The 70,894-nt window shown below is 43.1% G+C and overlaps 5 protein-coding genes across 14 annotated transcripts in view; 4 read left to right on the forward strand and 1 right to left on the reverse strand.

Annotated features, from left to right (window-relative positions):
* LOC111954632 (apolipoprotein B-100) overlaps window positions 1-11,859 on the forward strand; it is a 15,732-nt gene extending 3,873 nt beyond the window's left edge. The window contains exons 9-26 of the mRNA XM_023974500.2: window positions 59-509; window positions 634-751; window positions 872-1,018; window positions 1,260-1,501; window positions 1,607-1,829; window positions 1,945-2,118; window positions 2,218-2,421; window positions 2,625-2,792; window positions 3,063-3,268; window positions 3,377-3,559; window positions 3,671-3,801; window positions 3,899-4,100; window positions 4,221-4,393; window positions 4,536-4,711; window positions 4,831-4,946; window positions 5,084-5,457; window positions 5,711-10,407; window positions 10,537-11,859. Of these exons, the coding sequence (XP_023830268.1) occupies window positions 59-509; window positions 634-751; window positions 872-1,018; window positions 1,260-1,501; window positions 1,607-1,829; window positions 1,945-2,118; window positions 2,218-2,421; window positions 2,625-2,792; window positions 3,063-3,268; window positions 3,377-3,559; window positions 3,671-3,801; window positions 3,899-4,100; window positions 4,221-4,393; window positions 4,536-4,711; window positions 4,831-4,946; window positions 5,084-5,457; window positions 5,711-10,407; window positions 10,537-11,628 (9,077 nt within the window). The 3' untranslated portion in view covers window positions 11,629-11,859. The remainder of the gene's footprint in view (window positions 1-58; window positions 510-633; window positions 752-871; window positions 1,019-1,259; window positions 1,502-1,606; window positions 1,830-1,944; window positions 2,119-2,217; window positions 2,422-2,624; window positions 2,793-3,062; window positions 3,269-3,376; window positions 3,560-3,670; window positions 3,802-3,898; window positions 4,101-4,220; window positions 4,394-4,535; window positions 4,712-4,830; window positions 4,947-5,083; window positions 5,458-5,710; window positions 10,408-10,536) is intronic.
* A 6,625-nt stretch (window positions 11,860-18,484) lies between these two features.
* On the reverse strand, window positions 18,485-20,387 carry LOC111954411 (rho-related GTP-binding protein RhoB). Its single transcript, XM_023974147.3, has one exon. The coding sequence runs from the start codon at window positions 20,179-20,181 to the stop codon at window positions 19,591-19,593; it is 591 nt and encodes a 196-aa protein (XP_023829915.1). The 5' UTR covers window positions 20,182-20,387; the 3' UTR covers window positions 18,485-19,590.
* A 531-nt stretch (window positions 20,388-20,918) lies between these two features.
* On the forward strand, window positions 20,919-42,914 carry LOC111954597 (pumilio homolog 2). Of its 10 annotated transcripts, none has more exons than XM_023974452.3 (23): window positions 20,919-21,330; window positions 22,851-23,205; window positions 23,928-23,996; window positions 24,140-24,245; window positions 29,155-29,342; window positions 29,585-29,757; window positions 30,042-30,309; window positions 32,457-32,550; window positions 32,873-32,980; window positions 33,161-33,297; window positions 33,478-33,598; window positions 34,387-34,554; window positions 34,881-35,165; window positions 35,354-35,581; window positions 35,935-36,202; window positions 36,462-36,591; window positions 36,937-37,071; window positions 37,512-37,649; window positions 38,288-38,413; window positions 38,816-38,887; window positions 40,106-40,227; window positions 40,525-40,717; window positions 41,246-42,914. In XM_023974452.3, exons 1-23 carry the CDS (start codon window positions 21,221-21,223, stop codon window positions 41,375-41,377), a joined length of 3,726 nt encoding a protein of 1,241 aa, XP_023830220.1. In that variant the 5' UTR covers window positions 20,919-21,220; the 3' UTR covers window positions 41,378-42,914. The 10 variants fall into 10 exon arrangements, with proteins under 10 accessions (XP_023830220.1, XP_023830221.1, XP_023830222.1 ...); XM_023974448.3 differs by having other exon boundaries at window positions 20,920-21,330; window positions 30,042-30,363; XM_023974449.3 differs by having other exon boundaries at window positions 20,920-21,330; window positions 30,042-30,363; window positions 36,937-37,065.
* A 941-nt stretch (window positions 42,915-43,855) lies between these two features.
* On the forward strand, window positions 43,856-52,444 carry LOC111954598 (syndecan-1). Its single transcript, XM_023974459.2, has 5 exons — window positions 43,856-44,301; window positions 46,985-47,066; window positions 47,186-47,328; window positions 47,458-47,572; window positions 47,683-52,444. The coding sequence occupies exons 1-5, from the start codon at window positions 44,233-44,235 to the stop codon at window positions 47,847-47,849; spliced, it is 576 nt and encodes a 191-aa protein (XP_023830227.1). The 5' UTR covers window positions 43,856-44,232; the 3' UTR covers window positions 47,850-52,444.
* Window positions 52,445-55,235: 2,791 nt separating this feature from the next.
* LOC111954361 (lysosomal-associated transmembrane protein 4A) lies at window positions 55,236-68,493 on the forward strand. Its single transcript, XM_024134659.2, has 7 exons — window positions 55,236-55,461; window positions 61,422-61,560; window positions 64,119-64,195; window positions 65,174-65,296; window positions 65,711-65,759; window positions 66,417-66,571; window positions 67,734-68,493. Exons 1-7 carry the CDS (start codon window positions 55,333-55,335, stop codon window positions 67,806-67,808), a joined length of 747 nt encoding a protein of 248 aa, XP_023990427.2. The 5' UTR covers window positions 55,236-55,332; the 3' UTR covers window positions 67,809-68,493.
* Window positions 68,494-70,894: the final 2,401 nt, after the last annotated feature.

Here is a 70,894-nt window from a genome sequence, read left to right on the forward strand (position 1 = left end):
AGATGGCCTTTACAGAATGACCTTTAAAACTAAATGTCTTCTATCTTACTCTATAAAGATGAGGCCAACCTCAAGGGTCTACCCATGGAGGCTGCTGAGGACAAAGCTGCCGTCCAGACAGCAGATGCTGCTCTTGCCACCCTGAGGGAACTGAACTTCCTGTCCGAGACCAACCAGGGCCACCAGCGCGCCAGCACCTTCCAGAGACTCGTGTCCGAGCTCCGGGGACTGAAGGGTGAGACTATGAGCCCTGCCGTCCCTGAGATGGTGTCCGTATCGGACGCCCTGACCTGGCAGGCCCTGGCCCAGTGCGGTACCCCTGAGTGTAGCAGTGCCATGCTCCAGCACCTCAGGACCTTCAAACCTGAAGCTATGGAAGTCGACGCCGCCGTCTATGCCCTGGGACTCCTGCCCAACCCCTCCCGCCTCCTTGTCAAAGACATGCTCAGCATGGCTCAGTACAAACAGAGCAAGCCCATCATGTTTGCTTTAGGCAATGTCGTCAGAAAGTAAGTTCAAAATGTATACTCTACTTGGTTATTGACTGATAGACAATGACTGACGGTTTCAATTTAGTTTAATAAACATTATGGTCCAAATGTTCATTGCCACCCTCTTGTTTTGTGTTACTAGGCTCTATCAGGCTGAGGGCAAAGTCACCCCCGAGATCGTTGCTGTGTCTGAGTTCCTTGCCTCCCTTTTGGGTGCTGATTGTGCTGGAGAAAAGGAGCTGACCTTCCTGACCCTGAGGGTATGTTGTCACCTGTTGCTCAACTATTTAGATTCTTCTTCCCACCTAATCACATGACATGGAAAGCTTGACTTCTTTGACTGCTTATCTGACTCTCTCTTTATTTGTAATGGACTCCAGATTATTGGAAACATAGGAGAAGCCATGGAGGCCGCCGACGCTACCGTGAAGACCACCCTGCTGAAGTGCATGAGACAGCCCACCACAACCCTGCAGGTCCAGCTCGCTGCCATCCAGGCCTTCAGGCGCATGTCTGTGACCGATGAGGTAAACTATATACAAACTCCAAAATGAACTTGAAGGAATAAAAAGGAGTGTAGGAGTGCTGATCTAGGATCAGGTCCCTATATAATGTTTTTCTTTATGATCTAAATAGACAAGCTGATCCTATATCAGCACTCCTACTCTGAGAATTTATGAATGGGCCATGCACTGCTATACTGTGGCACACATTCTCCATTCAAGAATACATTGACTAATTAGCTGCCATTTTGTTTTTCCTTTCCAGGTGCGATCTAACCTCCACAGGGTGAGCTCATACGCTAAGGGTGCTGTGCAGAAGAGACTGGCAGCCTACCTGATTCTGATGAGGACACCTGAGGCAAGTGACTTGGAGTTGGTGAAGAAAATACTGAAGGCGTCGATGCAGGAGCAGAAACCAGACGTCCAGGAGCAGAATGCGCAGGTCAAGGCCTTCGTGACCTCTCACATCTACAACATCATCCACTCCAATGACCCTGAGACTATAAAGTATGTATAAATATCATCTGAAACAGACTGTCATAATATTTTACAAAAAAGTTAAGTATCTAGTGTTAGTACTGATCTTTAATATTCTGTAATCCTAATCTCCAGGCTGGGCGAAAAGATCCTTGATGTCCTCGCTGACCCTACCATTGCAACCACTCATGGTGACTACACTACTATGTCTCGCAACTACAAGATGGATGCTGCCATGAACAACATGAAGACCAGCATGCAAGGAAACATGATCTTTGATCCCACCAGCCAACTGCCCAAGGAGATCATGCTTGAGACTACCCTAAAGGCTTTCGGCTATAACATGGACATGTGGGAGGTATGTAATAACAGAAAGATGTTTTTATGTCTAGTAACCCATAATAATAGGTTTGTAGTGTGATTTTGTTATATCCACTCTACATTGCATTGACTGTTAGTTTTTTTGTCTATAGATTGGCATGGAGGGAAAAGACTTTGAGCCAACCATTGAGGCTCTGTTCGGGAAGAGCGGGTTCTTCCCTGACACCGTATCCAAGGCTATGTACTGGGCTGGAGACAAGATGCCAGACCAGGTGAACGAGGTTCTGAAGAACTTCGCTGCCCCATTGAAGAATGAGAAAACAAAGGTGATTACCACACATCTTGTAAAAAAAAAAGTTATTACTCCCTGCATTCAGTTTGTGTTACTATTGTCGTTGTTAACTCTTCTCAAATATTTTCTTCAGGTCCCAGAGAACATCATGAGGGAGATTATCCGCAACTTCAACAAGCTGGCAAAGGATCTGCAGGCTCAGGAGTCCCCTGAAGCCATGGCCTATCTGAGGATCATGGGAACTGAGCTTGGATACATCAAGGGCAGCGAGCTGAAGGGCATTGCACAATACGCAGCCATGTACGCTGAGATCCTCCTCAAGGACATGCCCACGCAGGTAATTCACATGTTTACATATATGTGTACCTCCAAGTGTGAAGAACCCTCTTGTTTTATTTCCTGCTAAGAACAATTTAATGTTTATAACATTTTTCAAGAATGTATGACCTTTAAGTCGCTTTGGATAACAGCATCTGCTGAATGGTATATTTTATATATATTAATTGTTATGACATTGATTACATTTCTTCCTGGGTTTAGTTCATGCAGAAGATGGTGGCAGGCACTGACAATGAAGTGTTCGCCCATTACATCTTCATGGACAACAAGTTTTCCCTGTCAACTGCCTCTGGCTTCCCTCTGAAGTTCTCTCTGTCCGGTACCTTTGCTCCTGGAGCTAAGGGAGGCCTCCGCTTTCACCGCAACATGGTAAATATCTCACTCTCTGTTCTCTGCTATCTTCCTGCACTCAATCAACATTCTTTCACAAGATTCGAATTCCATTTTTTGTTGAGTTTTCAGTAACAGTAGTTTTCATACTATTAATACATTTGTATCGAATTGTTTGTAGAAATTTATAAAAATTCTCAAGCATTTGTAATAAACATTTGTAATAATAATATATGAAACATTTATAATAATGAAGGCATTTATATACAAGAGTTTTCTAATGTGCCTCTCACTGCTATCTTTTAACAGCAGGAAGTGTCCTTCATGCCCTCTGTGGGAGTGGAGTTTGTGACCCAGATGGGAGTCCACATCCCCGAGTTTACCAGCTCCGTTGTGGAGATGCACACCAACATGTACCACGAAAGCGCCGTCAACGCCAAGATCACCATGGAGCAGAACCAGATCAAGCTGGGTATCCCTGCTCCTCAGGGCTCCACCCAGCTCTTCAGAGTCAGGTACATAAAAAACAAACAAAACAAATTCTCATTTTCAATTGAGTAAATGTATCAAAAGTCACATGATTTGTTATTAATTTTTGTTATTTTGCACTTCTTCAACAACAGCAACAGAATTCTGACAGTTACCTCTGGTCAAGCTACTCTGATCCCCCCCATGAATGAGGGCAGGACCAACGTCGTGAACTGCAGCCCTCTCTTCTCTGGAGTGAAGTACTGCACCACCGTCCGTTACAACTTAGCTGGTGACAACGCTGCTGCTCCTTATTTCCCTCTCAATGGAGAGACTAAGTAAGTACAACATTTGAGGGAGTCTGGATGTGTTTATGGAAGGATATTGCTAATGCACCATATTTGAAGATCAAACTAGCATCATACTGAACAACAGTCTCTCTGTTCTAGGTTTGCTCTTGATATCGAGCCCACTGGCGAGGTCTCTGAGTACACCGCCACCTTGGCCTATGACCTCCTCGGCGAGGGAAAGGAGGGACGCCAGAAGGTTGACACCGTGAGGATGACACTGAGAGCGGAGGGTAGGAACATCTGTCCAAGCACTACATTTCCCATGGTTCATACTGTTTGGTGTGAATCAGTGGTTAAAATCAACTCACTCTCTTCCTTCTTGTCTAGGTGCTAAACCCACTGAGGCCACCGCCACCATGAAATACAACAGGAACAGGAACATCCTGACCACCAACATCCAGATCCCCGACTATGATGTGGAGGCTGGAATCAGGATTGGTCTCACCGACAGCAGAGCCAATGGAAAGTCCATCACCATCGACATCACCAACAAGAACATCCCTCAGCTGTCTCTAATTGGCCGCGCCAAGTAAGTAAACGCAAAAGCCCTCCCCTTTAGCCACATTCATTGGTGCATGTCTTCATAGATCAGCACAAGTTGGAAATGAATTGAATCACAAAGAGATTCTGATGGTTTTCTTTCCTCCAGGCTTGAGGCCATGAGCGACAGTATGCTGCAGGTCCAGCTGGTTGTCCCTGCCCTCAAGACTGACGCAGCTATCACTGCCACTATGAAGAGTGCAGAGGAACTCACCCTGGAGCTCAGGAGCGACATCAAGCTCCCTGAGACCACCTCCGTTCAGGGAGTCATCTTCAAATACGGTACGCTTATTCTACAAATTCATAACACACCATTGTGTAGGGAGGAGGTCTATCTTTATGTGGTATGATTATTTGACTAGTATGCAATGGACATAAGGTTCAAAGTTGAATGTACTAATAATACAACATGTTTTCCTTTTAGATGAGAACAAGGTTGAGGTTCAGCTGGTGTCCGACATGGGCTCTGAGATCCAAAAGCTCATCCCTCATACCGAAGCCCTCCAGGCATGGCTGAAGCAGCTCTCTGAGGACATCCTGGACAAGCAGGTGGTTAAGACCGACATGAAAATGCGTCACATCTTCACCAAATCTCTTGAGGTAAGACAACACCCAAATCCTCTTCGTACAGTCTCCTCAATTCTTTCCATGTTTTATTCTTCCAATGAAGTCAAACCAATGGTGGCAGATCAACGCATAACAAAATAGTTTTTTAACAGGCCGTCAACATTTGGATGGACAAGATCACCTTTGATGTTCCCATGGTTGAGACACTGAAGGACAACATGCCAGAGCTGGCGATGCCCGCAATGCCTGAAAGACTGTTCCTGAAATCGTAAGTACATCTGAAAGCAGTAAACTCTTTTTGGGGTCTCTTTTTTATAGAGCCTAGTAATTTTCTATGTGATGTCAGTGTCCAGTATCATAGTCTGATAGTAACAAACTATTTGCATTATTTCATTCCTTCAACAGTGAGAGCACATTCAAATACCAGTTCAACAAGAACCGTGTCACCATCACCATCCCTATGCCATTCGGAGGAAAGTCATCTGAGGAGCTGAGGATCCCTGCCATGCTGACCACCCCACATCTGTCTGTGCCCCAGGTCGGTTTGGAGCTTGCCTCCAAGGAGGTCCAGGTCCCCACCTTCTCCATCCCCAACGACTACAAGCTCACTGTGCCACTCTTCGGAATGGTTGAAGTGTCTGCTAAGGTGAACAGCAACTACTATAACTGGGAGGGAATGGTCTCCGGTGGCAACAACTCTGTGGAGACCCCCAGCTACATTGCCAAGTTTAAGGTGGTGGCTGACAGTCCCATTGAACTCCTCGCTTTCACATCTGAAGGTAAACCTTTTCTCTTAACTTTTTTTAAAACTTTTTTGATTTTTATAACCTTAACAAACGTTCATTGAACTTCCAAATCAGAAATGTTTAGTAGTTTTACAGATTGCCATATTATCATGTTTGGAAAGGAAGAAACATGTTACAAAATAACTTCAAATTAGATCATACAATATAACCTACCTTGAGTCAGTTTGACTGATTTACCTTGTGTGTACTATAGTGACTTCATATCCCTTGTTTTGTCTCATTACAGGAACTGCCCTCATCACTGACATGCCAGAAGACTCTCTGAATGCGATTTTGAATGGTTCCCTGAGCCACAAGCTCATTGACACCAGCTTTGAGGTAATGGAAACCGTCAGTATGTCAGACAAAGTGAGAGCCACAGGCAACCACAAGATTCAGGTCTTCAGCCCTCTGGGTCTGCAGACATCCCTGGACATCACTTCGCAGGCCTCCCTGGCCTCTGACATGCTCATTGGAGATGCTAACATGGATGGTAGTGTAACCCTTGGATCCGTGACCGCCAGCACCACCTATTCCCAGTCTTTCTCTTACGAACACATGAAGAAAGAAGCCAGAGCCGAGTCCACACTGAGGGTGAACTCCCCAATCCTGGAGATTGTCAACAAGCTCAAGGCCGGCTATGCTAATGAGCAGCTTCTGATTGAGTCCAACACCAACCTGAACAACGACCCCATTAAGCACACCACCAAGTTCAGCATCAGCTACAAAGAGGCCCAGCTGACGATCCAGTCCGACTCTGTGACCAAGGCTGAAGAGAAAATGATCCGCAGCAAAGTGGACTTCACCGCCTCCAGGGATGAAGCCATCATCAGGGTAGAAAACCAGGCTGATGATACCGAGAATCGTGCCTACTCCCTGCTCTCCGGAGCCCTGAACCCCGCCAGCCTGGAGATTAATGCAGACGCTTCCGTCAATGTCCTCGGCAGCCGCGCCTTCCACAAGGCTGCTCTGACGCTGAACCAGGAAGGACTAGCAACAAGTGCCACCACCACCGCCCAAAGCAGCCCCATAACCTTCGAGAATGTCTTCAATGGTGGAGTCGATACCACCGGGGCCCATGTGTCCATCAATACCAAGGGGGCCTTTGGGGAGACCACCGCCGACCTCAACTTGGAGGGGAAAGTGGCAAGCTCTGAGGTCTACCTAAACAGCATTTTCAAGGGCAATCTCTTCGATGCCAACACCATGAACAGAGTGAACCTGAAGGTGAATGAAGATGGCCTGGCCCTCACCAACAAGCTGGTTGCTGAACTGTATCAAATGGAGACTGAGAACACACACAGCCTGACTCTCACGCTTAAATCCCTGGCCCTCCGCTCCAAGACCGAGAACTTCTTCAACAAGGAGAACACCTACAAGCACGACATCTCTGTTGACATTCAGCGCTTGGGTGTTGCTGTGAACGTGAAAAACMACCTCAAGATCACAGAGATTAACTTTGTCAATGAGGCTATGTTCAAGGTAGAGGATTACAAGATGGAACTGACCGGCAGCCTGAAGGGAGTCTCTTCCGAAGAGGCCAATTTCAAGCACACTTATGAGATCAGTTTTGCTGACATGACCACCACTGCTAAGTGCAACACCAATGGAAAATATGCACTCTCTCAGATGACACACACCGCTGACCTCGAGATTGCTGGTCTGTCCACCAAGTTCAACAGCGTGGCTAGCATCAACTCTCAAGCACTGAACTTGGACAGCACTGTCAATGTTGTCGCTGAGCCATTCATGGTTGACATTTCTGCTCTATTCAACTCCAACGGAACTCCGAATATGTTTGGAATTCAGAACATTGAGCTGTTCAACCAGTTCCTGTTGAAGGCAGAGCCCCTGGCTTTCTCCCACTCCCACGAATGGAAGGCCTCCACCAGCCTCCAGCTGGAAAATGGAGACTATGTCAAGACCAACCTGGACAACAAGATCACCAGTCGTCTGACTCCTCAGGAGCAGTATGCCTCAATGAAGATGACATCCAAACTGAATAACCATGAATTCAACCAAGAGCTTAGCGCCTTGAACAATGCTGAAACGATGGGAATGGAGATGACAGGAGCTGTCTTCACCACCATCTTGAACAAGGCCAGTGAAAACGAGGAATACGCCATCTCTGGTTCCCTGAAGTACGAGAAGAATGTTGACAGCCATTTCATTCAGCTGCCATTTGTTGAGCATCTCCCTGCAGTCATTGAACAAGTCAAAATTGCCACGATGATGACGATGGAAAACAGCAAAGGCCTGCTGCTGGATATTGACACCAAATACGAAATTAGAGCCAAGATCCAGGGGAAAGTGGGTGAACTGAAACAAGTTGTTGAGAGCTTCGACATCAACCTGTTCATTCAGAACCTGAAGGACTTCCTCAATTCCATGGAAAGCCACATTCCTACACTGATGGCAAAGATTCCCACTGAAGAAATCATGAATGTCCTGAAGTCAATCAGGGACACTATTATGAGGTGGATCAAGAGAAATGACATCACTGGCAAGATGAATGCTGTTTGCACCAAAATTGAAGAGATCCTGTCCAATTACGAGGTTGAAAAGATGGTTGAGAACATCATGGATGAGGTTGTGGAAATCATGAAGTCCTACCAGCTCAGAGAACACATTCAGTCAGCAAGCAATGCTCTTAAGTCTATTGATATCCAAGCAGTGCTGAACAAAATCATGGCACATGTGAATGTGTTTGTAAATGAACTGAATGCCTTTGACTTCAAGCAAATGGTAGACAACATCAGTGTCTATTTCGATAGACTGACCGAGAAGATCAGGTCTTTTGATTATAACACATTCGCCGGGGAGCTGAAACAGAAAGTCATCGAACTGAGCAGGGTCCCCTGTTTCGGAAAACTCAACGGAGAGTTCAGTGTCATCTCACCTGACTACAGTATGAGCACCAATGCTGAGTTCCGGAATGCCACAACTACCGAAGTGACACCAGAGTTCTACGCTATCCTCAAATCTCAGGCCACTTCTACCTTTGATCTGTTCGCCTACACCCTGGATGCCAAAGTTGACATTGCTGTGCCCAAGATGAGCCACCTGTCTGTCTCTGAGAACATCAAGATCATGCACACGGAGTTCTCCGTGGACCACCAAGGAACAGTTGCCTTCTACGGCACATCAGTCCAGGCTTCCTCCAAGACCAATGCCAAGGCCACAACTGAGCCCTACACCGCCGAGCTGGTTAGCAATGCCTTCTTCGACATGGAGAATGGAGTCTCTACCACACTGGAGACTACCTACAACCACAATGTGAACCTCCCATTTCTCAACATCTTCAGCGAGGCTGCCATTACCCAGAAGGCAGTTGCTCTCCTGGAAGGTGGCATTGTCACTCTGACTCTTACCAATGAGGGTAACGGTAAATCTGCCATCCAGGATTACTCCGATGAAGGAACCCACAAGTATGACATGCAGATTGTAATGAACCTCAACACTGTCAAACTGATCTTCACTGGGGCAACCGACACCAACAACCTGAAAATGAAGCAGAATGTGAATGCTGAAGCCAGCATTTTCAGTCACATCATCATTGAAGCCAACACTGAGACCAAAACTCCCTTCATCAAGAGCAGTGTTGCTGAGCTGAAAGCAGAGGCTAAGGTGCAGGATCTGAAAATTGAGGTAACTGCCTACTGCAACACAGAGCTGGTAGGCAAAGTTGAGGGAATTATTTCCAACTCAATCAACTTCATCGCTACACCCTATGAGTTTGTGTTTGACACCAAGAACAAGGAAAACACCAAGATTGCGCTTCCCTTCAAGCTGACTGGAAAGATTGATCTTCAGAATGACTTAGCCTTTACCCTCAACTCTGGAGTGCAGCAGGCTAGCTGGACTGGACTGGCACGATTCAACCAGTACAAATACTCACACTACTTCACAATGGACAACGGTGAGCAGGAAATCCACGTCTTCGCCCAGATCAATGGAGAAGTGAACCTTGATGCATTGATGGAGCCCATCTCCATTCCCAAGAGAGCTGTAGAATTCATGGGTAGGACTGAGTTCTCTCTGTGGGAAGACACCGGTTTGAGTGTGCTCTTGACCACACCTCAGCAGACCTTTGACATGGACACCAAGCTCACATACAAGAAGAACCCTGAGATGATCACCATTGACATTGACATGGAGCCAATCTTCAATGCCATCAACAAGCACACCAGAAGTCTGAACAAGAACATGATAGTTGGAAGGGACAAGGCTGTTGCCATTCTCTCTACCTCATTTGACCAGGCAAAGGCAGAGTACGAGAAATACAACATTGAGCTACCCAAAACTCTCACTGTTCCGGCATACATAGTTCCAGTGCTGAATATTGAAGTGTCTGGTTTCACCATTCCCGTGCCTGACTTCAGTCTCATCACAATGCCTACTATGCATGTTCCATCTGCTCTTAGCAAGCTGACCCTGCCAAAAATCACTCTGCCCAAAATGCAGAGCAACATCATGATCCCTGTTTTTGGTGACCTGACCTACGAGTTCTCCATGAAGACAGCTGTGCTGACAGTGAAGGCAAATGCTGCTGTCCTCAATCAGGATGACATCATTGTCCGATTTGACGCTTCCTCCACCTCTGAGTTTGATGCTCTGAAGGCCAAGATTGATGGTACCGCCACCTTGAACAGGAACAATGGATTGAAACTGGCCTCTATCCTGAATTTGGAAGCGATGTGTGTTGAGGGCAGCCATGACAGCACCATCAGCCTCAATAGCGACGGTATGGATGCCTCCATCACAAATACAGCTAAGGTCAATGTCCCTACCCTCTGGACTCTGGAAGTCAACCAGGAGGTCTTTGGAAATGCCCAGGAAGGCCTCATCATCTCTGTGTCTTCTCCAAATGCCGGACTCCTAGGACTCCAGCTGCAGGCCAAGAAACCAGCCCAAGTGAAAGGAAGACTCTACGGCAGATACCCGGTAAGACTTGTGTACATTTCAATGGCTTGATAAGTACTGTTTGCAATGTGTTCATGACAGCCATGTAGAGCATGTTACAATGCTGTTTCACTCACTTATTTCTGTTTCTGTTTTCATTCTCTCATGCAGTCTGAACCCACCACTGATGTGGAGATCATGGCCCTGAAAATGTCTGTGATCAACTCTGAGAAGCTGAACATTCAGACCACCTGGAATATCGAGGTTCCCACTGAGATTCTCCTGGTAGTGAAGGCGAAGGTGCCTGAGATCATGTCAGCAGTTTGCATGGAGGATATCCTGTCTGCTCCCCAGAAGATAGCCGACAGACTTGAGGGTAGCATAGAACAGATCACGGATCAGGGCAAGGTCATCTACAAGAGGGCTGCAGAAAACATTGCAGCTATGGACCTTACAGCCATCACAGATAAGCTCTCCGACAGCGTCATGTTCGTCCTCAGGCAGTACCAGAAGAATGTTCAGGTTTTGCTCGATGCTGCCATCAAGTTCCTGAGAGAGACCCAGTTCCAGGTGCCTGGACTTGAGGGAAAGATGTCTGGTCTTGAGGCCTACCAGAAACTGAGTAGATTCTTTGCTGAATTGGTTGAGGAAGCTATCAAGAAGGTTCCAGAATTCTTTGCCTCCCACAGTGCAGATCTCCTTGAACTGATCAGAAACATCAAATTCACTCTTCCTGGCTCCAGCAACCTGGTCAGCGGGAGAGAAATCCTGGATGACCTGATAGCTGCCATTGAGAAGATTCAGGAGCAGGTGATCATCATTGTGAAGAGAGTCGGAGATGTCCCTCTGGAGGATATTGTGAGCAGGCTGTCTGCATTCCTGCGCTTAACCGTGCAGAAAACCGAAGAGCTCATTGTCTCCCTGAAATCTCAAGACTTGGAGAAACTCACCATGTGGATGAGTGGCGTCTTCAGCGAAGCCATCGACTCCCATGCCATGTCTGATATTGCACAGCAGATCGAGGAAGCCAAGAGAATTATCAGAGAATATCGCGACCTCTTTGCTGAAATGTCCATTGAGCAGCTCAACGCTGACATCCAGTCTTGGATTGACTCCATGATTCAGAGTATTAATGCCATCCACACCAAGGTCACTGAGTTCCTTCAGGACATTACCAGAAATGCTGAGTCTTTTGTGACAGTGAGTGACAAACAGATTGACATTGAAATTCCTATTCCATTCATTGCTCAGCTTAACATGTAAAACATATACGCCCAATTCATTGGCTTTCAACTTGCAAACATAACTGTTATTCCCATGTAGCCTATTCATATTATAATGAATTTCCATTTATTTTTTGTAAGTTACTAATTTAGTTTATTATTCACAAGTTAAGACAGCCAACTTGACTGGTTTAATTTTGCTCCCTATGTGTCTTGTTCTTTTTAAAAACTTGAAAGAAAAACATGAATAAAGACCATTTGACGCAAATGACGAGATACGTTTTTCTATATCATTCCCCACCCATTCATAACCTTGCTCGGCCACAATCAATAACATTAACAGATCAAGCCTATGTTGTCTTGGGTCCTTGGTGGGTCTCTCTGATTTTGGTCAAATACCTTATGAAACAAAGCTTTTTAATTAAATGAAATGTACTATGATAATACATTGTTATGTATGTAATGTACTTGATCTATTTATAAACATAATTAACTACAATACAACAACTATACATTTTACTCAAATGTTTTACTTTTACACAGTGCAATATTTCAGTAGCCCTGAAGAGATGCTGTTGCAGCCAAAAACCTATTGAGTGTTTCCAATGGCCTAGGAGTCATACACTAAATATGAGCAAGAAACTGAATTATTTCTTAATATGAGGGATTATACAGCCTGACACAAAAGCCAGAACAATAAGGAATTTATAAAAACTTTTACAACACACTCTCTTAACTATCAAAACATACTGTCCTTCACAGTACTTCACTGAACAATATTAAGATATTTCACAGCATCATCAGATTTGTATCCATTAGGTAATTAATAACCTTATAATCTTATGGCATTCCATCATTTACACTCTGATGTAACTTTCTTCAACAAACATGCCCACCCTTAAGTTGAATGAAATCCTATGGTCTAAATATAAACTATGGCAGACAAAAATGACGTCATTGCTAGCGTGTCTCTGGAGAGAGGTTTTACTGTAATTTCCACAGTACTTGGTTATGATACTGGTATGCCCAGTGGGTAAAATCCTCAACTCCCTCCTAATGGAACTTCTAAAACTATATCAGCATCCGTCACTATTATTATGGGTGGCAGGTTGCCTCGTGGTTAAGAGCATTGGGCCATTAATCGAAAGGTCGCTGTTTTGAATCCCCTAGCCGACTAGGTGATAAATCTGTCGATGTGCCCTTTAGCAAGGCACTTAAGCCTAATTGCTCCTGTAAGTTGCTCTGGATAGGAGTGTCTGCTAAATGACTAAAATGTAAATGTAAAATATATTACGACAACCAATTTTGATCATGAAACACACTGTGATCCATCGGTATAGTTGTGTAGAATTTTGTCTGTGTAATTGATATATGGGTTCAATTCTTGCATGCAAGGTCATGAACTGCTGTTCCTGGTACACACACTATTTCATGGGGCTGGATTTAAAACCATTTGTAATTTTAAACATCTTCACTGGAGCGTTTAAACAGAGTATCAAGTGTAGTGTACTTTATGTAGTTGGAGATGGAAATAGTGGAGAGTTGCTGTACTGTGGTGTAGGCCTAGCTAGCTCAATGTTAGGCTTTCAATTGAGGGACTATGAGGTCATTAGAGGTCTTTGTTTAAGATTATCAATTCTCTGTTATACATAGTAGCCATAAAGATGACTGATATTAACATCCCAACTTCCCTGTGATTTACAAGAACAGTCTGATGATACTCTTTGTCATATAAATGGAAAACCCGTTGGCAAATAGGGGGATGGAGATCCATTGATTAGATATTGATGGTCCTGCTGCTGGCAATTGTTCCCTTGATTTCTCTATTGCTTTTCCAATTAAAACTTTCCATTCATTTCATTTTTAGTACTATTCAGAGATACAAAGTGGAGTTTAGTTACTAAACTCAGCAAAAAAATAAACGTCCTCTCACTGTCAACTGCAATTATTTTCAGCAAACTTAACATGTGTAAATATTTGTATGAACATAAGATTCAACAACTGAGACATAAACTGAACAAGTTCCACAGACATGTGACTAACAGAAATTTAATAATGTGTCACTGAACAAAATCAAAAATCAAAATCAAAAGTAACAGTCAGTATCTGGTGTGGCCACCAGCTGCATTAAGTACTGCAGTGCATCTCCTCCTCGCGAACTGCACTAGATTTGCCAGTTCTTAGTGTGAGATGTTACTCCACTCTTCCACCAAGGCACCTGCAAGTTCCCGGACATTTCTGGGGGGAATGGCCCTAGCCCTCACCCTCCGATCCAACAGGTCCCAGACATGCTCAATGGGATTGAGATCCGGGCTTTTCGCTGGCCATTCCTGTCTTGCAGGAAATCACGCACAGAACGAGCTGTATGGCTTGTGGCATTGTCATGCTGGAGGGTCATGTCAGGATGAGCCTGCAGGAAGGGTACCACATGAGGGAGGAGGATGTCTTCCCTGTAACGCACAGTGTTGAGAGTACAGGCCTCGGTGTAACGCTCATTCCTTCGATGATAAACGTGAATCCGACCATCACCCCTGGTGAGACAAAACCACGACTCGTCAGAGAAGAACACTTTTTGCCAGTCCTGTCTGGTCCAGCAACGGTGGGTTTGTGCCCATAGGCGACGTTGTTGATGGTGATGTCTGGTGAGGACCTGCCTTACAACAGGCCTACAAGCCCTCAGTCCAGCCTCTCTCAGCCTATTGCGGGACAGTCTGAGCACTGATGGAGGGATTGTGCGTTCCTGGTGTAACTCGGGCAGTTGTTGTTGCCATCCTGTACCTGTCCCGCAGGTGTGATGTTCGGATGTACCGATCCTGTGCAGGTGTTGTTACACGTGGTCTGCCACTGCGAGGACAATCAGCTGTCTGTCCTGTCTCCCTGTAGCGCTGTCTTAGGCATCTCACAGTACAGACATTGCAATGTATTGCCCTGGCCACATCTGCAGTCCTCATGCCTCCTTGTCTCATGCCTAAGGCATGTTCACGCAGGTGAGCAGGGCATCTTTCTTTTGTTGTTTTTCAGAGTCAGTAGAAAAGCCTCTTTAGTGTCCTAAGTGTTCATAACTGTGACCTTAATTGCCTACCGTCTGTAAGCGGTTTGTGTCTTAACGACCGTTCCACAGGTGCATGTTCATTAATTGTTTATGGTTCATTGAACAAGCATGGGAAACAGTGTTTATACCCTTTACAATGAAGATCTGTTTATTTATTTGGAATTTTACGAATTATCTTTGAAAGACAGGGTCCTGAAAAAGGGACGTTTCTTTTTTTGCTGAGTTTAGGTTTTGGTTTAAATCAACCTGCAAATGCACAGATGCACTCATCTATGTATTATTGCAGAGATTATGCAGCGTAATGTTACATACTTTAGTTTGTTTCCTACCAATTTACTTTTGTTGATGAATTTATCAAGGACTGAGGTAAAACAAATTGTACAGTCCCTACCAAAAAAATGTCCTCTACTTTGCCTGTTACATGGGGGGAAAAAAACATTATTGGAACATTTAAGATTGTGGTATCCGAAGGCAGACTTCCTCCATTTGGAACCAGACCCAATAGCTTTCTTTAAACTTGTTTTAACCATGAAAACCATGTTTTCTGCCTATCCTTCAGGAAGAATTAAATCATACATGATTATATATGGAAAAGGGAGGAAGAAATAAATGGTATATGAAAGAGATCGAGAGGGTACATTGTGTCCTATCCTGAACGTAAACAAAGGGTCCAGCAACAGAACTCTATAGTAAAGAATGTGACTTTTAAGTAATTGCAACCGGGAAAAAAAGCAACCCTTAGAGAACGCCCCCCCCCCCCCAACTCCAACAAGATCGTTATGTTACACAAAAGACCCCCGCTGTCCTTGGAGGGGGTCAGGGGGAAAGGAAAGAAAGGAAATTGTATAATGTCTCCAATGGATGTTCCAATGCTGTCATCTGTGGAGACCCTCCCAGGCTCCCACCACATAAAGCACAGTAATGTCACAGCCATCTGTACACAGCATCATTTAAGTTTTATTGGCCAGTGTGTGTCTCCTATAAAAATGAAATACTACTTGGATATACAGTACCAGTCAACATTTTGGACACACCTACTCATTCAAGGGTTTTTCTTTATTTGTACTATTTTCTACATTGTAGAATAATAGTGAAGACATCAAAACTATGAAATAACACATATGAAATAATGTAGTAACCCAATTTTTTTTAAACAAATCTAAATAGATTTTAGAGTCTTCAAAGTAGCAACCCTTTGCCTTGATGACAGCTTTGCACACTCTTGTAATTATCTCAACCAGCTTCACCTGGAATGCTTTTCCAACAGTCTTGAAGGAGTTACCAACATATGCTGAGCACTGCGGACCAAGTCATCCCAAACCATCTCAATTGGGTTGAGGTCGGGTGACCGTGGAGGCCAGGTCAACTGATGCAACACTCCATAACTCTCCTTCTTGGTCAAATAGCCCTTACATAGCCTGGAGGTGTTTTGGGTCATTGTCCTGTTGAAAAACAAATGATATTCCCACTAAGCACAAACCAGATGGGATGGCGTATCGCTGCAGAATGTTGTGGTAGCCATGCTGGTTCAGTGTGCCTTGAATTCTAAATAAATCACTGACAGTGTCACCAGCAAAGCACCCCCACACCATCACACCTCCTCCTCCATGCTTCACGGTGGGAACCACACTTGCGGAGATCATCCGTTCACCTACTCTGCGTCTCACAAAGACACGGCGGTTGGAACCAAAAATCTCAAATTTGGACTCATCAGACCAAAGGACAGATTTCCACCAGTCTAATGTTCATTGCTCGTGTTTCTTGCCCCAAGCAAGTCTCTTCTTCTTATTGGTGTCTTTTAGTAGTGATTTCTTTGCAGCAAATCGACCAGGAAGGCCTGATTCATACCCTCTGAACAGTTGATGTTGAGATGTGTCTGCTACTTGAACTCTGTGAAGCATTTATTTGGGCTGCAATTTCTGAGGCTGGTAACTCTAATGAACTTATGCTCTGCAGCAGAGGTAACTCTGGCACTCCCTTTCCTGTGGCAGTCCTCATGAGAGCCAGTTTCATCATAGCGCTTGATGGTTTTTGCGACAGCACTTGTAGAAACGTTTAAAGTTCTTGATATTTTCCGGATTGAATGACTTAAAGTAATGATGGACTGCCGTTTCTCTTTGCTGTTTGAGCTGTTGCCATAATACGGACTTTGTCTTTTGACAAATAGGGCTATCTTCTGTATACCACCCCTACCTTGTCACAACACAACTGATTGGCTCAAACGCATTAAGAAGGAAAGAAATTCCACAAATTCACTTTTAACAAGGCACACCTGTTAATTGAAATGCATTCCAGGTGAATACCTCATGAAGCTGGTTAAGAGAATGCCAAGAGTGTGCACGCTGTCTTCAAGGCAAAGGGTGGCTACTTTGAAGAATCTCAAATATAAAATATATTTAGATTTGTTTAACACTTTTTTGGTTACGACATGATTCCATATGTGTCATTTCATAGTTTTGATGTCTTCTGCTTTATTCTACAATGTAGAAAATAGTAAAAATAAAGAAAAACCTTTGAATGAGTAGGTGTGTCCAAACTTTTGACTGGTACTGTACATAGTTACCAAATTTGAATAACAATGTTTTCTGTGGACATACAACTAGTTGACCCCCAAGTATCATTTCACACATTATACACGTGGATATTTGTACCTTTTAAAGATGTGAATAAACATATTTCTTATAGTTGTCAAAAACTTGATTACTGAGAATTAAACAGCTGAAAATATGTCCCACCCATCACCTGTGTGTTGATTCAAAGGCAATTTTAACATGGTACTGTAAAGGTAGAGCACCAAAAACATCAATAAAACACAGGGTTTGTTGAGACACTGACAAAGACATCATATCAAGATGTCTTGTTAACTGAGCGCCTTCTCAAACATTCACTGTGGAACTCATTTTTGTTGCTTTAAATTGAATTCCTTTCACCTTCCTCTGTAACCTGGCTGGGTATCCAAGAAATTATGTTAGCTACAAAGTCCCCCTCATGTTTTTCATGCATCATTTTTTTCATCCCTCCTCCACTGCACTGGTTTTCAGACAAAGTAGCTTATAAACGACAGTGTAATATCCTGACAGTTCTCTTGATAGAAACATCGCAAAATAATCAATTTTAGAAACACACACTTGCTATCTTATCTCCCTGGTTTAAACCAATAATGGAGACAGAGAATAGAAGGGGATAGAATTGTGTGTCATTGTCCTAAACCACTAAGCTGACCACAGTCACATTTAGTAGGCCTACCAGTGCTTCCAGTCAATTGTGTGTGGTTGGGTTGTGATGGAAAGCAGTCTCCCAGTCTTCCTGTTCATCCAGTCCCCCCATATTACAACAGTGCCTGTGTTTTCTATCCTCATTTCATCCCCTTGTGCTGTAATACTATTTCCAATATTTATTTTACTGTATTATTTATTTTGAAAGCTGTTAAAATAGCTTTCCATACCACCTAACCCCTTTCTGCATCAGAGGTAGTTTGTGTTGTCCTGAATTGTGATGCTTTTTATCCAAAACAAGGCTGTGAGAGTGTGAAAATATGCAGGATGTGGGTTAACTGCTGCTATCAATAAGCTATAGCTGCATTACATAAGTGGATTGCTTTGTGACCGTGAACAACACCAGACTCATAAGTCAGGGGTGAGAGATCCTTTTCACATTTTAATGTCCCTGTAATGGTGACCTTAAATTCCTGACTTGCGTTAATTATTTATATGATGATCCACTATGAAATTTCCCATGTGGGACAGATAATTATGCAAAAAGTCAAATAATTAGCTTTTCCCATGTGCATTTACATCCACAGCAGCAGGCCATACAAATATAATTCCATTGGCAGTAGGCTATACCCATTCTAATCATATCTTTATTATTTAAAAACATAAACTGACAAACTTGAAACTAATACAAAATATTGCACTATGGGGATCTTTTTGAAACCCCACAATATACAGTATGTGAAATAATAGCACTCATGCTTTACACAGTGCTGCAGTGGTATCCCTGTCATGTTAATGCAATGACACACACGGCAGGATGTACAGCCTTTTAAAAACATTAGGAGAGCATCATAACAAACAATCAAGGAAATGTTCCTTACAAGCCAGAATGTTGAATAAATTAAGTTTGAATTTATTCTACCGGTTGCCTGTGTCGTTGGTCCTTCAGCTGCTTGGAATTTGAGGCAAATATCTAGACTTTTTAGTGTGCTGGTACTGAAGTTGAAATTTCTATCACCTGGCACATGTACAAAACCATGTAAACACCTGTTATCATGCATACATCACGTGCATGTACTTCGGTCTTGTGCACATGCCTTTGTTCATGAGCAAACATCTTGATTGCCACACACAGACCTGCGTTTTGAATTTGGTTTAATAATACGTCCCTGGATATTCTGTCTCAAATGTCGACCAGCTGAAGGACCAACATCACTCACAATCGGCAGATTAAGTTGAAATATAAATTGTACTCAACATTCGTGACAGACAAGGGAAGTGTAGGTTTTTGTCTATGTAAATGTGCGTGGCGTTGAAGGCATCACCACGTTTCGTGACTAACATGGTTGCATGTCAACAAGCCTTGGCACCCGACACTCAAGTAGGCACCTTGGAACAWTATCCTCAGAGGCTACAGCATCATTTCAGGCAGCATCCGGAATGCTTGAAAAATGAATTTATTCAGTAAATTAGAATCACAGGGAGTGTCAGTTGTTGGCTACTTGTATTAGAGTATGTATTCGCGTCAATTAAGGGATCAGGTGAATAGATCAAGATGATCCACAATCTGAGGATTATTACATTTCTCATGGCTACCGGTTCAAAAGAAAGTCTTTAGCCTAATGGGAGAAAGACTTGGTCATGCATCTTTTCAAGCACAATGACAACAGGTCTTGGTGGTGTTGGCAGCCGTACATTAACGTAAGAGACATTATTGCTCACGTTAGCTGTTCATTCACAACAATAGACAGCAGTTCACACAACCGCTGGACGGTTTTGATCTCTTCTGTAAAGAAGCACGTGTCGCAGTGTCGAACACCTCCCGAATACCATCCTTCGTTTTAGCAGAACACTCCAAATAGTCATATGCACCAATGCGCATGGCCATGGCGCGCCCATCCTCTGTTTTCACTGGTTCCTGTTTCATTCTGGACAGCTCGCTCCTAACATTCTCGTCGTTGCGCAAGTCTCTTTTGTTGGCAACTAAAATAATGGGCACGTTGGGACAAAAGTGCTTTACCTCTGGCACCCATTTCTCGGGGATGTTTTCGAGGGAGTCCGGACTGTCCACGGAAAAGCACATCAGGATGACATCAGTGTCCGGATAGGACAGCGGGCGAAGGCGATCGTAGTCCTCTTGTCCAGCCGTGTCCCACAGTGCTAGTTGGACTTGCTTGGTGTCCACTTCAATGTCGGCCACATAGTTGTCAAATACAGTTGGCACATAGACCTCAGGAAACTCGTCTTTGCTGAACACAATCAACAAGCAGGTCTTTCCACAGGCGCCGTCACCGACTACGACCAGCTTTTTTCGTATCTCTGCCATTTGCTGCTCTTAACTGATACTTTCCCGTGATCCTAACTGTTAAACAAATACGACGTATAAACTGTCTGTGTTAGCCAATTAGTTCCGATTCTGGTACGAGCCTGGTTAAACTTCCATGAATGTAGCCGAGTGCGTTTCTCCGCTGGATTAGATATTTCTCGACTATTTGCTCCCTGTCCAGCCACTGAAGCGCTTCCTTTATAAAGAGCATGGGTGCTTTCCTAATATAGCAATCCAATCGGAAGTAGGGCGGTGAGATCATTATTTCGAAAGAAGGAGGTGATTGGATCCCAGACCTGTCTTGTCGGTAGAGGAGGGTCGTACCACGAGGACCATGTCTCGCCCAGACACTGACCTGGGATCAGCTCTATAAAATCAGAGCTCAACTAATTTGGCAATATGATTTTGGGATATTTCATACACCATTAAAAAAAATTCAATAAATGTTTCATAATTCATAATCAAATTCATGAAAAAACATTTGACCTGGGCATATGCCACTAGTTTATCCTCCTGTCAAACACACAGGACTGTCCTAAACTGTAGCCTACAGTGGGCAGAAAAGGTTTCGACCATACTGATACTAAAATATTTCAACTGGCCATCAATTCCCAAGATAACAATTCCATAGGCCACGTTTTTTTTCTTCAGGGCCTTAGCACAGCAGATCTATGCTCCCCATACCCCCCCCCTCATTTACATAGAGATAGTAGCATTGGAACGTGTGTCTTCGTCGGTTTTAGTTACACCTATAGAATTATAACAATCATTGTCATATTCATTAACCATCATGAAAAATATTGATCAGCATTTACTGAAAGGACTCCCTAGAATACTTTTATTGATACGGATAAATCATGCACATGCTACCACGTGTCAATAATTGAGCATTTATGAGTGGGTATTATTTTATATTGTATTATAATTGCAAATAGCGGGTTTAATTAACGTACTATGCGCGGGTCTAGTTAACGTACAATATGCATAATAGGCTGCAGGGAGGGCACTAGCGTGATATAGTCAAACTCCTGTATATTGCATGTTCAATCCCAAATCATTAAAACACCGATCTCCACGGATACAAAACAATATACATTTATACCCCTCACATTTTGTACAAGCATCGCTCTTCTACCGAAAAGACAGCGCGTGAGTATCTTCTAAATGTCTATAATGCGATGTTGTACGTATTCTCACAATTTTCAACGTGGATTATTGCTGTGGTCGTTGAGTATTTCCCCCTTTTGTTTAGCGGGTAAGGCCCCTCTGGAACTTGGAGGGGGGCCATGTTGTTAGTGAGTGTGTAGTTACCCAGCAGCAATGGTGTTTTGTTAATGCAGCACACCAGACGGCATTTGTATGGTTCGCACGGTTAAAAACGTTTGATTACAACTGTTCAGCGGCGTGTGAACAACGGAGAGCTATGCTTTTATTGTATGCACTTATTTAACTACAATAGCTAGCTAGTAATTTTTTGGGGTATTTATTTATTTTTATTATCAAACTGAAAAGGTAAGAGGCCTTCCTTAATCTGCCTAGCTAGCCATGGTAGCATCAACAAATCTAGTTATCTGGCTAGCTAGTTAAGTTAGTTCATTTAACAAATTCAACATTGACGCAGGATTTGCAAGTGAACTGTTAACGCTAGCTAGCTAACTTGGCTTCTGTCAGTATAGCTAGCTAGCTAACTAACGTCAGGTAGCTAACCGCTAATGATAGCTAGCTAACGTAGTTCACGAACGGTTGTTTTCCAGTGAACTGGCCCGTTGTCCTGAACAGAGAAATCGTTAAATATCTCTATGTTAAGTTGCCAGGAAACGTTAGTTGGCGAATGTATACATTTCGCATGATAACTAACATTCAGACAAGTTTTTTTTTTTAACTAGCCAAACTAATCCAACGAACTACAGTACGTTAACTAGCTAGCTACATGCTGCCTGTAATATTTCGAAACACACCCGACACCGAAGAGTTGAGCACTCAGTGGGCAGACATTCATTGTTCGATTGGCTACGCTAACAAGTTATTTAGCAAGCTAGCTAATTTAGCTAGGCTAGATGGAGAGCTAGTTAACGTTATCCATCTAACGTTACCTAACACTGTTTTGATTATTATCAAGAGATTGGTTTCCACAATGTCGCTAGCTAGTTAAATTTGGCCATGTTAGCGATTGATGTTACCTAGTTTGGCTAAGAAGGCCAAATTGCGTATTACACGGACTTTCGGACACTGAATATTTATTAGTTTATGTTAGCTAGCTAGCAACGAGCTCAAGTTTATTAATGTAATAGCTAGCTTAACTAGCAAGCTAGGTAGCCAAGTCAAAGGAAGGGCAGGTAACGTCCCCAGAGAAGATTATGTTACCTTATATTGACACTAGCTGCTAGTGCTTTATGCTGAAGTTCTACAGACCTTTCAGTGTGTCAATTTACAAATGTTATTGTAACTTATGAAACAAAGCAAGGAAACTCTGTTGGGTACCAAAGAAAGACTGTGTATATGTGTGTGGTTGGTTCAATAAGCATGCATGGGGGATCCCTAATAAATACAAATACATTCAATATCAGAAAACTCAGGCTAATGTATATACATGATGTTTGATAAGTGCTATCCATATCCAATGTAAAGCAACTCTACTCACACATGTTCTGTTATTTCCCCTTCCAAAGGTTTCCCCGTGGAATGAGCGTTCCATGCAGCATCCTAGGTATGAATGACGTGGCCTGGCAGGAGACACGAGGCGGGATGCTGCACACAAACGGTGCTCCTGAAGCCGGGGGCGTCAGAGTTCACGGAGGGGGATCCCTGGCCGCCATAGGGGTTGCAGGTCAGGGTCCCGGAGGGCCACACCGTCTGCAGGGACCCAACCCCATCCCAGGCACCCCACAGCCTCCACTAAGTGGGCGCTCTCAGGATGATGCTACAGTGGGCTACTTCTTCCAGAGGCAGCCTGGGGAGCAGCTGGGAGGTTGCACCTCCAGCAAGCACCGTTGGCCCACTGGAGACGGCAACCACGTTGACCAGGTACAATGATTTTGCCAGAGCCAAACTACTTGGCTACAAGCTTCTTGTTTGATAATGGTAAAATATTTGAAAGAAGCAGATCTTATACTTTCTAGAAACTACTTTACCACAACAGAGACCCTTGCTGTTTCAGTCCAGAGCATGACATAAATTGCACCAGCCAAAGATTTCCCACTCTTTAGAAAGCCACARTTGCTTCTGTTTCATAGAAATTACTTTCAACAAATATTCATTGTAGAAAGCATTAGCCTGTCAAATATCCTAGTGGTTCATTCTAATGGCTTGTTAAACTAATTTTCAAAGTTGCACACGAAAGTTTTAAGGATATGTTCCATTCCCAGTAAACACCCAGCCTGTTGACAACAACAACTGACTTGGGAAGTGTGTGTGTCTGTGTAAAGAGGAAGGGGGGGGGGGTCTCTGTCAGTGATCTCTATCTAAGGATAGAATTCAGATTTGTAACTCATCCTATGCTTTAACAACACATACAGTAGTAAGATTTTTATACCTTTTTAGTGAACATGGTAATTTATTTAGACTCATAATGTCTTTGTTGTATAGGACAACCTCGCAAGTGTGGCTGGAGTTTGCGTCAATTTGTGTTCCTCCAATTTCAATATGATGTCCAGAACTAGCTTACCATGAATGTGGATACCATTTTTGCCAGGTTGAATTGTGTATATGCTCTAACTGACTGAAGCCAAATTATTATTTTTTATCAGGTTCGAACTGTGGATGAGATGAACTATGGTTTTCAAGCCCTTGCTTTGGAGTCCAGGGGCATGGGTGAGGTAGGTTGAGATCCACCACAACATCTCACGTTTCCTCCCTTTAAAACTAGGATAGATTCTGTGCTACATCTTCCATTGTAGTTTCCCACGGTGACCCAGAATGTCGAGAATGTCCAAGTAGCCATTTTGCCTTCTCTTTACAGCTCCTGCCAGCAAAAAAACTGTGGGATTCGGATGACTTGTCCAAGGATGGAAGGAAAGGGATGCTCCTTGGAGAGGAATGGAGGGAGAATGCTTGGGGATCTTCTCGTGAGTGGTTTTCTATGCCTCTGCTGGCTTGTCTGTTTCTTTTACCCTCAGGGTTTTTTGAGAACCTATTTTATTTTTATCAACCCCTTGGCTCCCCCATATGCATACATTCTTAGAGGCACTATGCAGAAATCGCTCCGCCATTTCCTGGCTGCTAAAATTCTAATAGTTATCATAATTTCAGTTTTTATGTGACTAAACAGTGTGCTTTAGTGTAGAGCAGGGTGCCCCAACTGTCGTCGGATGGTTTAATCCCCCCCCAGGTTTTCTGAGCACAAACTAAAATCTCAATATACGGTAGATATATAGTGTGTGTGGAATTTTTATTGTTGGACATAAAATACTAAAACTAAAAAACACCAGGAAATTAGCTCCAAGTGATTTTTAAATCAAGAAATCTGTTCCCAAGTATTCCCCACGCATAATAAAGAGATATGACATGATCATATACAAATGTAAGCAAGGTTGAGATTGTTTTAGTCAAATATATCTGTTTGTGCTTTTTGTGGTCAATTTGCAGTCTACAAATGATTTGAAATTATGTTCTGACCATCTGCTCAAGAAAAAAATTGGGCTGCGGCTGAATCTAGTTCATTATTCCTGGTGTAGAGCATCATTGTACCATCTAAATTGCTGTAAAATATATTTTTTGAAGCTGGTGTACAAGTGAAAAAGARGCAAAAGCAAAACTTAAGAGCGGAAGCATAGAAATGGAAAACATTGACCAGCTCTACCGCTTCTTAGTCCTGCTTTCAATGAYAATGACAGATCTATAACACACATATCTATGTGAGTTTGGTCAGTCGCCCAAAAAGTGTCATTTCAGCTTTAACTTCTTGGATTTAATGTCTGTTTAGGGGATCCGCATGGTTCTGGTACTGGTTCCGACTGACATTTTTGTGGACACTAGATCCAATTGGCTGGTTCCTACTGACACCGTAGTATATTTGAGCCGGTGTTAAGTAGGATGTGAAATCTGAAACCACTTGAAGCTGTGATGGCCCTCCTACCATTTCTTTCGCTCTTCCGACTGTCCAACTCCTGGCTGAACCCTATGTCACAACCAATGGCAAAGCACATGCCTGCAATCCTTAGATCATAGCACAGCAGGAGAGCGTGGCTTCATCGCTGTAGCACATTGATATCGATTTATAGCCATTAATCTCAAAATTCATAGATAAAAATATAAGTAAAAAAAGAGCATAGTTTGTTTGTCAGACTGATAAGATTAATATGAGATGAAAGGCTAGTTCCTATCAAGTTCAGGTAGCCAAGCTACAGCTCTGTGAGACGTGCACAGCGACGTTTTGATCAAAAGACCTTTAGAATATATGCCCCCAAAAATTCTATCATTAAACATACAAATATGAATTTTACAGTTATAAGGAAGGTGAAATCTTATAGTTGGTCACTTTATTATTTGATTATCCTACACCGAACAAAAATATAAATGCAACATGCAAAAATTTCAAGGATTTTACATATAAGGAAATCGGTCAATTGAAATTAATTAATTAGGACCTAATCTATGTATTTCACATGACTGGGGAATACAGACAATGCATTCGTTAGTCACATACCTTCAAAAAAAATATGGCTGTGGATCAGAAGCGGTGAGTATCTGGTGTCACCACCATTTGCCTCATGCAGTGCGACACAAACTCTATGCAAAGGKGTTATCAGGCTGTGGATTGTTGTCCCACTTCTCTTAAATGGCTGTGCGAAGTTACTGGATGTTGTAGGAACACGTCAATCCAGAGCATCCCAAGCATTCTTAATGGGTGACATGTCTGGTGAGTGCAGGCCATGGAAGAACTGTGACATTTTCAACTTCCAGGAATTGTGTACAGATCCTTGCAACTTGGGGCTGTGCGTTGTCATGTTGAAACATGAGGTGATGGCGGTGGATGAATGGCACGACAATGGGCCTCATGATTTTGTCACAGTATCTCTGCATTCAAATTGTCATTGATAAAATGCAATTGTGTTCATTGTCCTTGGCTTATGCCTGCCRATACCATAGTCCCACCGCCACCATGGTGCACTCTGTTCACAACGTTGACATCAGTAAACCACTTGCCCAGGCGACACCATATAGGTGGTCTGTGGTTATGAGACCTGTTGGATGTACTTCCAAATTCTCTAAAACTAAGTTGGAGGCGGCTTATAGTAGAGAAATTAACATTAAATTCTCTGGCAACAGCTCTTGTAGACATTCCTGCAGGATGCATCTGCCCGGTACAGTTGATATCGGGTTTCATCCGTGAAGAGCACACTTCTCCATTGTGGCAATCAAAGGTGCGCATTTGTCGGTTGCGACGCCGCTCTGCAGTCAGGTTAAGACCCTGGTGAGGACGACAAGCATGCAGATGAGCTTCCCTACTATTCTTCACTTGTGCAAACCCATAGTTTCATCAGCTGTCCGGGTGACTGGTCTCAGACGATCCTGCAGGTGAATAAGCCGGATGTGGAGGTCCTGGGCTGGCGTGGTCACACGTGGTCTGCGGTTGTGAGGCCGGTTGGATGTACTGCCAAATTCTCTAAAACGACATGGGAGATGGCTTATGGTAGACAAATGAACATTACATTATCTGGCAACAGCTCTGGTGGACATTCCTGTAATCAGCATGCCAGTTGCACACTCCCTCAAATCTAGAGACTGGCATTGTGTTGTGCGACAACTTCACATTTTAGAGTGGCCTTTTATTTCCCCCAGCACATGGTGTAATGATCATGCTGTTTAATCAGCTTGATATGTTGATATGCCACACCTGTGTGGTGGGTGGATGGATTGTCTTGGCAAAGGAGAAATGCTCACTAACAGGGACGTAAGCAAATATGTGCACAAAATTTGAGAGAGAATAAGCTTTTTGTCATGAAACTCGGGACCAACTGTTTACATGTTGCATTTTATATTTAAAAAGCATACTAGTATTCATACTAGTATTATTCATAGTTATAGAATAGGAAATATGTAAAATATTTTGTATTTTTACTGTGTACTTGAGCTTGTCCTCAAAAGTGACTACGCCTCAGCAATGTCMAACTATTTTTACCAAAAAGGTGAGATTTTAACCTTTTTCTTTAAGTATGCAGCATTACTAAACTCAGCAAAAAAAGAAATGTCCTCTCACTGTCAACTGCGTTTATTTTCAGCATACTTAACATGTGTAAATATTTGTATGAACATAACAAGATTCAACAACTGAGACATAAAGACATTAAGTACTGCAGTGCATCTCCTCATGAACTGCACCAGATTTGCCAGTTCTTGCATCAGATTAGCCAGTTCTTGCTGTGAGATGTTACCCCACTCTTCCACCAAGGCACCTGCAAGTTCCCGGACATTTCTGGGGGGAATGGCCCTAGCCCTCACCCTCCGATCCAACAGGTCCAAGACGTGCTCAATGGGATTGAGATCCGGGCAACAACGTCGCCTATGTGCACAAACCCACCCGTCGCTGGACCAGACAGGACTGGCAAAATGTGCTCTTCTCTGACGAGTCGCGGTTTTGTCCCGTCCCCCCCCGGTGAGTCGGATTTGCGTTTATCATCGAAGGAATGAGCGTTACACCGAGGCCTGTACTCTGGAGCGGGATCGATTTGAAGGTGGAGGGTCCGTCATGGTCTGGGGCAGTGTGTCACAGCATCATCGGACTGCGCTTGTTGAGATTGCCTGCAATGACAACGCTGTGGTTACAGGGAAGACATCCTGCTCCCTCATGTGGTACCCTTCCTGCAGGCTCATTCTGACATGACCCTCCAGCATGACAATGCCACCAGCCATACTGCTCGTTCTGTGCGTGATTTCCTGCAGGACAGGAATGTCAGTGTTCTGCCATMGCCAGTGAAGAGCACTTTTTGCCAGTCTGGTCCAGCGACGGAGGGTTTGTGCCCCTAGGCGACGTTGTTGCCTGTGATGTCTGGTGAGGACCTGCCTTACAACAGGCCTACGAGCCCTCAGTCCAGCCTCTCTCAGCCTATTGCGCACAGTCTGAGCACTACTGGAGGGATTGTGCATTCCTGGGGTAACTCAGGCAGTTGTTGTTGCCATCCTGTACCTGTCCCGCAGGTGTGATGTTGGGATGTACCGATCCTGTGCAGGTGTTGTTACACGTAGTCTGCCACTGCGAGGACAATCAGCTGTCTGTCCTATCTCCCTGTAGCGCTGTCTTAGGCGTCTCGCAGTACGGACATTGCAATTTATTGCCCTGGCCACATCTGCAGTCCTCATGCCTAAGGCACCTTGCAGCATGCCTATGGCACATTCACGCAGATGAGCAGGGACCCTGGGCATCTTTCTTTTGGTGTTTTTCAGAGTCGGTAGAAAGGCCTCTTTAGTGTCCTAAGTTTTCATAACTGTGATCTTAATTGCCTACRGTCTGTAAGCTGTTWGTGTCTTAACGGCCGTTCCACAGGTGCATGTTCATTAATTGTTTATGGTTCATTTAACAAGCATGGAAACAGTGTTTAAACCCTTTACAATGAAGATCTGTTTAGTTATTTGGATTTTTACGAATTATCTTTGAAAGACAGGGTCCTGAAAACGGGATGTTTCTTTTTTGCAGAGTTTAGTTTTTGTTTATGGCCCTCTCATGATGAATAATTACGTTTGGGGATTACGTTTAGTTACGCTTGAGTTACTTGTTTTATAAAATTCTATTTGCTCAGAATTAATGGTGCATTTAACAAAATGGCCAATTCAACCCAAAATCAAAGTTTCCTTCTATGCATAAAGGCATAGCGTAACATTTTAGTGCGTGGAGTTAATACATAGTTGAACTGGTACCGTGAAGACCATGCAAATAGCTCTTTTTTTTTTATCTGCTGAAACTCCTTTTCTCTTTGAGAAAGGACAATCTCCATGTCTCACCTTCCTGGCTGTCTATTCTTTTCCTCTGATGAGCAGATCACTCGGTGTCCCAACCAATCATGGTGCAGCGACGACCCGGACAGGGTTTCCATGGGAACGGCGACGCCACCTCCGTGCTGTCCCCTCGCTCCGAGGGCGGAGGCCTGGGCGTGAGCATGGTGGAGTACGTCCTGAGCTCCTCCCCCGGGGACAAGATGGATGGCCGCTACAGGAATGGTGGCTACGTAAGTCTTTCTGCCAAGGTCTCTTTCGCTCTCTGCCCTTTACGCCAATCCACTCAGAACCAACAGAAGATCTATATCGGCTTCAGTAGTGATACAAAAATTGTCAGGTCTAGAGTTATTCCAGAAATGCAACATCAAGTTGTCTTATTGCTTAGGACCTAGCCTCTTGTTCTCCGATGGAGCGTTGCGTCTGTTTGGAGGAACAAGCCTTCTGAATGTTTGATTTATTTTTGCTTTTGTAGGGTGGCGGGGACGCTGACCCGGACGGGAGGGAGAAAGGTAACGCCCAAGACCAGACGTCCCCGTTTGAAGAGGACAAGAGCCCAGAAATGAAAGTGGGAGAGGAGAGTGACACGGCCAAGGCCAATGGGAGAGGCCTGCTCAATGGCATGGACAGAGACTGCAAAGACTTCAAGTATGGGCCATTTTTAGTTGTTATTGGGGGGTGAATGGGGGACCATGAAATAATCATTGAGATATATATTTTATTTACCAATCTGTCACTGCACATAGAGCCCTTTTTGGGAAATGAAAGTTATTTGAATTATGCAGATAAGACATTTMAATCCTTTCGCTTCGAAGAGCAACCGATTTTAAGGCAGTCTGAGACTTTGCAGGGAGATAGTTGTGAACAAAGCCTCAAAGACCATATCGTCACATGTACTGCGCCCGTCGCCCCCCCCCCCCTTCTTCAGCCAGCCCCACCCCAGGAAGTCGCCAGGCCTCCCCCACCGAGGCGGTGGAGAGGATGGGCCCCGGCCAGGCCGGGCTGGAGATGATGGTCCAGCACCAGCAGCACCAGCATCAGCAGCACCAACACCACCTCCAGCACCAGACCATGCAGCCCCAGAGCAAGCCCCAGCAGCAGGAGGACTTCCAGAATCAGGAGGCCCAGAACATGGGCAACATGGAGCAGCAGCAGGGTGTGGAGTCACTCCAGTTCGACTACGCCGGCAACCAGATCCAGGTAGACTCCTCCGGCACCCCTGTCGGCCTGTTTGACTACAACTCCCAGCAGCAGGTGGGTTGAACCAGGAAGTAGTAACGAGGGACTACATTTCTCTCTGGTGCATAGATTGATGTAAACCTGTCACTTTTTGGTGATATGAGCCGTTTTGATCTCCAATAGACCTTGAGATCTGAAGGAACAATGTTTTTMGGGTGGGGGTCTGTGTCCTATCAATCATTGACTGAGCACAGAAAGTTAAATGTGTTGAACTTATTAGGAAAGAAGTAATGTTGCAGTAGTTTCTTACAATTCATGAACATGTTAGGGTTTGTTTCTTCTTCGTCCTTGTCAATCATTGGTTCATTGATGATATTAGCATTATGACTATCTTTAATTAAATAATTCAAAAACCTTTATTAATGCAATTGCAGACAGAAGTTGACAAACAGGAACATAGCACYCATGTTTCTGAGTAAGTTCTGCATCAAACAAAAGGTCTCAAGTTGTTTTTTTAAACCAAAGTCCCGCCTTAGTGATGTCACTGACTACGTCATTACCTTTTTACTCCTGAGACCAAAACCCTGCATCCATAGCTATACAAACATAGAGTTTCAGTGTTTATCTAAAAGCTAGGCAATAAATGTTCCCTCCCCAAAGTTGATTTATTGTGGAATGTCTGAGTCGTCTCTTATCTCCCACACTCCCCTGCAGAGTTCTGTCTGTCACACATTATGAGAGAGAGAGCAAACAACTGTGGAACAATTCTAAAACTATATAATGAATATATATATATATTGTTAATCTGTAGTCAAGGGTCTTATAACCCCTCCCCTTCTATTAATAAAACATAAGCATAATCAATTATTCTAATACATAAAACATTTTGGTACAATCCTTTTCATGACCCTTGGTGAACCCGACAAACATAATGCATCAGTGATTCTTATTTCCTACAACTTTCTGAAGAAGTACGGCCTGTTTCTGTGTACCTCTGTGTTGTGTAGCCAGTTAGCATGACTTTAATGTCTGCATAATCTAGTGGCTTTCCCAAAAAAAAAACACAATTTAAATGTTGACTGCAAAGTAGGTCTACCTTACAGAATGATATCATAAGGATTTGTATCAATCGATTTGCAAACACCGCTGCAGAAACACTGCTAGCCAAACACAACTCTCTTATATATATTTTTTTAACATTTATTTTATTTAACCAGGTAGGCTAGTTGAGAAGTTCTCATTTGCAATTGCGACCTGGCCAAGATAAAGCAAACCAGTGCGACACAAACAACACCACAGAGTTACAAATGGAATAAACAAACATACAGTCAATAACCCAATAGAGAAGTGCACAGTGTGAGAATTTGCGGTAAAATAAGGGAGGTAGGCAATAAATAGGCCATAGTGAAATATACCTGCTGGAGCGCGTGCAACAGGTGGGTGCTGCTATTGTGAATTAAAGGAGAACGTGAAAATTAACCTGGGTGAAAAGAAARAGGGAAAATCCTAAACCTGGAAATGGAATTTGGCAATAATATCTTAAGCTTTCCTGGTTGCGAAAATTAWAATTCGCCCAATTTTAAATTTGTTACAAAACAAGCAATTTATAGTGTAGAGAATCATTGTACCATATAAATCTCTGAAATATGTTTCCAATAACCAAAAATCTTGTTTGAAGCTGGTGTACATAACAAAGTAAAAGATTCAAACTTAAGAACGGGAAGAATAGAAATGGCGCACATGGAACATATACTAGATATGTTCCATGTGCGCCATTTCTATTCTTCCCGTTCTTAAGTTTGAATCTTTTACTTTGTTATGTACACCAGCTTCAAACAAGATTTAATGAGAATGACAGATCTATAACTCACTTTTCTATGTTTCCACTCGCCCAAAAAGTTACATACTCTAACTTTAAACCCAGACCAAGGAGTCCACCCCCCCCACCCCAGGACAATAGTTTTTGTTTATTGTGGTTTGGAAAGTTAGGAATATTGAGATTGATCAAATGTGTATGACTTTTTTTCTCTGAAAATAGGCAAACTTTTGCATGTTTCTGTGGAAGTAGTTTGTCACCTTTTGGGGTCCTTACTAGTTTGCTTCCCTGTCCCTGAGAGTAGTGGAAGCTTGGGTATTAATGTGTCTAACTTGTTCTGTTTGTTGTCCAGTTGTTCCAGAGGTCCAACCATCTGACTGTCCAGCAGCTCACTGCYGCCCAGCAGCAACAGTATGCCCTGGCTGCTGCCCAGCAACAACACCTTGGTAAGTTCTAGATGTTCTACCCTGTCTGCTGCCCAGCAACAATACAAGCACCCCCTAAATTATGATTGTAGTTTTGATTACTATATACAGTAATGTACTATGGATTTATTCATTATTCACTATTTGGCTCCAAACTGCACACACGCATATTGGGTAGTATTACGTATTATTGGTGTAGTATTACGTCTGAATTACGTAAAAATGTCCCGAATGCCGTACTTTAAAAAATGAAGTTTAATTTAATTGTGGTTTTGACGGCAATTTGATATCGGGTGATGTGTTATTCGATATGGACACACTGCTAACTGGAGGTTTTCTTCAGCCGGCCTTGCTCCCGCGTTCGTGCCAAACCCATACATCATCAACACTGGACCCCCCGGAACCGACCCCTACACCGCTGCTGGACTGGCCGCAGCAGCTACACTTGCCGGTTAGCACACACACACACACGAACTGTATTCATACATAGCACCTCTTTCACTCTGAGTGGGTACTGTCATCAAAATCTGCTTTACTGCTACGTGAGTATCATCTTCTGTATAAAATTCAATTGAATTGCAAGTTCATACCACAGGTTTGGTAGTAGTAACTGATGACTCCCTTCCCTTAGGGCCTACAGTGGTTCCTCCCCAGTACTATGGTGTTCCTTGGGGCGTGTACCCTGCCAACCTCTTCCAGCAACAGGCTGCCAGTCACAACGCTAACCAGCAGGGATCCAATCAGGGACCGGGGCCAGGACAGCAACAGGTAGGCATTTCACCAATTAACAGCAGCTAACTAGAGAATGAATTTAAGAGTTAAGCGTTATAGCCGAAGGTGTATTGGAAGTGAACATGATTTATCTTGTACATTTTCCCTCTCGGATGACTCAAGTCATTTTAAGTGCGGTTGTGGTGTAACCCCTTGATCTTCTCTCTCTCTCTCCAGGTGATGCGCCCTGGGAACAACCAGCGCCCTCTCACCCCTGGTCAGGGCCAGCAGAGCCAGCAGGAGTCCCTGGCAGCAGCTGCCGCCGCCAACCCTGCCCTCGCCTACGCTGGTATGCCAGGTCAGTGACGGAGTAGTGTTAGTTGAGCACACACYGGTTTTTACCTACATGTACAAATTACCTCCACTAACCGGTGCCCCCGCACATTGACTCTGTACCTGTACCCCCTGGTATATAGCCTTGCTATTGTTATTTTACTGCTGCTCATTATTTATTTGTTTTTTCTTTATTGCAATGTTGGTTAAGGGCTTGTAAGTAAGCATTTCACTGTAAGGTATTTGGCGCGTGTGTATTCGGCGCAAATACAATTTTATTTGAACACTACTGAGCCAAACCAAGCTCTACTGAGCAGACCTGGTTAAGCAGCCACATAATTGCAGGAACAAAGGACAATGTCAAAAGAGAATATCCGAGCAGGCAGCGTTTGGTTTGGGTCGGCGCGGTAGTGTGAAAAGTATAACACAGCCAGTCGCGTACACGTCTGGAGTTTACCCAAGGGGTGAGAGGTGAAGAGTAGCATTTGAATATATTATACTGGCTCTCAGCATTATGTGCATCTATGCCACTCTTGAAGCCTTCCAAGGCATGTTGTGGTTTCCCTTTAGCCCCTTCCAGCAGGCTTAACAGGTCTGTGTAGTGTTTTAGTGGGGGGGGGGGTAATTTGATATGAAAGCTTGTCTCATATTCCCTCTGGAATAGGTTTGTGTACATACTCTTTCAAACTGCCTTTCCCTTCTGATTCTGGTGCAGTAAGATACCATTTCTTCAGCCCTTTTGTAGACCACACGCAACTTCATAGACCAAACACACACTCGCCAGGCTGGTTTTCACAGTGTGTTTCCCCTCAGTTTGTCTGTCTCCTGCCCACCCAGGTTACCAGATGCTGGCCCCCGCCGCTTACTACGACCAGAACGGAACCCTGGTGATGGCCCCTGGGGCCCGCGGTGGTCTGGGAGGGCCCGTCCGCCTGGTCCAAACCCCGCTCCTCATCAACCCACAGGCCGCAGCGCAGGCTGGTGAGTACCACGGGTTGTCTGGCCCAGTGTTCTCCTAATGTTTGTGGGAAATTGTGTTTTTGGAGGCGGCTTAGCAGCTAGTGGAATGAGTGCCATGTTGATAGTGTGAACACAATATTACTGTACTTTACTTGTGAAAGTTGACCAAGGCTTTATAATCGAATCTCAATCTTACAATGACGTGAATTAATTGCTCATACGACAGGGCTATCCAGCAGTTTTAATAGTGCTCACCCCACCCCATGTCCTCTCCAAATAAGCACCACACTGAACCGTGGTGACCTGGTTTTTCTTTCCATCCCTCTTTCTCCCCTCTCTATATATAGCGGCTGCGGCGTCAGCGTCCGGCTCGGGCAACAACATGTCAGGCCCCCAGCCCAACGGCCTGTACCGCTCCATGTCCCAACCCCAGCAGCAGCCCCAGCAGCAGCAGAACCAGGGCCTACCCTCCAGCTCCTTCTACGGCTCTGGGTCGGTGCCGGCCAGCTCCCAGAGCAGCTCCCTGTTCTCCCACACCTCCCAGGCTCCACCGCCCACCTCGTCTCTAGGGTTCAGCGGTGCCGGCGGCTCCCTGGGCCTGGGCTCGGCGCTCGGAGGCTTCGGCTCCTCAGGTTAGTGGAGAAGGAACCTTCAGGTTCATTGTACATATGGCAAAAAGCATACATAAGATGTGATGTCATGCACTCTTGACAATTAATTACATTTTCCAAAGATTCTGTACCCCCCTCTTTGGATGCCCTGCTGTCCTCTTTTCTCTCCCGTCTCCTTATTTCCCCGTCTTCATCTCTCTCTCCCATAGTGTCGAGCTCCACCAGCAGCAGTGTCTCTCGCCGCGACTCCCTGCTGGCCAACTCGGACCTGTACAAGCGTGGAGGTGGTAGCAGCCTCACCCCCATTGGTCAGCCCTTCTACAACAGCCTGGGCTACTCCTCGCCCAGTCCCATTGGCCTAACACCGGGCCACTCCCCCCTCACACCCCCACCCTCTCTGCCCTCCTCTCACGGCTCCTCCTCCAGCCTTCACCTGGGTAAGACCAGGTGTAATAAAGATATGTTGGAGAGCATAGACATGAACATAAGATGGGCAGGCAGATAGAAAACTTGTGTATCGCTGCATGAAGTTGTCGCCGCCACCCTGCCATTGTAATTCAGTCACTCTTCAAAAGATGGAATGGTTTTGCAACATATGGAGATATGTCTCTCTCTCACATATAATCTGTCTACTTAACTTAACACCACTCTAAGTCGATGGCTAGACACGCATAGAAATAGTGACCAGAGGGGGAATTACCATTCAAGCTACGTACCGAGGGTCGAAATTCTATTTCTATGGCAACACCCCCCTCATCCTTTGTTCCCTCCTGGTATTCCCAACCTCCAGGCGGCCTGACGAACGGTAGCGGGCGCTATATCTCGGCGGCACCCGGCGCTGAGGCCAAGTACCGCAGTGCGGGGGGCACCTCCAGCCTGTTCAGCTCCAGCAGCCAGCTGTTCCCGCCGTCTCGGCCCCGCTACAGCCGCTCAGACGTCATGCCCAGCGGGCGCAGTCGCCTGCTGGAGGACTTCCGCAACAACCGCTTCCCCAACCTGCAGCTGCGTGATCTGCCCGGCCACATGGTGGAGTTCTCCCAGGACCAGCACGGCTCCAGGTGGGTGACGAATAGATGCACGGCTGAATGGACACACAGTCTCTCTCACGTACACAAGCTCACTCACATAAATTGAACATGCATTTTCTCACGCCGCACGCACACACAGTGGTACACAGACACTCACACATCCTCTGCTGCATATTATGCCCTCCAATCATGCTGTTGAAAAACAACACTTATCACTATAATGCTCGGTTGTTCTTAACTCCTCTTCCTCCTTTTCTATCTCTTGTCCCCCTGTCCCCCCCGTGTCCAGGTTCATCCAGCAGAAGCTGGAGAGGGCCACCCCAGCAGAGAGACAGATGGTGTTTGGGGAGATCCTGCAAGCAGCCTATCAGCTGATGACTGACGTGTTTGGCAACTACGTCATCCAGAAGTTCTTTGAGGTGGGAACTGTGGTCAAAGTTGTCGGGTTAGATTCAATGCCACTCTGGATACTTGTGATATCATTGGATCATACCATACCAACTGTTAGTGTGCTTTCAACCAGTACGTGTCTGATAATTCGATTTTTTTACTGTCACCAATATTGCAGATTGTGTCGTATTTTTTTCAGGTTCAATATTAATCGTGTGTCTTAACTACTTTAGTTGGATACACTTGTACGGTTATCTGGATAAGAGCATTTGTCTTAAATGACTGGACATTATATAATGCAAACAATCAAAACCAACAAACTTTCAAGTCGCTGTCATTTTGCGTCGTAATTGAAGTATTGTTTGTCTCTGCAGTTTGGCAGTGCGGATCAGAAGCTGGCTCTGGCCACGCGTATCCGCGGCCACGTGCTGCCCCTGGCCCTGCAGATGTATGGCTGCCGGGTCATCCAGAAGGCCCTGGAGTCTATCTCCTCTGACCAGCAGGTAATTGTAAGTGGGATCTTCACTTCTCATTAGATGTATTTTATTGCTTCTAGGATGCATCCCAAATGGCATCCTATTCCCTTTTCTAGTGCACTATTTTTGACCGTGACGTAGCCCTAGGGTTATCAGTTGCTGTCTTCTGATAAGTTGACTCTCCGGTAAGCATGGTGGATGGACAGAAACCTGTGTAATATGATCCTGTGACCTTTTCAGTCCACTTTGAAAAGCCTTAAGCTTCTTTGAAATTGCCCTTGACGTTAAGGACTATGGTAGAAATTAGATTGTTATCAATGAGCCGTTAGAAGGAAGAGAATGGATGTATATACCGTAGAAGCAGAATGTGACTCAATTTCTATGTGAATGACCTAGACGGGTTGAAAATGGATAGATGGATGTGACAGAGGGATGGATAGATTACTCCTCTCCCTCTCTATCCCCTTCCTCAGAGTGACATCGTACGAGAACTGGACGGTCACGTGCTGAAGTGTGTGAAGGATCAGAACGGGAACCATGTGGTGCAGAAGTGTATCGAGTGTGTCCAGCCCCAGGCCCTGCAGTTCATCATCGACGCCTTCCAGGGCCAGGTGAGAGCCCATTCAATAGGGCACGCAATGGGAAAAACSTTTTGTAACAGAAAATGAGAGATTCTGTTGGCAACAATTGAATAGGTTTTTTTTGCTGACGTTTACTGACACGGCCATATTCAATGGGTGTTGTGCGTTTGTAAATTCATTAGTAATTCTGTGCGCTGGCACACTCAGACGAGAGTGCTCTGAAATCGGAGTACATAGCCAGAGTGAATTTACAAACGCACCCCTAGTTATGGGTGTAGCTAGGCTCGTGTTCAGCAGGGCACTCCGCAGCAACACTTTTTACAACTGGAAACTAAAATCTGTTATTTTTGGACCAGCTCCAATAGCAGTACCTGCCGGTTTCAGAAAAATCTTAATCTATTGAAAATGACCCAGACACAGTAGAAATGTTTTCTCCTTAGGATTCAATGTATGGACTGGCCCTTTTCAAGTTTATTATTATTTATTTTTTTGTAACAAATTTTCACATATCGACATGGAGTGCCAGTTAATGACAACATACTCTACGCTTTAACAATGTTCTGCTTAATTCCATTTATCTGAAGCGTTACTTTATTTTCCACTTATCTAGACCCGAGGGATCCTGCCACCCATTTTGTTGAGGTGTGCTGTCTGTCTCTTCCCTGCAGGTGTTTGTGCTGTCCACCCACCCTTACGGCTGCAGGGTGATTCAGAGGATCCTGGAGCACTGCACCCAGGAGCAGACCCTGCCCATCCTGGAGGAGCTGCACCAGCACTCTGAGCAGCTCGGCCAGGTAAGTGCAGCCAGTTAAGCCCCTGGTCTCCTCATAACTAGGCCCAAGTCGCCCAGATACAGACAATGTAATGCTTTGTGGTTGTTAATGTGATGAGCTGTGTGTGTGTGTTGTAGTTCTTGTGACGTTTTCATTGTTAGTGTTGCTGTGTAGCCTGGGTTGTGTTCATTAGGGCACGAAAGGTTGACGGAAAACAAAAATGTCTGATTTCTCTTTGGACAAGTCCCGGCAGTCCCTCCCTGTTTCAGTAGGTTTTCTTCCCTTTGGTGCCTAACGAACATGACTGTGAGCCCTGTCAGTTAACGTTAATGATAGATGAGGATAAGTGTATGAATGCTGTCAATGATTTCTACCTCTGACCTATGTTAATTTTATCCCCCTCCCCCCACTTATTCCATCTAGAAATATCAAGGCGTTTCATTGGAGATGACACCCAAAACATATTATACAGTGTCCAGCGACGCACTGTTTAAGGTCAGAGCAATTCGCCTCCCTCCCATGCGGACGTTGTCCTCGTGTCACCTCCCTCCCCTCTCTCTCTTTCTCTCTCAACAACCAGTGTGCTTTAACACAGTAAAGGCCTTTTTACCGTCACTAAACTCTCTATCCCTCTTTTGCAGGCCTCTTTCCTCTAAACTCACAGAGCACGCCTCTTCCTCCCTCGCCTCTTTTTTTCTCCTTCCTTCGCTTCTAAACAATCTGTTCTGTCACGTAGAGGATACACAGCACCCCACTTCTCGGCTCTCTCTGTTTAGATAATCCCTCTCTTAGGTCACGGGCGCCTCCTGATTCTTCCTCGTTCCCCCTCCCTCCCTCCTGCTCTCTTCTCTTCCTTCTCTGATGTTTAATCCTCACTGCTTGGTAGAAAGACTCCCTAAGTCGAGAGCATTTGTTTTGCCACAATTTGGACCCCCCCCAACATTGACATGGATTGTCCGATAGGCTTTGAACTCAACTGTGGGTTCTTGGAACTTAGGGGTAAAGTCCATCAGACCATGTAGAGCAATTATGCCAAATGATGGGGGAGGTTTGTAAATCAATCTAATTTGCATTAAATCAAATAGGGGGTGGGGGGCATGATACTCATGGGTGATTCTCCAAGAAACCAGGACAAAACATGTACTTTAAAAAATATATATGTTGACTTTATATTTGACATTTGTATCTTAAAGCATTATTGAGAAATAATGAATTGATGTTGTAACATTTTGGCCTTTATCTGTTTTCTTGAGGAATTGTCATTTAAGATTGTCAAATGTTGGCACTATTGATGTTATTATCTGGTCAGGTGAGTTTCAGTGTCTGTCTTCCTGCACAGTTTTAGGTGTATTGGGTTATTGTCCCTCACTACCATATCGGTCTTATCAGCAATCCCTGAAGGGACAAAGATGCTGCTGTTTGCTCGTGGACCTGTATAGGCCTGTGTCCCATACGAATCACTAGCCTCTCTCTGGTCTTTGGACCTTAATCTGTGGTGATGATGTGGTGCTATTGATACAATTCTGCGGGGGTGTCATAGTAGATTTCTGTCAAAAGAAAATCTGTCTCAACTGTCTGTAAATGATTGAATCCATAGTGGGGGTGAACTAAATGCTGTTACAAGATTATGTAATTGATTGTTTTCCTTTGTGGGGAATGGGAAACGTGATCCCACACACGCTCACTGTCTTCTGTTTCCATCGCCCTCTGCAGGATCAGTACGGCAACTACGTCATCCAGCACGTCCTGGAGCACGGCAGACCTGAAGATAAGAGCAAAATTGTGGCAGAGGTCCGCGGAAAAGTGCTCCTCCTGAGCCAGCACAAATTTGCAAGGTAAGGCAAAACCCTTTCGTTCTCCCATTACTAATCACAGGGCTGTCTTCATTTTATATACAGTTTCGTAGCTGGTGGGAGTGAGATCCATGGAGACGTGCTTTTCCTTTATTTCCTTCCAGCCATTACAATGAGGCCATTTTTAAAGTGACACTAGTCCACTGAGTGAGACGAGTCACATTCTGAGACTTCTAGGGGCGGTTTTCAATGTAGATTCTCCAGTGAGTTGGTTTTTAGTTCAGGGCTAGGCTGACTGTCCAGGAGACCGGCCCATGTAGCCTCTCGTCTCTCCTTCAGTAACGTGGTGGAGAAGTGCGTGATCCACTCGTCCCGTGCCGAGCGGGCCCTGCTGATTGACGAGGTGTGCTGCCAGAAGGACGGCCCCCACAGCGCCCTGTACACCATGATGAAGGACCAGTATGCCAACTACGTGGTGCAGCGGATGATTGACATGGCCGAGCCCGCCCAGCGCAAGATCATCATGCACAAGGTGGGTTGCCATATACCATCGTCTCTGAGGTGAATTCATTAGTGCAATACGTTTCACAACGGGAAACATTTTGCTACGAAAATTAGTGTATCTCATTGGAGAAGTTCAGGTTAGTCCCTTTCCCGTTTTGGCCTGTTTGCTTGGCTTTGGTTCCTAGTGAGCACATCCCACGTCTCCTATTGCCTGTTCATTTAAATCAGAATAGTTTAAGCCAGGTTCATTTATTGTCATACAACCAAAGGTTGGCGTTTTTGGGTACAGCATGGTTAGGATACTCTGACGTTGTTCTAATTGTTAGCCATAGGAGTCTCTCCTAATCGCGTGCTGTGTGAAGTCCTGTATTATGTGGAATGTTAACCAGACTGCTGTCCCATCATTTTTAATGTTTTAGTATCCTTCAATGGCAAACTTTTTAAGTGGAAGGCAGACTGCTTTGTTTTTAAAATTAAAACGAGAACAACGTTTAAGCCTCATTGGTCCAGTCCCACCATAAATGGTATAATTCATCTTTGCTCTCTGCTCCCCCAGATCCGGCCCCACATCGCCACCCTGCGCAAGTACACCTACGGCAAGCACATCCTGGCCAAGCTAGAGAAATACTACATGAAGAGTAGCACTGACCTGGGGCCAATCGGAGGGCCCACCAACGGCCTCATGTAGTCCTGCTTTCTGTGTCCACTGACTAAAGACCAGAGTAGGAGCTGCCCCCCTCACCTTATTTCTAGTTATGTAAAGAGGTGCTCCTGAGCCATCAGGGCTGACCTTTGACACCCTCTGATGAATTACCAAAAAGATTTAAACGTCACCTGTGAAATGCTGTGACATCTGACCCTGCCACTCTAATGCTACCCTCKGCTCTTGTTCCCTACGTGGCCACCATGGAGGGTAGCAGACAGTTTTGCAGGCAATCTCTTGGGTAAAGCACAGCCCCCCCCCAATTTGTTTATGATGTAACTGACTGGTTTTTCTTATATAATCCTGTACATTTAGTTTTTTTTACCTTGTAAATTCTCTGTAGAAAAAAAAGAAGAACTGCATTTGCTGATAATGTACAATTCTTACAATTACACCAGCAAGTGACTTTATAAGGCCGAACTTGAGTGATCCTTTTAAACAATTTTTCATTTGTTTTTGTACCCAGACTTACTACTACTATCAGCTGTTATAATTAAAAGCCAGGTGTTTAAATATATATATATATATATATATATATAATTATCTTTCTACTACCACAAAACGATCCCAATGCCAAAGCAGCTGATGGATCCATTTCTACTTCTTGCACTGCATAGTATGGATAGATTATGAAACCCATCTGTCCCACTGACGATTACTATGTCTCTCGTGCCAATGAGTTAGTCATCCACTGGTCTCTACTTGAACACCTACAATGCTTTGTGCTTCATTTTTAGTGGAGTTTCATCCACTTGCCGGCTTGTGATCGCCTCGGTATCATTTTTTTTTTTGCCTCTGTTTTCCCACAGACTGGCCTACTCTCGCTCTCACACGGTTTGCTTGATTTAACTAGTCAGCTCCGGGCGACGAATGGCATGGTTATTCAACAGTGCACATATGCTGTTGCATCCGTAAGCAGTGATTCCACTAAATCCCACCTATATGGTCTTACTTTTTATTTTATTTTTTTCCCTCGCAGATCACTCAATGGCTGCTTGGGGGCTTACGGCAGACACGGGTAGCGTGGACGTTTATTCTCTTTCAGAAGCAGAGCACAAGGTTGGGTTGTATAGTGGAAGTTAAACTTGGTTGTAATCTTTACATTAAATGACCGTAGCGGGGCGTGTGTGTGGGGGGGGGGGTTAAGCATAGGCATGCTGTAACAGGTTTTTAATAACTTGACTGATTTCTTTATCATGTTTTGTGGAACATCTATCTGTCTTGTAGTTTTGAGATGAACACTGCCCTAGAAGCGGTATCTTTATGTACTGAATATTCATCTCTTGCGTAGAAATAGTTTAGCAAAAATGTATAGCATCTTTGTGTATGAGTAAATATTAAATGGTTGCTTTTTTGGCTAGGGTGCTTGGGGTAAGTTTTTATTTAATATTTTTTTTTGAAGTGGCTCATCCCAAGTATGTAAAGTGGAGGGTAGAATTGGGAATGAAATTAGGAAAAATAACAGGATGGTTTTATGCGAGACCGACCGTCATGAGGTTGTTTTAATTTAGATATTCCTATATATAAAAATAWAAAAWAAATCTGGTTTGAATATTCAAGTGAATTAGGTGGGGAGAGTAGTGGGGCCATCTAAAAAGCTATACAACTCCTCTGTGACGCTAGTAGTAATGGCTTTTGCTTCATATGAATAATTGTAGTATATGTGCAGTTGATAAGTGTGTAAGTTTAATTGACAAAAGTCTAGTTGTGGTGTTTTGACAGGCCTTGATAAATTGGTAGTGATGCTTTTTTATTTCGTCTGTACAGTTGTACATTTGTAAACGTTGATGCTGTAAATGGATGTCTTTTACACTTTGGGGGAAAAATTGCCTAAATGTGCATTTTGATGTATGTGTGTGTATATTCATCACTCCTTTCCCCTCAAATATAATGTATACAGTTTTATTTGATCAAGCGTTATTTTAAAACAATCTTTTTATGGCTTCTCGATCTGACATGGTTTTGTTTTAAATCTGTTATGAGAAAGGTCGGCCTCGTTTTGTATGCGGAGCTTTATAACGTCTCCTGTTTATATTGTCTTTCTGACGTGTGACAGTTTTAAAGGAACACCAATGCTCTGTACCTAAAATGAGGCTGCTTCTGGTCCCCTCTGCTGCCATGGAAACTTCACAGGATATGACAGAATTATTTTTGTACAGAAGAGTGCTGTATTTTGGAACAGCTACTACCTTGTAAGCAAAAGAAATGTAAGATATTGTCAATTATATAAATATGAACATATGAGTTTTGTCACACTGTCAAAGTCTTGTACATTTTCAGGTGGCCTTATGTACATTTCCAGACGTTTAGATGAAGAAAAAAAGACTCATTTTTTGGAAGCAGAATTGTGACTGTATGATTAAACCGTTCTAACATTTGATAATTTATTTCTGTGCCTTTTTTTTTATTTTAAATTTTATATCTTCTTTTAGGAAGTTGGTGTGCAAACTATAGTACTTGAATTTGGAACATGAAGTTGGATTTAACTGGCCTGCTTAGCACCTGTTTTGAGCAGTAGATGGTGCTTCTTGCCAGTCTCCAGTTTACACTCAAGACTAATTTTCAATGTCAATTGTTTTAAAGTAGTTTCTTAACAGGTTGCTGAATGTCTGTCTACATTCTGCAGATCACACAAGATTTAATTTGAGTCAAGATTTGTCTGACTCTGATCCTGTGTGTCTGACTCTTGACATTCTCACTATCTGCTTCTCTAAACGGAGGGCGGAGCCTTGAATCCCGCCACAGGTAGGTTTAACGTACACCTGTACTACTATGAGACGGAAAATACATTTTAAGACCTACACTAGTAGTAATAAAATCACTGCAGACGACAAGATACAATGAGGACTTTACTGATTTCCACTTTACTGTTTGCTATGGGTGCATGTTTACCTGCAATAACCACATCGGTGAGTAGCCTGGTATACTTCTCTTATGTACTTTGTGATCGATTTGCTTGTGAATCTTATCAAATTTTATTGGTCACATACGCCGAATACAACAGGTGCAGACTTTACCTTGAAATGCGTACTTACGATCCCATTCCCATCAATGCGAAGTTAGAAAGTAAGTATTTACAGTATGTATGCCATTGGAATGGTATCATTAGACCTAACACCAATTATGCATTACCCGATAATGAATGATAAGATATCAGGCAGTTGAACTTCATTAAGATTTTATGATAGGCTAGGGGATCAGCTCTCGGACAGGCTTTCAAGGGATGGAATTTTGAGTACAACTTGTTGTGTACCTTTGACAAGCCTCCTAACAAAGTATGGACTCCACTCAATCACATACACATTTTAGGTGAAAAATTGTAAGATTTTGATCTGAAAAGTACATCGGTGTCATTTTTCTTCTCAATATGCAGGATTACTGTTGCATTTTAAAAGTATGTTTGTTCATGTGTGATGATACTGTCATGGATAAAACTGAGTACATCACTCACCATTATTGTGAAGAGATTCATTTCACAGGGCTGCAGGAGTGAAACTTGTGATGTCACCATGATACTGACAAAATCCTGGCCTAATTCTATATCTTTGAATTAGTAAAACAATGTCATAAGAAACATCAAATTAAACATTTTATTTTCCAAATTGATGCCCCTATTAGTTCTAGCCACTCAGTCGATTCTGACACTTCATGAGTGTTTCTGTTGTGAATCACTCTTCTACCAACCATTTCCTGGCATACAAAAGATCCAATGTTCCGTTTGTTATCTTACTGGGTTAATCTGTAGTGTGTTGACACTCATTTACATTGTAAAAATCCAGCCACTGCTGTTGTCCCTACAGTCTATGTATTGTCCCCTCGGGGCGTTTTTATAGGACTGTGGCAGCTTGCCGGCAGTGCCTCATCCTGAGTCATTAAGTATCGGCCATGTTGTGTTGCTGGTGGGGCGACGAGTTGTTGGCGTAGCACTGGACTTCAGACCTCATGATTCACTGGCTGACTCACAGCTCTGTGTTATTGAGACAATATTGTTTTAGCCTTTCCTCTTGCAGTCCTTAATCTAGTATGGCATGGTTTCAAAGGGTTGCATGAAAGTTAACCCTGTAAATACTATTCAGCCAGTAAATCATTAAAACTACCATGAAAATGTGATAAATACTCCTTGTTTTCTGTTTCTGTGACAATCCTCGCCAATGTGATAAATACTCCTTGTTTTCTGTTTCTGTGACAATCCTCGCCAGTGAGAGAGGGTGAGTCTACTCTGAAAGTATAGTTTACCAAAGTACCAATTACTTCACACTGGAAGAAGTTAAGCTACATGAAAGCTATCCTAAAGAAACACAGTTTACTTCACTAAAGTTACTATGAAAAAGGAGTTCACTACTTTCTGAAAAAGTATATGTAAATCTGAAATGTCAGACTACAAATCACAAGAACAGATCACTTATGTTAACATAATGTGGAATTTAGCCTATTAAACACAAAAATATGTTTAAAGTGAGAATTAGGCAAATCTGACCAACAAATAAAGGAAATTCTTGCCTACTTCAGCCATATTTTGTTTTTGCAAAAAAAAGTATGCATAGTTCTAGTAGTTAGATACAGTGCATTCGAAAAGTATTCAGACCTCATTTAGCTGAGGTTTGCTCTGTTCTGTGACGGGAGTAGTACACAGTGTTGTATGAGATCTTCAGTTTCTTGGCAATTTCTCACATGGAATAGCCTTGATTTCTCAGAATAAGATTAGACTGACGAGTTTCAGAATTTCTGGCCATTATGAGCCTATAATCGAACCCACAAGTGATGATGCTCCAGATACTCAACTAATCTAAAGTAGGCCAGTTTTATTGCTTCTTTAATCAGAATGACAGTTTTTAGCTCTGCTAACATAATTGCAAAAGGGTTTTCTAATGATCAATTAGCCTTTTAAAATTATTAACTTGGATTAGCTAACACAACGTGCCATTGGAACATAGGAGTGATGGTTGCTGATAATGGGCCTCTGTACGCCTATGTAGATATTCCATTAAAAAATCAGCCGTTTCCAGCTACAATAGTCATTTACAACATTAACAATGTCTACACTGTATTTCTGATCAATTTGATGTTATTTTAATGGCCAAAAAATTTGCTTTTCTTTAAAAAACAAGGACATTTCTATGTGACCCCAAACTTTTGAACGGTAGTGTATGTAAATGTATATTCCAGTTTTTATTTTTATAAATATGCAGAAATTTCTGAAATCTGTTTTTGCTTTGTCATTACGGGGTATTGTGTGTAGATTGATGAGGGAAAATAACAATTTAATCCATTTTAGATTAAGGCCTTAACGTAACAAAATGTGGAAAAAGTCAAGGGGTCTGAATACTTTCCGTATGCACTGTACACCGTTACATGGCAACAAAAAAAAGTAAATAACTAATGAAAACATAACCTAGATTTGAATTTAGTTCAACTACCACCAAGCTACTGTAAAATGTAAATAAATGACTAGTTGAACTACATGTAGTTCACTACTCCTCAACACTGGTATAGAGGTACACAGTTATTGGCTTCTATGGACATTGGCCTTATGTTGGACTTCTGGGGTCGTTTCCACACTGAAGTTGTACGTGTGTTTTTCCTTGTACTCAGTATTCTATTCCTCCAGACGACCTGGATGGATCGGGACATGATCTGGAAAGTTCTGGCTCAGGTTCAGGGGAATGGGCAGAAGGTAATCCTGTTCATTGTGTGTGTCAGGGTGTGTGTGTGTGTGTGTGTGTGTGTAGCTGTCTGTCTATGTCTGTGGGTTTCACATTTCTTAGTAAACATTTCTGCTTCCACTCCCTTCAGTGTCCAAAGGCTCAGTAAGGTTTACCACAATCTCAACATTTACAATGACAATGAGTGAAGATGACTTAATGTTCAATGCCATTGATGAAGAGGATAAAACCGTCCCAATTATAATGACAGACAACACCAGAAATAAAATATCAGTAGGTCATTTTAGTATTTTAAGAATTTATTATTCTTTTAAGAATTCACTATGAGCAAAATATGTTCTCTCTTGGTAGAGGTGAAAAAATTGCAACGTCTGAGTATCCCCTCTTTTTTTGTGTCTTTAGGAGGACTCAGACTTGACCTTTGACAAAAGGCCTAAGCTAGATGACAACAACGGATCAGCCATTGGCAATGTGGCAAAGAGCGGGGGTCTTCTAGAAAACAAAGAAGCGCTTGCAGGTAAAGTCCAACTTATTGAGTATATTATTTGGTATATTATTTCCTCCATATTTACTGACAGATGCGCTGAGGTACTTGTAGCCCAACCTTCTTATTCTTCCTCTTTGCAGCTATTATTGCAGGAGGAGTGGTGGGACTGGCCTTGGCTGCCTCCCTGTTAACACTCATGGTCTATAACATGAAGAAGAAAGATGAGGGAGGCTACACTGTCAACCAGAAAAACAAGTCGAACGGAGGATATCAGAAACCGAAGACCAAGGAGGAGTTTATTGCATAACTTTCCCTCAAAGACAAAATAATGTCTCAACCCAGCAGATTTGTTTGAAGAGTTCATTTTTGAGAGAAAGAAGTTGGTTGGGTTTGCGCCATGAGAAAATTCACAGCAGAAAATGCAAACTTGTGGTGTATTTGAGGTTTAAAAAGACGGTAACACTTTACTTGACACCCAGCATCATAACACATAACATGGTCATAACCATGTCATAATATGTCATAACAGCTGACAACTTGTCATATGGTCATAACACTGTCATGACACATAAACAGCAAAAATAGAAACGTCCTCTTACTGTCAACTGTGTTTATTTTCAGCAAACTTAACGTGTAAATATTTGTATGAACTTAAGATTCAACAACTGAGACACAAACTGAACAAGTTCCACAGACATGTGACTAACATAAATTGAATATTGTGTTCCTGAGTCTAAATAAAAAATAACAGTCAGTATCTGGTGTGGCCACCAGCTGCATTAAGTACTGCAGTGCATCTCCTCATGAACTGCACCAGATTTGCCAGTTCTTGCTGTGAGATGTTACTGCACTCTTTCACCAAGGCACCTGCAAGTTCCCAGATATTTCTGGGGGGAAAGGCCCTAGCCCTCACCCTCTGATCCAAAATGTCCCAGACGTGCTCAATGGGATTGAGATCCGGGCTCTTCGCTGGCCATGGCGCAACACTGACATTCCTGTCTTGCAGCAATGGTGGGTCATGTCAGGATGAGCCTGCAAGAAGGGTACCATATGAGGGAGGAGGATGTCTTTCCTGTAACGCACAGAGTTGAGATTGCCTGCAATGACAACAAGCTCAGTCCGATGATGCTGTGACGCACTGCCCCAGACCATGACGAACCCTCCACCTCCAAATCGATCCCGCTCCAGAGTACAGGATTCGGTGTAACGCAAATTTTTRCGACGATAAACACGAATCCGACCATCACCCATGGTAAGACAAAACCGTGACTCGTCAGAGAAGAGCACATTTTGCCAGTTCTGTCTAGTCCAGCGACGGTGGGTTTGTGCCCATAGGCGACGTTGTTGCCGGTGATGTCTGGTGAGGACCTGCCTTACAACAGACCTACAAGCCCTCAGTCCAGCCTCTCTCAGCCTATTYCGGACAGTCTGAGCACTGATGGAGGGATTGTGCGTTCCTGGTGTAACTCGGGCAGTTGTTGTTGCCATCCTGTACCTGTCCTGCAGGTGTGATGTTCGGATGTACCGATCCTGTGTAGGTGTTGTTCCACATGGTCTGCCACTGCGAGGACGATCAGCTGTCCTTCCTGTCTCCCTGTAGCGCTGTCTTAGGTGTCTCACAGTGCGGACATTGCAATTTGTTGCCCTGGCCACATCTGCAGTCCTCATGCCTCCTTGCAGCATGCCTAAGGCACATTCACGCAGATGAGCAGGGACCCATGGCATCTTTCTTTTGGGGTTTTTCAGAGTCTGTAGAAAGGCCTCTTTAGTGTCCTAAGTTTTCATAACTGTGATCTTAATTGCCTACTGTCTGTAAGCTGTTAGTGTCTTAACGACCGTTCCACAGGTGCATGTTCATTAATTGTTTATGGTTCATTGAACAAGCATGGGAAACAGTGTTTGAACCCTTTACAATGAAGATCTGTTTAGTTATTTGGATTTTTACGAATTATCCTTGAAAGACAGGGTCCTGAAAAAGGGAAGGTTATTTTTTTCTTGGTTTATATTTAAACCTGTTGTGACATATATTGAATTATTTTATGGCTGGTTATGACACCTAGATAAGTGTCAAAACCAACTAAACCTACATTTACATTTTTAGTCATTTAGCAGACGCTCTTATCCAGAGCAARTTACAGTAGAGTGCATACATTTTTTATTACATTTTACATACTGAGACAAGGATATCCCTACCGGCCAAACCCTCCCTAACCCGGACGAGGCTATGCCAATTGTGCGTCGCCCCACGGACCTCCCGGTTGCGGCCGGCTGCGACAGAGCCTGGGCGCGAACCCAGAGACTCTGGTGGCGCAGCTAGCACTGCGATGCAGTGCCCTAGACCACTGCGCCACCCGGGACCTACCACGGTAGTTATTTTATGGCTGGTTATAACACCTACATAAGAGTGTCAAAACACACAAAACCTACCACAGAAGGCAAAACATACCATTACACCATAGCCTACTTATAAAGGGAAAGGGGGGATACCTACTCAGTTGTCCAACTGAATGTATTGAACTAAAATGTGTCTTCTGCATTTAACTCAACCCCTCTGAATCAGAGAGGTGTGGTGGGCTGAGCATATCGACAGTATGTTTATGTTATATAACATTTTCTGAAATTGACCATATTAAATTATCATTGTAATTGCTCACAAATTGATGTCAGACATGCGCACACTCCAATGCTCTATTGCTGAGGACTGGAWTGAATGCAGGAGCATATTTCAGGAGCAGGACAAGACACCCTCTTTGTGACTGATGACTGATATAAGGGCATGTATGTGGTAGGCCTATCTGGCTTATATGATTATGATGGTCATAATGCTTCTTGACAGTGTCATAAGGTGTATTTTCTTAGTACAGGTAAAGTGACACAGGAAGGTCATAATGCTGCATGACAGTGTCATAAAGTGTATTTTCTGCAAGTTATTTAAAATATGATTTAAAAAAAACATGACTGTAAACAAAATTCATTACAACAAAGGACTTAAGAAACACGTTTTCAAAAGAAAGGACATTTCTTTGCAAGGAAAAAAAACATTTCAATAAATGTGGATTTTGCTGCTCTTATGTAGGTGTCATAACCAGCCATAAAATAACGAAATATACTGAACAAAAAATATAAACGCAACATGTAAAGTGTTGGTTCCATGTTTCTTGAGATAAAATAAAATATCCTAGAAATATTCCATACGCACAAAAAGCTTATTTCTCGCAAATGTTGTGCTCAGATTTGTTTACATCCCTGTTAGTGAGCAGTTCTCATTTGTCAAGATAATCCATCCACCTGACAGGTGTGGCATATCAAGAAGCTGATTAAACAGCATTACCATTACACAGGTGCACCTTGTGTTGGGGACAAAATGCCACTAAAATGTGCGGTTTTGTCACACAACACAATGCCACAAATGTCTCAAGTTTTGAGGGAGAGTGCAATTGTCATGCAGACTGCAGGAATGTCCACCAGAGCTGTTGCCAGATAATTTTATGTTAATTTCTTTACCATAAACCGCCTACAATGTTGTTTTAGAGAATTTGGCATTACGTCTAAATGGTCTTACAACCGCAGACCACGTGTGGCGTCTTCGAAGGATCTGTACACAATTCCGGAAAGCTGAAAATTTCCCTGCATACTCAACAGACATGTCACCCATTGAGCATGTTTGGGATGCTCTGGATCGACTTGTACAACAGCGTGTTCCAGTTCCCGCCAATACCCAGCAACTTCGCACAGCCATTAAAGAGGAGTGGGACAACATTCCACAGGCCACAATCAACAGCCTGATCAACTTTATGCGAAGGAGATGTGTTACGCTGCACACCAGATACTGACAGGTTTTCTGATCCACGCCCCTACCTTTTTTAAGGTATCGGTGACCAACAGATGCATATCTGTATTCCCAGGTCATGTGAAATCCATAGATTAGAGCTTAATTTATTTATTTCAATCGACTGATTTCCTTGTATGAATTGTAACTCAGTAAAATCTTTGAAATTGTTGCATGTTGCATTTGTTTATATTCAGTGTATATGTCACAACAGGTGTAAATATATGAGTCATGACAGTGTTATGACATTTTATGACATGTTATGACCGTGTCATAACATGTTATGACGCTGGGTGTCAAGTAAAGTGTTACCAAAAAGGCTTCTAAAGTTTTAATTAAAATTGTAATGTTTATTTGCCCTTACTAAAAATGAATCAACCTCAACAAATATTTCTTAATTATAATCCACACAATAATTCACATTTTCTTTTGCTTAAGGTTTATTTTCCTGCTGTGAGAAACTGATCACATTAAGATCCTACACGTGTATATGTAATTACAAGGTTTATTTTAGAGTAAGAAACAGGTTTATTTAAAATCAAAGTACATTTTGTATTACTGTTCCACATTTGTATTATGTTATGATCTGTAACATGTGTGCACTGTGTGGATATTATACACCTTGATGTAATGGACACTTTACATACAACTGTGTTGAATGTAATTAATATAGTGTGGCCTTGAGACTAAAGTGTACCTTGTAGTTGTATGTCCTATGTCTAATCCCTTATTGCTTAAATAGGAGCGGAAATTGACCTCCCTAACACAATACACTCCTTGTGTTGCAACAGTGGGAAAGAAGCACCTTATCACAAAGCAGAGCCATATAATAACCATCTATCTCTCTGACTCTGAATCACCGAGGTCATAAAGAACTATATTACTACATTTCTGAACCAGATTCAATATTTTACCATGCAAAAACAAATTTCTAAGATATTTTCGCATGTTCATAGAGAAACTGTAGACATTTTTAAATGTATATTTATAGGTCCATGTGAGTGGAATATTGTTGTGTGAACCATAACTGTTTTTCTGCTTATATCTTAACGCGTTTTCTGCACTCATTTAAACATTTTTCCATATAAGTGTCTGCTAAATTAGTATTCAGTCCATGCAGTGATGGAAAAAGTACTTCATACTTGATTAAATGTAAAGATACCTTAATAGAAAATGACTCAAGTAAAGGTGAAAGTCACTCAGTAAAATATTACTTGAGTAAAAGTAAAAAATATTTACTGTAAATTTAAAGTAAATGTAATTGCAAAAATATAATTAAGTATCAAAAGTAAAAGTATGAATAATTTCAAATTCCTTATATTAAGCAAACCAAACAGCATAATTGTATTTTTTAAATTTTATTTACGGATAGCCAGGGGCACACTCCAAAACTCCGAAATAATTTACAAATTAAGCATTTGTGTTTAGTGAGTCCGCCAGATCAAAGGCAGTAGGGATGACCAGGGATGTTTTCTTGATAGGTGTGTGAATTTGACCATTTTCCTGTCCTGCTAAACATAAAAAATGTAATGTAACTAAAATGTAACAAGTACCTTTAGGTGCCAGGAGAAATGTATGGAGTAAAAAGTACATAGGAATGTAGTGAAGTAAAAGTAAAAGTTGTCAGAAATATAAATAGTAAAGTAAAGTACACATACTACCCAAAAATACTTAAGAAATAGTTTTAAGTATTTTTACTTAATTACTTTTCACCACTGAACAAATTGCCCTGATAGCACATTGCTGCCTCTGACTTCAGTTTGTCTTGAAAACCTTGGTCTCACTATTGCTGTCCTGCCATCTAGGGCTCAAAGTAGGAATAATCTGACTGGATCTCAGTTGAATTTGTCACATGTAATACCCTTAGTCTGGCATACATGGTCTTTGTGCTACATACAGTCTTTGTACTTCAGAAAGTATTCATACCCCTTGACTTATTACACCCATCTACACAAAATAATTCATTACGACAAAGTGAAAACATGTTTTTAGAAATGTTTGCAAATGTATTGAAAATGAAATAAAGAAATATCTAATTTACATAAGTATTCACACCCATGAGTCAATACTTATTAGAATTACCTTTGGCAGCGATTACAGCTGTGAGTCTAAAATTCTTCAAGCTCTGTCAAATTGACTGTTGATCATTGCTAGACAGACATTTTCAAGTCTTGCCATAGATTTTCAAGCCAATTTAAGTCAAAACTGTAACTAGGCCACTCAGGAACATTCAATGTCTTGGTAAGCAATTCCAGTGTATAGTTGGCCTTTTTTTAGGTTATTGTCCAGCTGTAAGGTGAATTCATCTCCCAGTGTCTGGTGGAAAGCAGACTCAACCAGGTTTTCGTCTATGGCTTTGCCTGTGCTTAGCTCCATTACATTTATTTTTAATCCTGAAAAATTCCACAGTCCTTAATGATTACAAGCATACCCATAACATGATGCAGCCACCACTACGCTTGAAAATATGGAGAGTGGTAGTCAGTAATGTGTTGTATTGGATTTGCCTAAAACTTAGCACATTGTATTCAGGACAAAAACTTGATTGCTTTGCCACATTTTTTGCAGTATTGCTTTAGTGCCTTGTTGCAAACAGGATGCATGTTTTGGAATATGTTTATTCTATACAYGCTTCCTTCTTTTCACTCCGTCAATTAGGTTAGTATTGTAGAGTTACTACAATGATGTTAATCTATCCTCAGTTTTCTCCGATCACACCCATTAACCTCTGTAACGGTTTTAACATCACCCATGGCCCCATAGTGAAATCTTTGAGCGGTTTCCTTTCTCTCTGGCAACTGAGTTAGTTAGGACGCCTGTATCTTTGTAGTGACTGGGTGTATTGATACACCATCCAAAGTGTAATTAATAACTTCACCATGCTCAAAGGGATATATTCAAAGTCTGCTTTTTAAATGTTTACCTATCTACCAATAGGTGCCCTTCTTTGCGAGGCATTGGAAAATCTCCCTGGTCTTTGTGGTTGAATCTGTTTGAAATTCACTGCTCGACTGAGGGACCTTAGAGATAATTGTATGTGTGGGGTACAGAGATGAGGTAGTCATTAAATGGAACTCATGATGTGACATGTTAAGCACATTTGTACTCTTTAACTTATTTAGGCTTGCCATGACAAAGGAGTTGAATATTTTGACATAAGACATTTCAGCTTTTCATTTTACATGAATTTGTAAAACATTTCTAAAAACATCACTCCACTTTGACAATATGGGGTATTGTGTGTAGGCCAGTAACACAAAATCTAATTTTAATAAATTTTAAATTCAGGCTGTAACATAACAAAATGTGGAAAAGGTCAAGGCATGTGAATTATTTTTGAAGGCACCGTAGTTCATTGTTGTTTTACCATGTATCCATCATTCCATCATTGCAGCGTTAACTGAGGTAAATGGAAACAAAAACAACAGCAACAATAGCCAAACACACCAAAAGACTTCTGCGTTGCCCTGTCATTGACCTGAATACTGTATGCATCCACTTTAGTTATGGATTCTATTCATGTTTATAGATTCTCTGCATATTGTAACTCGTTTAATCCCCAAAAAGCAGAGGTGAGAGATGTTTAGTGTGTAAGGGTAGAACAATAAAATGTTCTGAATAACAAAGAGCAGTTTGTTTTCTTTTTTGGAGAGCATATCGTCTTTTAGAAATGGGAAACTGATGTGAGAGAATGGAAACTGATGATGGTGTTGTATTCCCTCCCCATCATCACCCTCAACCCCTGGGCCACAGGGGACAGTTCTGAGTATTTGTCAGTGTGAGCTGTGGCAGCTGATTTGTTGACGTTCACCATCTTAGCTCTACTAATGGCCAAATTGTCTGTCAATCAAAACAGGGTATAGTTTGTGTTTTCTTTCACCACGCCAGTCATAAAAGTGGGCGCTTCATATCTCTGTCGGTTGTTGATGGTGCAGGCTTTCTTCATCGCGCAGCTTCAGCGATGTTTATCCCTACTTTAGAGGAAGACATGCACCATTTTAAACCGAATCGACACAGGCTCTACACAACGAGATGCTGTGGGTGTTGCCATGTCAGGACGGGAACCATCATTCTCGGCACCTGGTACATGGTACGTACTATACAAATGGTCGCCTTGCCTTTAGATTGTGCTAACGTTAGCTTCGTTGCAGTCATGTTGCAGTACCCCCTCGTTGCCACTACTGATAGTAGGCCGTTGTAATAACTAACTAGCTAGCTTGTTACCAGTAAGTTAAACCGAAGCTAGTATTTGTCGAGAAAGTCACTTTGATATCTGAATGCGTGCCCTACTCTGGAACATATTGCTAGCTAGATTATGTAAATGTTCCTATATTASCTAACTAACTAGCAAATGTAATCGGATAGTTATCTAACGTTAGCTAAATTAGTTAATTAGTTACGTGTCAACGTTACCCGTTAGGGACTTTCAGCCAATAGTGTGATTGCGGCACGCAATTCGGGCAGGGCTGCCAACTTTTGAAGAAAACTGGAGTGAGATTTGCTAAATGGATTTCATTGCCCCCTGACACAGTCCCTAGAAGGGGCACTGGGAATATGTTACTGTTTTAAAGCTAATTTACTGCAATTCTGCGTATTGGTTTAGGCCTATGACCAGGGTGGAAAAAAATACAAAATAAAAAACACAGGTCTGGTGTATTCAGGATGCTTTGAACATTAAATGAACACTCAACATTCGACCACTTTGAGGGGATGAAATTTAAAGTATGCTAATATTTTTTCTAACATTTTGTTTACGTGGTTTGAGAATCATTCAGACTGTAATGAAATGAACTAGGGAGACGGTAGAATGTTAGAAAATGTGGGAAGATTGGAACCCGGGATTGATCCCTGTTCTCAGGTAGAAAGTTGTGTGTAGTGCTCTGCACAGGAGTTTACTTCTTTCTTCTTCTTTTTTTAAACCTCTTAAGGATCGGACCCTTTTTTTWAAATTTTCGCCTAGAATGACATACCCAAATCTAACTGCCTGTAGCTCAGGACCTGAAGCAAGGATATGCATATTCTTGATACCATTTGAAAGGAAACACTTTGAAGTTTGTGGAAATGTGAAATGAATGTAGGAGAATATAACACATTAGATCTGGTAAAAGATAATACAAAGAAAAAACATTTTTGGCCACTAGATGGCAGCTGTGTATGTGCAAAGTTTTATACTGATCCAATGAACCATTGTATTTCTGTTAAAAATGTTGTATCAAGACTGCCCAAATGTGCCTAATTGGTTTATTAATAACCTTTCAAGTTCATAACTGTGCACTCCTCAAACAATAGCAATGTAAATTGGACAGTGCAGTTAGATTAACAAGAATTTAAGCTTTCTGACAATATAAGATAGGTTTATGTTCTGGGAAATGTTCTTGTTACTTACAACCTCATGCTAATCGCATTAGCCTACGTTAGTTCAACCGTCCCGTGGGGGACCCACCAATCCTGTAAAGGTTGATGGCAAGGGGTAACCAAATCATAGACTGCTTTCAAGGTAAGGACACAAACATTTTGTAATTTGGGTGAACTAGCTATCTCTTTAAAATAGGTCTGGAAGAAACCCCTGCTTGCTCTCCAGGAGGGTTGGCTACCCCTTGATCTATGTTTTCCAGGTGCTGGGTGTTCGAAAATGTTCTTGTTATAACAATTAATTTCTCAATCACCCAACCTTCAAGACCATTTGAATGAATATCAATATTTAGGTGGTTTATGCCTACTAGTTGAATATCCTTGACATCATCTTACTCTACATAGACAAAATATGTATTTATGAGGTGAGTCCCCCTACCATCTCTGCCTAGCATGTGCACAATACTAAACTGTATACAATTATATTTGATTCCTGGAGCATTTAACATCCGTTTGCTGATTTGTATGACTTGTTCAAAACTGTCCATGAATGGCTGCAATAATACAATAATACATCATTCGTTTTGAAAGACACAATAGGTATATCATATTTCAAATAGGTAATTCCACTGGCAAAATGGAATAATACAAGTTTGGGGAATAACAGTAGTGTTCTTGCTGACAAGCACAGTAATTACCCTATATTTTAGCCCATTGTTAAGAATTAGAATTGTTCTACTGATCAGACTAAATAAATGGATAATACAAATATGACAAATCTACCACTACACCCTAACCAAATTATTTTCCGTCCCCTTTAGAATCAAACGTACACTTTTGCACTTTTGGGTTCACAATCTGACACAATTATTGTCATAGTTCCAAATCAGGTCACCCTACCAAACTTCCCTGCTAAAACATACTGTAGGTCTGTCTGCTCCCTTTTTGTTATCCCAGCCTAAATGCCAATAAACAAACGAGGGAACTAATGCAAGTGTGGGTTAAATCGACTTTAGTACATGCTGTCAAAAGGCTGCATTCTGCAATAGATTTATGGACGGGAGTAACAAGAACTTAATTCTGTTGACATTTTACCTAAAACACAGCTACCATGCTGTTCTTTTTACAGTTTTATAAACTCAGCTCCACTCTAATCTTGAGGGGCGTTTCTTTAAAACATGCATCCAATCCCCTTGATCCTTCACATAACTAGACCAATCATTTGCTTCAATGTGCTGTGGTTCACAGTGCTGTGGCAAGACAGGACAATGGTAGTGGTTCCGCTCATGATGTTAAATTGTAGGCGCAGATGCTTTGATTTCCAAAAGATTTGGAGGACAGTTAACGCGCTAATGTATAAATTAGGAAAATAAATGCAGGAGTTTTCAATGTATGAGATATGAGGTGTGGCCTGAAGAGGGTCAAATGTGCGTGTCTCACAGCCAATGTGTGAGAGTTGGCAGCTCTGATGTAGGCATTCCTGCATATGCAGGAACACCTTGAATTTCGGTCTGCAATTACACCCTTCTCCTTTCAGCTCCCGCCCATGCACATCTGGTGCCGGTGCTGTAGCTAGTGCTAGCGGTAGCTAGCTACCAGTACCTAGTTAGCTAGCTAACAGTACCTAGTTAGCTGTATACACTGAACAAAAATATAATGGCAACATGCAACAATTTACAGTTCATATAAGGACATCAGTCAATTGAAATACATTGATTAGACCGTAATCTATCAATTTCTCATGACTGGGAATACAGATATGCATCTGTTGGTCACAGATTTGTTTTTGAAACGCCTTTTTTTTTTTAAGTAGGAGTATGGATCAGAGAACCAGTCAGGGTATGGTGTGAACATTTACTTCATGCAGTGGGACACATCTCCTTTGCATAGAGTTGATCAGGCTATTTATTGTGGCCTGTGGAATGTTGTCCCACTCCTCTTCAATGGCTGTGCAAAGTTGCTGGATATTTACTGGAACGCGCTGTTGTACACGTCAATCCAGAGCATCCCAAACATGCTCAATGGGTGACTTGTCTGCTGAGTATGCAGGCCATAGAAGAACTGGGACATTTTCAGCTTCCAGGAATTGTGTACAGATCCTTGTGACATGGGGACGTGCATTATCATGCTGACACTTGAGGTGATGACGGTGGATGAATGGCACGACAATGGGCCTCATGATCTCGTCACGGTATCTCTGCATTCATAATTGCTGTCGATACAATGCAATTGTGTTCTTTGCCCGTAGCTTATGCCTGCCCATAGCATAACCAATGTTCCCTCAAATGTTTTTCATCACTGAGCAAGATTCAGGTCTGCCGAGCGCAAACTTGAACATTTAAAATGCTGTGCAACTTCCGGCGTGCGTTTACTGTGAACACTGAGGTTGTACCCACTTTAAGTTAGTTTTAACAGTGATCAAATAGGCTACTGTGGCTATTTGATCATAATGTAGGCCTACCATTGTGGCCTACCATCAAAATGTATGCTACCCTCCGCCTATTGGCTACTTAGCTTATTCAAGACTGCCTCAAAATACAACACTGTCCCTTTTTATGACAAAAAAAGCTCTGACTCGCTTCAAAGATGTCTGGAAATGCACACCTTGTGCTCTTGTAGGAGGCAAACACTCCCACATTGCTGACTACAAATTATGTATTAACTCACTAAGTAGCAAAGGATATGTACAAATGTGCACACACCGCTACATGTAGCTGTCACTTTGCTCTCAAAACAAGCACATCTACGGACAACCGCTCATGCTGTAAACACAGTCCAGTTCAAAGTGAATGGCACAGATCCATATATGGCAAAGTGCCTTTTTGCATATAGGCCCGACTGCAGCTCTTATTTATGGCGCACTGATTTGTGTAGAGTCGTGCCAGTCAATGCAATAGAATCCTACTCCGATGCGTTCTGCCTACAACAAAATCTCTTGCATTGTTAGTTTTGCATACTAAGTTTTGAAGAGTTTGTTTTGTTTCAGTATGTAGCATTGGAAGTGGCTATTGTGTTGATTTGATCACAATTCCCACAGTAAAGGGAAATGTTGATAGTGTTAACTAATGGGGAAAACTCTAGAAAGTTGAGTGAAATACAATCTCGTGTTTCTCTGTGTGGGCTGATGTTTCTTCTGCCTGGCAGTCCCAGGGAATAGGCTAGGAACATTGACCATATTCCTACTGCCACCATGGGGCACTCTGTACACAACGTCGACATCAGCAAACCGCTCACCCACACGATGCCATACACACTGTCTGCCATCTACCCGGTACAGTTGAAACAGGGATACATCTGTGAAGAGCACACTTCTCCAGCATACCAGTGGTCATCAACGGTGAGCATTTTCCCACTGAAGAAGGTTAAAACGCCAAACTGCAGTCCGGTCAAGACTGGTGAGGATGATGAGCACGCAGATGCACTTTCCTGAGACTGTTTGTGCAGAAATTCTTTGGATGTGCAAAACCAGTTTCATCAGGTGGCTGTCTGACGATCCCGCAGGTGAAGAAGGCAGGTGTGGAGGTCCTGGGCTGGCGTGGTTACACATGGTCTGCAGTTGTGAGGCCAGTTGGACGTACTGCCAAATTCTCTAAAATGACGTTGGATGCGGCTTATGGTAGAGAAATGAACATTCAATTCTCTGGCAACAGGCCACCACTCTACAACACATTGACTATTTCTCCTTTGCCAAGCTAATCCATCCACCTGACAGGTGTGGCATATTAAGAAGCTGATTAAACAACATGATCATTACACAGGTTCTGGGAACAATAAAAGGCCACTTTTTAAAATGTGCAGTTTTGTCACAAAACACAATGCCACAGATGTCTCTAGTTTTGAGGGAGTGTGTAATTGGCATTCTGACTGCAGGAATGTTCACCAGAGCTGTTCCCAGAGAATTGACTGTCGCAGACCAACCACAGGCCACACTTAACCACTCCAGCCCAGGACCTCCACATCCGCCTTCTTCACCTGCGGGATTGTCTTCAATAAATGTTCACTTTCTCCGTCTCGTGTTTTTTACATTTTTAATACTTGATATATGTATTATAAGAAGTGAGAATTACGGAGGGACCGTAACCACAAGTGTATAACATCTCTTGGAGTGTTTTTGTTGTTTTTTTGCTCAGTGAAGATCGGTAACGGTGCATGATTTAACATCCAACAGTTGACAAGTGTAAAAAGACACATTTGATCCATCTGTCGTCGTTCACAACGGTTGTTGGCAAAACCTCTGGATACATTGATGACAGAGGCCTATATCACAAGTCTAATCATTGAATATATTATGCAATGTGTGAGAGGGATTTAATATTTTAAATATAACATACACTTTGACAGGGAAAGTCCATTAAACAGATTAGGGGAAAGGACTCCTAGCAACCATACAAACCACCTGGTAATAATAACTATTATTTAGGCTAATCCTAATGAGAGCGCCTTCATTTGTTCAAATAAAATGAAGTGTAATTTGTTGCTTATCTGTGGAAACAGAAACCTAGTATGTCACAAAATATCAAAGTTCTAATCTACAACAGACTGTATCCTAGCCTGGTTTCAGATCTGTTTGTAATGTCTTGACAACTCCTATGGTCATTGTCACTCACGCCACATTATAGGAGTTGGCAAACCAGCACAAACCGATCTAGGACCAGGCTATGTGTTGAAGGACATAACAATGCCTTTCTGTCTCTCCAGGTGGTGAACCTGTTGATGGGCATTCTGCTGACCGTGGCCGTGACCCACCCAGAGAACGTGCCCACTGTGGACCTGCAGTATGAGGTTATCGAGCACTACTTTAGCCACACCCTCCAGGTGGAGGGGAATGTTTTAAAGGGTTAGTTCGTTGTATCTTCATGTTTGGTTCAACTTGAGTTGTCTACGTAGGCCAGTAGTGACAGCATCCACGATAATCTGTATTTATCTTCCCAAAAGGCAGTAGCTGGCATGATTTAGCATAGTCTCCCGATTTTGGTATTTGTTAGCAAAGCTGCAGTACTTTGTCTGGACTGGTACCTCATAGCTCTCTCAAACACACACACACACACACCAATCCCCTTCTCATCCAGCATTGATAACTTTCGCCAAATGCCTGCTTCTTTAACCTTTCAGCCCTATACAGACTGATTTAGCTACAACTCTTATTTTGTCACAGGCCCAAAGCCTGTAAAAGCAGGATTTTAATATGTAACCTGGAGCTGGGCAGCGCTGAGCTGTGCTCTCTGTGGCTGGCTGTTGTGTTTAGTTTATTCGGTGCGATTCCGTTGTTTATTTGGCTTGGTTGCACAAGGACTCCTCATTTCCCAGAAAGTGACTCAGTAAGAGCTGAAAGGGCTTGGCTCTTGTGGGCAGCGACTGAACCACCCCCACAACACACGCACACACAGCAGGGCTGTGCCAAAAGAAAGGGGGGAGGGGAGGGACGGGGTGCACGTGTTATGTAAATCCAAAGCCTGGCACTGCTGTGGCTTCATGGGTGCCATTTCTAGACAGCATCTTCCCACTTGGTTGACGTGTTTTAAGAAGGTTGCGAGCCAGTTTGGAGCCTACACAGCCGACTTCGGACAAGCAATGGTATGACATCGCCCCGCGTTAGAGGTATGAATCCCCGGTAGGACACTTTCAATGCTGTCTATCCTTTTCTAGGACTCCCACCTACGGTTTAAATAAAGGATATTGTTTACAGACAAAACATGAGGGACTGAACCGCCGTGACCTGATATCAAAGTACAAGGTGTGTTAGAAGAGGGCCCCTGTTAGAAGAGGGCCCCTGTTAGAAGAGGGCCCCTGTTAGAAGAGGGCCCCTGTTAGAAGAGGGCCCCTGTTAGAAGAGGGCCCCTGTTAGAAGAGGGCCCCTGTTAGAAGAGGGCCCCTGTTAGAAGAGGGCCCCTGTTAGAAGAGGGCCCCTGTTAGAAGAGGGCCCCTGTTAGAAGAGGGCCCCTGTTAGAAGAGGGCCCCTGTTAGAAGAGGGCCCCTGTTAGAAGAGGGCCCCTGTTAGAAGAGGGCCCCTGTTAGAAGAGGGCCCCTGTCAGAGTACTTGAAAATGCATCTTTCCTTTCTTGTGTCCTTGTGGTAAGCACAGATCTATAAGTGATTGGATCGGTATTAAACAACGTTAGCGCCCTATTAGTGTCGGCAATCCAACCACTTCAGATCTGTGATTACCTCCAGGTAGGTAGGAAGGCAGGATACCTTTCTGAAGTATTCTAACAGAGCTGAAAACAAATGGAGAAGCCCCAAATAAGAGATGTTGTTCCATCCGAATACTCTCCTACGATTACCTCAACAAAATGGAAAAAGTTCTGTATTTGACTACCATTTACATCTGTTCTTTTCCACTGACCTCTTTCACTGTAATATCAGATATTTCACACGCGCATAGAAAGGTACACAGTTATCCTGTTGGTGTTGGCAGATGCCCCGGTCCAGAATGCCTGGCAGAGGCTGATGAATGTATAGCCTGGCCTCAGACAGACACGGGACGTAATGCTAAACGATCTACTGTAATGGATTAGGCTACAGATTGCATCAGTGACGACCCTTCTGATACACACACACACACACACAATGCACAGCTTCAGAACTGAATTTGGGAGCTCCGCATGGACTACACACGCCTCTTCTCATTCACTCACACACTCCTCTTCTCATTCACTCACACAGTCACACTCATAAATGCCCTACTAGGAAGGAATGGCTTGCAGATTGCATCAGTTACCGTTACGACAATCGGATATGTTAGACTCCGAAGAGAAACGGCTTCCTGCACAGCTTTAGAACGACTGACTGATAGTCTGGAGTGAACCACACATGCATCGCCTCACCTCACTCACTTAGTGCCCAGCACGAGGCTGTGAGCTGTCAGAAGCACTTGACCGACGCACCAGAGTGCAGCAGATGGCAGGCCTATTAATTAGCCTAGCGTAGCCTGTGTTGTAGTGCGTTGTCTTCACTGATGCTACTGAGTGCCTGAGTGGGAGAAGCTAAGGGCTCCCCAGAGCACGCTAACGCTAAAAGAGAGCGAGTTAGTAGGCAATGCATCCCTGGAGATGCTTCAGTTACACACAAATCAATTGGGCCTCTGTAGTAACGCTCTCACTGACAGTTGCATGAATGCACTCTGTGGGGCCCCATCGTGGGATGCAACGGGCCCAGACCAGGCAGCCATGATGGCTCACAAGGATAGGTGCACAATACCACTATATTCAATTGTTAGTTAAAGATAATTCAACATTTGGGTTAATATTTTTTAGATTTAGGAAATTATTCTCCCAACGCCTTTGACTGACGTTAATTTCAAGACTTACTACAAGTTGAGTTTGTAGTTGAATACACAAGTATTTGACCCTAATGAATGAACTCTGTCTCTCTGACTCTCTCTCTCTCTGCTTATAGAGAATGCCTGTGTGGGATTCGCAATCTCTCTGTTGATGCTCACTATCAGCGCCATGATGGTCTATGGAGCCATTACTGTAAGTTTCTATCCATTTATTTTGTATGTGTGTCAATCAAATGTTGTCTTATATATTCTAAGCCCAGCATACAAATGTAAGTTGTGACAGCGGGGACGACAATTACCCCTGGAGGAGTGGGAGAAATAGGAAGTTGAAAAGATAGTTCTCCCTGAACTTCAACCGTGGTCATGTTCATTGTGGAAGAAAGCGGACTGAAACGGGGAAGAACTACCTGGAGTTGTCCAATAATAAACACTCATTTTGAGTTTTGTGTTGCAAAATGTTTTAAAACATCTATGTGCCCCAATGAACACAACTCTGATGGCAGTGCTTTGTCCCTTCCTGGTGTCTGAAAGGACAATATATTTCTTTAATGTCTTAATGCTTTTTAAGCAATTCACATTGACCAATAACAGATTCACTGCATGCAAACTCCTTGCTTGTGCATTCAACTAGCCCCACCAGGGTGAGTGGAAAGTTTGCTACACAACGTTGTTCTAATGTTATCATCTTTACCTCACCAGGCCTACCTGATGGGCATCCACACTGACAGGTTTGATGGATATGTGACGTGGACCTGAATAGAGCTGCTACTTTAAATGGCGACGCACCGCTAAAGCATGACGCATTGTCTAGGTTTTGGTTGATCTTTGTGTGAGCAACGAACGTTATGCCTTAGCTGTGAATACAGGCTCTTAGGATACCCTTGTAGATGCCCTGTATTCAGTGTTTGTCAGAGTAGTTCCATTGCTGGCTGTAGCCTCCCTGGCAAAATACCCAGTCCTGATGACATAAGAACAGATGTACATAGATTGATTCAATGCCTGTGAATTTTGTGACATCCTCAACATTGCTTAGAACCCAAAATTTAGATCAGGTTTTTGCTAGGGCTAGATATGCTTCTTGCTTGACAAACAACCTGACAAACTCTTGTGAAATGGCCATCCTTTTACATGTATGGTCAATGACGTGTGTTTACTCTTCCTCCCCATGTAGCATCGTGACGGCTGGCTCATCCCGTTCTTCTGCTACCAGCTCTTTGACTTTGCTCTGAGTTGTCTGGTGGCCATCAGCTCCCTCACCTACCTACCCCGGATCAAGGACTACATGACAGAGGCTGTGAGTCAGATCCAGTCCCACACCCCCCCCAGCCGTGGGTCGGTCATAGTCCAGCGACCCCCCCCCCCAGCCTGTCGGCTAGTCCACGACCGCCCCCTCCCCCCCAGGCCTGTCGGCAGATTCCGCCCCCACCCCCCAGGCGAGCCCCTGTCGGCTAGTCCCACGGACCCCGACCCCCCAGCCGCCTGTCGGCTAGTCACGCCCCCCCTCGGCCTGTCGGCTAGTTACACGCACGCCCCGCCCCTCCAGGCCTTGTCCCGGACTTAGTCCGCCACCCCCCCAGGCCTGTCGGCTAAAGGATCCGCCGACGCTAATGATGCTCTGTAGGCCCATATTTCAGTACAATCCCTGGTTTTTTATGGGGGTGCTATTAAGTTTTCTGTACGTGCTGAATGGTGTGCTCCCTCGTCTCAGCCGGACTTTCCCTACAAGAACACCACTCTCCAGGACTCCACGCTGCCATGCCTGCTGCCTATTCGTCCTCACATCGTTTCTTTCGCCTTCCCTCATCATCCCGACAAGGTGTGTGTTTTCTGAACAATATGAGTGATTGAATACTAAACTTTATTTTTCCGCCATCTTCAGATTCATGAATATTTAGATTTACTGCACTTGTATTTAAAGTTGATTCTTATACCATCCGGAGAATTTGAGTAGACATGGATCGTATACGCATCCGATTGCTGGAATGTACTTAGTAGATGTGTTGAGTAGACTTGACTGACAGGTCTTCAGTAGACTGATGATTAGACCTTGATACTGACAGGTCTTTAGTGAGGTATAGACCTTGACTGAAGGTCTTCTAGTAGATTGGTTGATAGACGTTGACTGACAGGTCTTTAGTAGATGGTTGATAGACCTTGACTGACAGGTCTTCAGTAGATGGTTGATAGACCTTGACTGACAGGTCTTCAGTAGACGGATGATAGACCTTGACTGACAGGTCTTCAGTAGACGGATGATAGACCTTGACTGACAGGTCTTCAGTAGATGGTTGATAGACCTTGACTGACAGGTCTTCAGTAGATGGTTGATAGAGCTTCTGGAGATGAATCAGTGGTGTTGGAGCTGGGCTAGAACACAAGCCTGCACATTGTAGCTCTCTAGGACCAGGATTGAGCATCACTGGCTCAGGTAAAAATACTTAACATTTTGGCTGTCCCCCCCCCCCCCCAGGCTTACCTGATCAACAGTGTGTGGAACTGCTACAAGTACATCAACAACAGGAATGTGCAGGAGAGCGCTGTTTACCCTAACTTCATGGCCCCTCCACAGGTTTGTGTCTGAAAAGCCTCCTCTCCGGGTCCCAAACGAATTGTCAATGGCACACGTAATCAAACCTCTGAAGCATACTGTGGCATAACCAGTAGAGGGCATACCTTTCACATCCTTAGTCAGTTCAAGGATGCAAGGTGGTTTCAATTGTGTTCGGAAAGTATTCAGACCACTTGACTTTCTCCACATTTTGTTACCTTAAGCCTTATTCTAAAATTGACTTAATAGTTTTTTCCCCTCATCAATCTACACGCGCACTACCCCATAATGACAAAGCAAAAACAAGTTTATAAATGTTTGCAAATTTATTAAGAATAAAAAAACTTAAATGACATTTACATAAGTATTCAGACCCTTTACTCAGTACTATGTTGAAGAACCTTTTGGCAGCGATTACAGCCTCGTGTTTTCTTGGGTATGATGCTACAAGCTTGACACACCTGTATTTGGGGAGTTTCTCCCATTCTTCTCTGCAGATCCTCTCAAGCTCTGTCGGGTTGGATGGGGAGTGTCGCTGCACAGCTATTTTCAGGTCTCTCCAGAGATGTTCGATCAGGTTCAAGTCCGGGCTCTGGTTGGGCCACTCAAGGACATTCAGAGACTTGTCCCGAAGCCACTCCTGCGTTGTCTTGGCTGTGTGCTTAGGGTCATTGTCCTGTTGGAAGGTGAACCTTCGCCCCAGTCTGAGGTCCTGAGTGCTCTGAAGTATCAAGGATCTCCAATCAAGTTGTAGAAACAGCTCAAGGATGATCAATGGAAACAGGATGCAACAGAGCTCAATTTCGAGTCTCATAGCAAAGGGTCTGAATACTTATGTAAATAAGGTATGTGTTTTAGTTTTAATACATTTGCAAAAATGTCTAAACCTGTTTTTGCTTTGTCATTATGGCGTATTGTGTGTAGATCGATGAGGGGGGAAAATTTATTTAATCAATTTTAGAATAAGATTGTAACGTAACAATGTGGAAAAAGTCAAGGGATCTGAATAATTCCCGAATGTACTGTATACCCAATCTGCCCTCCTTTCCAGTTTTAGACGGATGAAATATCTAGCACAATATCAAATGTCTCAAATATGATTATGTCCATGGCTTTGGTCCTCTCACTGTGTGCAGTATATTTTTAAATTGATTGATGAATTAAAATAATTCTCCCTCCTCAGTACATCCTGCCTACCTACGAGATGGCAATGAAGATGCCAGAGAAAGAGCCCCCTCCCCCCTACATGCCTGCCTGAAGACCCCGTGCCCCCCCGTCTCTACCCCCATCTATATGTGTGTGTGGGCCACCCAGAGCTCGTCATTTTGACCCCACCATGCATTTCTAGAGAGGAGGGATACTCTTTATAAAGTCTTGCTAACATTCAAACCCGTGTTATATTGTAGACAAGTGAGAGGGGCAGATGCCGTGTAGTGTATAAAGCGATGAAAGCTTTACGACTTTTCTTTCCTTGTCTCGCCCCGTCTTTTGATGCATTAATAAAAAAAGGGATATTGTGAAAGTACCATCGCTTCAATGCCTTTCACCAGTCCAGCTTTAGAAAAACAATATCCTTTCCTTATAGATTGGTATTATAACGCGTGAATGTAAAAAGGAATACTCTTAAGACAATCCACTTATGATAACTCATCTTTATCCTTTAATTGTTTTTTGCTTGTTAAATTATCTAGATTTTATTCTAAGAGTTTGATTGGAACGTTTTGAAGCACTTTCTCTTTATCCCTTTATTTATTTAGCCTTGGACATCCATCCGCCACCTGTGTGTGCCATGTTCATTCTCCGCCACCGCCTTTGTGATCTTGCGTTGTTAGCTTAGTCAAGCTAGTGTATTGTGTTGCAGTTCGAAGCGTCCAGACACTGCTGGTTAAAGGGATAGTACACCAACATTTGGCAGATGTTTTCAGACCTCAAAATTTGTCCAATGTCAAGATTAAATAATAATACTTCTTAACAAAAGTCCACTTTGGAGGACTGAAAACATCAGACAAACGTTGGTTTTGAAGTGGACTGTCCCTTTAAGGAGAGCGTAAGGTTCACCTGGAGGGAACGAATGGCTAGTGTGAACAGTACTGGATCCATGCTACTCTTTCTTTCTGCCTTTTTCTTTACATTGTGTTTTGATCCTTGTGGGAAACAAATTACTTCAATAAACCATTCAAAAACATTTTGTATCCATTACCCGACTGAGTACATAKATTTTTACCTGATGTGAGCAAAGAAACGTCCTTTTTGTTGAGAACCTATTTGGTTCTGTACTTCGGTTAAATGCTCATACCAGTCGAAATCCCCCCCCCCRCCCCCCCTTTTTTTGGCTGAAAGATGACAGCCAGCGCTTAACTGTGATGTTGCACAATGATTTAAGTCAAAAACTTGACTTAGTCAAATTATTATATATTTGCGCTTAAAGTGACAAATCCAAACTGCCCTCTGTGTTAAAATCCATGTGAATGTGTCTTTTCCTATGATATACAATTATTTTGGGGCTGGGTTTTATTTCAATGTTACCATCTGCCAGCATAGCATTGTTTATTAACAGAAAAAGCTYCAAAGTTATTCCTCTTTGTGACAGAGATAAGCCAAACAGCCTTGTGTCTACTTGGCCACCTGAGACATGGAGCTAATTAAAATAGGGGAGAAACTTGTGTTTTTGCACCTCCATTTTTTTGGGGGGGGTGAATTATCATAATTGGATAATTTGTAAATTCACTTATTTTTGTGCTAGTCTAAAAATATCTTGCCATTTTATAAATGATATAATTGCACGATAGCATTTTCCAAAGCCGCTCCCCGTCGCCCCACTGTGTCTTTTACAATGTAGAGAAATGCATATCAGCTATCTTTTCAATAGCTATCCATTTTACGGGAGTTTCAACTATTTATATGGCGGATTCACGGCCGCAATTTGTGGAAAATCCCAAACTTTGGAGATCGCAAAGCTAGGCTTGTGGTTTCCATCTGTGGCGAAATCCGATTTCGTTGGCGGATCACATCCAACTTTTAGGTGCATGCACCGCCCCGTACTGTACTAGTGTGAGGCCATTCATTTCTGCAGTACAATTGACAACCATGGCTATGAATGCTAAAAAGCCCACCTTACTGAAGCAGATATTCTTCCATCACTCTCTCTTGGTCTCTGCTCCTCCACCACTCCCTTCACTGCTTTGGCATACAACACTTTCTGTACTACTCTCACCCTGGCAACCTCAACCTGCCTTTCACCGGACACCTCTGATCTCCAGCCCCCTCGGACACCTCCACAGCTAACACACACAACTTTCTCKAACTACACGTTRCTGCGTCTCATGCCCTCCTGCACACTACTCACATCTATGAATCTCCGTCTTACGCACTGTTGCAACATGCCAATAAACTTGACACCTAAAACACCGTAGTATTTTCGGCGCAATTTCCATAGTATATTCCTCATGCTCTCCACCGGATCCGTGTCGCACCAAACAGCGGGCATCACCAGACACCAGGAATCTTCAATTTCAACTGATCCTCAACACTTAATGCTACCCCGTTATCACTCATTTCAATGGCACCCTGCTCCGGAGAGTAAAGAAAGTCACATTTATTGTCCCTAATCGTGTGATCTGGAGCACCCGCTCCCTCTGGACTGAAGAAACACAGTAAATCATCACTAATCCACTCAGTTGCTCTCACCAACTCAACAGTCCCCAATCTCTTCTCCACCCAACCTGACACCACGTATGGATCAGCCAAAATGCAAGGGTCCATTCTCTCCACAAACCTCACTCCCACTGGGCCAGAATTATCCTTTCCATCCAGGTACTACATCCATACTCCCGTCAGGTTCCATCTCTGAGCTACTAGAGCACGTATCCCTCTTTTTGCTCGACGCCAATCGTCCTCACCGCACCGCTTCCCTCTACACTCAGCTCCCTCTCATCGGTCATCACTGCACCTGCCACCAAAATGAATTCCCCCTCACTCTCGTCACATTTACTTCCCTTCTCTAGTTCTTCCAAAAGGTCTGTGCAATCCTCCACTCCATATTCCTTTTCCGCCATCTTCTTACAGAAGGATTCTGCAATCCCCCACTCCATATTTATTAATAAGGTTCCACTTTCTTCCTTGTACGCCATCTTCTTTTCATGATCTCTGCTCTTTTTTTGTGCCGTAGTTTTTTTCCCTCAATCTATGTTTATGACAAATCCAGCTCCAGACTTATTCGATGAGGTTTAAAGGGCTGTTGCCATTCAATAAATGTTGCATTACCGCCACCAACTAGACTGGGGTATGAATCCCTTATACTTTGCGTTGAAAAAGGGGAAAGTGAGGGGAAAGGGGAAAGTGACT

Source organism: Salvelinus sp. IW2-2015, linkage group LG28 (assembly GCF_002910315.2).
Source record: "Salvelinus sp. IW2-2015 linkage group LG28, ASM291031v2, whole genome shotgun sequence".
In the NCBI taxonomy this organism is placed as follows: domain Eukaryota; kingdom Metazoa; phylum Chordata; class Actinopteri; order Salmoniformes; family Salmonidae; genus Salvelinus; species Salvelinus sp. IW2-2015.

Excerpts from the sequence above, each read along its gene's own strand:
- LOC111954411 (XM_023974147.3), bottom strand. The coding sequence starts at position 20,181 with ATGGCAGAGATACGAAAAAAGCTGGTCGTAGTCGGTGACGGCGCCTGT.
- LOC111954598 (XM_023974459.2), top strand. The coding sequence starts at position 44,233 with ATGAGGACTTTACTGATTTCCACTTTACTGTTTGCTATGGGTGCATGT. Across the intron at positions 47,067-47,185 it reads TTCAGGGGAATGGGCAGAAG|TGTCCAAAGGCTCAGTAAGG; the intron begins GTAATCCTGTTC and ends CACTCCCTTCAG. Across the intron at positions 47,573-47,682 it reads AAACAAAGAAGCGCTTGCAG|CTATTATTGCAGGAGGAGTG; the intron begins GTAAAGTCCAAC and ends TCCTCTTTGCAG.
- LOC111954361 (XM_024134659.2), top strand. The coding sequence starts at position 55,333 with ATGTTTATCCCTACTTTAGAGGAAGACATGCACCATTTTAAACCGAAT. Across the intron at positions 64,196-65,173 it reads TGGTCTATGGAGCCATTACT|CATCGTGACGGCTGGCTCAT; the intron begins GTAAGTTTCTAT and ends CTCCCCATGTAG. Across the intron at positions 66,572-67,733 it reads ACTTCATGGCCCCTCCACAG|TACATCCTGCCTACCTACGA; the intron begins GTTTGTGTCTGA and ends CTCCCTCCTCAG.